General features: G+C 41.6%; 3 protein-coding genes and 3 long non-coding RNA genes across 11 annotated transcripts in view; 4 read left to right on the forward strand and 2 right to left on the reverse strand.

Annotated features, from left to right (window-relative positions):
• The window catches only part of LOC118507774, a 7,827-nt gene extending 7,339 nt beyond the window's left edge, over nucleotides 1-488 (forward strand). Inside the window, exon 2 of the long non-coding RNA XR_004905709.1 lies at nucleotides 1-488. This exon is cut by the window's left edge and continues 3,254 nt beyond it. This is a non-coding gene — a long non-coding RNA (uncharacterized LOC118507774).
• A 3,516-nt stretch (nucleotides 489-4,004) lies between these two features.
• LOC118507775 lies at nucleotides 4,005-4,863 on the forward strand. Its single transcript, XR_004905710.1, has 3 exons — nucleotides 4,005-4,071; nucleotides 4,140-4,396; nucleotides 4,480-4,863. It is a non-coding gene; the product is annotated as an uncharacterized LOC118507775 (long non-coding RNA).
• Nucleotides 4,864-13,218: 8,355 nt separating this feature from the next.
• Nucleotides 13,219-37,002, forward strand: LOC118507769 (homeotic protein deformed). 4 transcript variants are annotated; one of them, XM_036046789.1, is made up of 6 exons: nucleotides 13,219-13,408; nucleotides 14,064-14,797; nucleotides 20,251-20,351; nucleotides 20,475-20,658; nucleotides 34,338-34,720; nucleotides 34,919-35,272. In XM_036046789.1, the coding sequence occupies exons 2-6, from the start codon at nucleotides 14,143-14,145 to the stop codon at nucleotides 35,270-35,272; spliced, it is 1,677 nt and encodes a 558-aa protein (XP_035902682.1). In that variant the 5' UTR covers nucleotides 13,219-13,408; nucleotides 14,064-14,142. The 4 variants fall into 4 exon arrangements, with proteins under 4 accessions (XP_035902682.1, XP_035902683.1, XP_035902681.1 ...); XM_036046790.1 differs by having other exon boundaries at nucleotides 13,219-13,391; XM_036046788.1 differs by having other exon boundaries at nucleotides 13,220-13,408; nucleotides 13,573-14,797.
• LOC118507768 lies at nucleotides 22,203-28,206 on the reverse strand. The gene is made up of 2 exons (XM_036046786.1): nucleotides 25,452-28,206; nucleotides 22,203-24,797 (listed from the first exon to the last, which is right to left on the reverse strand). The coding sequence occupies exons 1-2, from the start codon at nucleotides 27,657-27,659 to the stop codon at nucleotides 22,431-22,433; spliced, it is 4,575 nt and encodes a 1,524-aa protein (XP_035902679.1). The 5' UTR covers nucleotides 27,660-28,206; the 3' UTR covers nucleotides 22,203-22,430.
• A 6,071-nt stretch (nucleotides 37,003-43,073) lies between the features above and the next one.
• Nucleotides 43,074-48,575, reverse strand: LOC118507776. The gene is made up of 2 exons (XR_004905711.1): nucleotides 48,426-48,575; nucleotides 43,074-45,405 (listed from the first exon to the last, which is right to left on the reverse strand). It is a non-coding gene; the product is annotated as an uncharacterized LOC118507776 (long non-coding RNA).
• An 11,419-nt stretch (nucleotides 48,576-59,994) lies between these two features.
• On the forward strand, nucleotides 59,995-63,883 carry LOC118507777. 3 transcript variants are annotated; one of them, XM_036046809.1, is made up of 3 exons: nucleotides 60,353-60,448; nucleotides 61,259-61,443; nucleotides 62,090-63,883. In XM_036046809.1, the coding sequence occupies exons 2-3, from the start codon at nucleotides 61,428-61,430 to the stop codon at nucleotides 63,460-63,462; spliced, it is 1,389 nt and encodes a 462-aa protein (XP_035902702.1). In that variant the 5' UTR covers nucleotides 60,353-60,448; nucleotides 61,259-61,427; the 3' UTR covers nucleotides 63,463-63,883. The 3 variants fall into 3 exon arrangements, with proteins under 3 accessions (XP_035902701.1, XP_035902702.1, XP_035902703.1); XM_036046810.1 differs by having other exon boundaries at nucleotides 61,259-61,439; XM_036046808.1 differs by lacking the exon at nucleotides 61,259-61,443 and having other exon boundaries at nucleotides 59,995-60,448.
• The last annotated feature ends 8,206 nt before the right edge of the window (nucleotides 63,884-72,089 follow it).

A 72,089-nucleotide genomic window follows, 5' to 3' on the forward strand; every position in this document is an offset into this window, starting at 1 on the left:
TCTATCCTTTTATCTTAATTATGAATGCTAAGTGAATTAAATTTGACGCTGGGCTGATTATTCAAATGAATGTAAAATGGAAGAAGGTTATAAAGGAAGTCCCAGTTGATGATGCTTGGATAAAACAAAACTTCATAAAAAAGTGGAAAACTTCATTCAAGCTCTTCTATATACACTTTGTGATGTTGGCCTGTTGAAGAAGCCTGCGGTTGAAATACAGACAACCCGCTATCCTTCATTGAATTCTTCCTAATCGATGCCACAAATGCTTCCACTCATCTAAAATTGGTTTCAGCATGCCACCTGACTCCAGCTGCCTTTCCAGTGCCTTTCGAACAACTTGATGATTGCAGTTCGCGACGTAATAGGAAAACATCACACAAACGTCCTGTACAAGATATTATATGTAACATGTATTTCAAGTATCAAATGAGAAATCAGCAATACGACCCGTAGCCGTTTCTCATGAATGGATAAATAAAAAAAAATCAAACGAGAAGTTCGGCTGTGCGCTTGTTGTAAAAATTTTCAAAATAACTCATTTTAGGAATTTTATCAGGCCGGAATAATACGAGGACAAGATGTACTTTGTATCGACAGATACCTTAAGACAAGCCAACTCCGAATCCAGAAGCCACTTTCTCTGAAATTGCGAAGTCCAGGTGTAAATATTTCAGTTGAATATTAAAAAAAGATTTTCTGACACTTCGACATTATTTCATTCTTTTGACGATGGTGAGTTTCAATGACAATAATTCCTCTCTCTTAAGTTAACATTTTTTTACAGGGTTGGTTTTTTTGTGTTATTTATATTGATTCAGTACTTCCTCTTCGTCCTTGGCACTACACCCTATAAATTTCTTGACATGTCATTTCTGGCTTTCTGTGACTTGATTTTACCCGTAGTCAATCAAGCTTACGGGGAGGCGGACTGGATGGGATTTGAACATCGGCCGTGTGAATACCGTCTAGGCCACCAGACCGCACCTAATACGACCAACTTATTAAAGAAGCTGCGAACCAATCTGTTCTTTTCTACGGTGCGCTATGCATTTTGCTGTTATGCTGTGCAAACCGATTCTGTGAGCTGCTTCGCTGTCAGGTATCGGGCCCCTATGCTTTTGTTTTATGATTATTTTAAAACTCCCTTCATCTCTTACCTCTCTTACCTAAAGTAAATATTATAGTTACATTACATGACCATAAAGTGTAGTTATGTACAATGCAATAAAAACCGAAGAATAAAATGTATTGTAATTTAAAGACGTTGCAAATAACTCCTAAGATTCAACAATTGATTCAATAGTGACAAGATTCCACTATTGACTACTAGATTGACAAAGTTCGTCAGCTTAAGTAATATTTCTCCATTCGTTTGAAACGTTCGACTGAATGATTCAAAAGATCCATTACATTCGTTAAATGGATCTATAACTTATTGATATATTGACATCCTAAACACATGAACAATGTAACATGAATGAATGTACCAGTTCATTGCTGATGAAAACTAACAAATTCATGCCCGGGAAAAAGCAAATAATAAGGAAAAACTATTTTTTGTTGTTTTAATTTGTAATTCGTCAGCAGTCAGCAGTCAGAAGATAACAAGACAGCTGCTTTTATTCTAATTAAAGATTAACAATCTTGATAATCAATGGACAACACCAGGAAAAAGCAACAGCGGCACCGGATTTCACACGACAGAATCGGGGTTCAAATCCCATTCGAAATTCAACGGTACTTAATAATTAATAATGTACATGCTTTTTTACGTTTAAATCGGCAAGTTCTTATCGATGTTATCGGTTATGATTTCCTCTTAATAGGGTTAGTCCGGGATTTTCTGATACATGAATTTGAGCATTAGTTTGAAAAGATTAAAGAATACAGGGCATTTAATTTCTGACAGATTTATGCAAAGACTTTCATCTATACTATTCTTTACTATATACATAACTTGAGCAAAACCACCATCAACAAATCGAATCTTCATCAACATCACCGAAATGGGGCTGCAATTACTACAAACTATCAATTATGCGTAATTTTAAAATAGATTCAACCCCTCAGAAAAGTGTAATCATTCATAATATTTTAATGAGATAGAATTACTGCTGAATTCCCAAAAGAAACCGACACTAATTGTATCGGCAAGATTTTCCACACGTCGTTCCTAAAGTGTTACGAAGAACTAAACTGCTTACTGATTTTTCATAGCCAATTCGGGCAACAGTAAAAGCAATTCAAGCCATTAGCTACCACCGTCGGTCCATTACATCGTCGTCACGTAAGTCTATCTACAGACGGACAAAAACCTCCAAACCGCGGCACTTAAATAGCAGAAAACTCAAACTCATCGCAAGACACCTAAAACAGAGAAAAAAATCCAAATACCGTTGCTAACAACTTCTTTGCTCTCCACAACCCACCATCCAACGGACAGTCAGTTCAATTTAATGATTCCTTTGCCAGATGTTGAGCTGCATTTGTATACGTACAATCTTCAAGCATTGTAGGCGGGAACGGGAGCCTCGAGCGTTGGACAGATTTGGAATAGCTCCTCTAAGTAGAATTAATTGATTTACAATTGTCTCATTTGAATTCGATGATTTCAAGCGCGTAGAGATGGTATAAAATGCTTAATGTTTTACGCACTATAGCTGAAAAGGTGGACGAAGAAGGAGATGTTATTTTGATAACATCGACGGGCTTTCATACCGTAGAACCGATATCTCATCCCATTCGTATTGTTCTGCAAAATACGATACAGACTATCCAACTATGGCTAATTGCAGTGGCAAACGACCCCTGGTACTGCCATATTTTATATTTTATTATTTTTTCTAATAAATACAGAGATATGACAATACGGCGTCAAGCCGCCATAATTAATTCATAACCAAATACAGAGATCAGTGTAAGAAAAGGAAAATGAAAAAGATAATTGTAAATATTCCAATCAAACAGAATATAACATAATAATAAAATATAACATATAATAACAGAACAACTAACAATTAAAAACCAAAACCTTTATCAACTTTCAAATAGTCATGGGCCCAGTTTTTTCTATTTGCAAATCTTATCAGAGGCTTCAAAAATGTAAATGTTACAACATAAAGGGTTGCACTACCTTTTACATTTTGTTTCTCTGGTGCAATCGAAAAAAGCCAACCTGAAAAGCTTTAACTTTACTTCTTCAAATTCATATCAAAGTTTTAAGGATATTATTACTCCAACTTGGCACTTCATCAAACTATGGTTGTGGTAAACGGCAAGCAGAAGCTTTCTTTTGGATATAAAGGAGACGATCAAAGTGATGTGTTTCTTGTACCACATATTCAGGAATATAATGCGATCTACATGTCTGTAGCATAAGCTTTGCAATAAAAACTGTATTGAATTCGCCTACAAACATTTTAAACTTGAATTCTGTTTTGATCGCGTTTTAGTTTGTTAAAACACGTTGATATAAGTATGTTTAATTCATTAAATTTGTTTTTTTTTTTTGTACAAAACCATGAAAACAGTTTTTGATTATTTTTACCAAAATTGTGTATCTTAGTTTTAATCAACGCGGTCCGGTGGCGGAAGCGACTGCGGCGACGGCCTGCAAACGGCAGGAGCGGGGTTCAAATCCCATCCAAGACAGCCTCCCCGTACGTAAGGCTGACTACTTTACTACGGGTAAAATGAAGTCACAGAAAGCCAGAAATAGCAGGCCGAGACCTCTCGAGGTTGTAGTGCCCAGAAAGAAGAAGAAGTTTCAATCAACGATTCAGAAAATATTGAATAACAAACTATAGACAAATTCACAAAATGTAAGAATTGGAACGTTTGATTCTAACATGTTTGGATAGAACAACCCAATTCAGCTATTGCGTTAATTTTGCATCATCTATCTTCCACCAAATCCATTTCATTATGCTAAGATTATTATAACCGTTTCAACTAAACCAATCAACAGCAATCATAAAATATTTCGTTTCAGACTCCTCAGGCACCACAGGAAATCTCATGTGTTTGACACAGAACGAACGAAAAAATACTTCCGGCGAAGCACAACAAGTAAGAATGGGAAGTGATCTCTCAAAGCTTGTACCAAGGATTTTACATTTTATGCTACCGGTTTTCAGCTCCATACCTGTTTCTTATCACATCTCACTCGTGCTCCATCATCATCAAAATGTTCATGCGAACCGTGGCAGGAGCACCGCACACATGTCACCTGAATCGTCGTTTGGTGGATTATACGCCTTTCATGCCTCGTCCGACAGTTGTTGCTTCGGGCTAATACGGTGATGATTTTTGTTTGATGGATGAATGAATCGATCCGTGTACCTACACGGAACGCAGACCTAGCGCAGTGCCGATCGCAGTTCCTTACCTCAATGTTGGTTTGCTTTCCGTCGCCGTGCGTTTAATCAAATCTGAATTAATTCCTGATAAGCTGCGTTTCCTTCACAAATTCTGTAGGCTGACACTTCCATCAAAGCGGACGCGAACACACGACGAACGATAAACGGAATAGAATACCGGCTCACCCACGATTCAACTCTTAACTCATCAGCGGTAGATTGTCGCCCGGTCGCTACAGACGCTGCCAGCAGTGGCTTCGTGATGCAATAGACGGCAGATTTGTGTATGCTTCTACAGCCTGCTCTAACTCGCCGTAGCTTCCTTTTCGTTGTCTTGGGTCGACGTCTTGAAAACACACGCTCTCGCGGGAGCGCGGAATTGGCGATAATATCGAAATCATATTTAAATTCTTCTCCCTGCGGCTTATCCCCGCTCATGTCAACCGCTACCAGAACCACCGACATAGACGGAAGGAGCGATAGAACTGAACACAAGCCGACAATCGGTGACAGCAACTGGGTCTGGCTTACCGAGATAAAGTGTTCTTCAATGTGTAAACTTGCCGAGAGTACGACCACTTAGATGGTCGTCGGAGCAAGGAAGAAAAAAAATGTTTGAAAAGATACGGCCGAATCAATCCACAGTGATCGGCCTCTGTTCTGGAGAGTGGAAAGACCACACCGTGGTGTCACTTGGGGGACAATTGGCTGACTGAATGGTTAGATGACTGAGCCGGAAGATGCCACCAGTGTTCTTGGACAGTCAAATATCTGGAATTTACGAGACCACCTAATAAATATTAAATGTTTAAAAACCGTAGCCACATCATCACTCATTCTTCGTCCCACTCATTTCCAACCGGGAAGCATTGGTGGCGTGTTGGATGGTGGCTGGTGGTGAAGGTTTTGTTTGTTTTCCGTTTCATAGACCTCCTGTTTCTTGAATACTGTACATGCGCTTGCTTCTATTGATTGTAAAAAGATTATACCACGATGTTTCAATGTGATAAGGATAAATTAATTCATTCATTTCGTTCATTTTCTATCTAGTTTAGCGGTAGTCCGAGAGCATACTGGTGTTCAACATAGTTATTTGAAAATATAATACATTGGATATGAAATACATATACATTAAGTAAGGGTCTTTCCATAACGATTGAAGGGGCTCTTTTCCAAACTCTGGTATCTAGTTTATTTAGTCGAACCAAGCGATGTACCAAAATTATCGTGCTAATAGTTTTGGACAAAAAAATCACGCCATTGTCAAGGCATCAACTCTAATCTGAACCGTCTTTGCCCCAGCCAGGTAAGCTTAGCAAGGTGAGCGGGATAACTCTGGTAAGATCTTATATTTAAAAGCTTATACAACAGTTTGAACGTGAGCTAATGTGCTGTGATATTTACTGTACATCATAGAACAATATCTATTTATCATGCGACGTTCAGTACGCATACTTAAGAAATCCGACAAAAGGCACAACAAAACTCTCCAAGGAAAACAGGTTACGCACTATTTCGTTACGCCTGGACAAACAACTAATTGAACCACACTCGGCTACAAATCGCTTAAGATCCAAACGACGGCCCTCAACCGAACATTTCAAAGCGGCGCGTTCCACCCGTTTAAACATCCCAATGCAAATTAATCCCACGAGGCTCGTAACTACGATGCTCTTCACACCAACGCTTGGTTCTGTGTAGATGTCAGGGAAACGATTTGCGCCGCTGTCAAAATGTTTTCCTCTGCCATTCTGAACAAGAGATTTAGTTTACCGATTCTCTTTCCTACCAAAATGTACATCGACAACCTTCGGTGCCATCGGATAGGCTAGCAGCCACAAGAGAAACAGGAGAAGAATAAGGAAAGTTATGATCGATTTCTTCACAGGTTTCTTTTTTCCTATCAATCGGACGCCAGGAGAGAATATGATTGATTGAAAACTAATTATCTTTTATTATTCATTAAGATTTACTAGGAGATTTGAAGTTCCTTTTTTATGCTTTCGTATTCGTAGTTGTTGCTTTGTTTTTTTTGTTTCTTTTTCTTTCTCACGCACACACACACACATTCGGCCTTTAGTTCAGAGTCGAGAATTTTTCGAAGCAATCCATATCCTTGCTCTGATGAGTAAATGATAAAAAATACATTCTTAAATTGGCTTGATTTCTTTTAAATGAGTTTTTATTTTTATCGCTCTGAACTTACACTGAAAAAAAAAACTAGACACGCGGGTTGTTATCCTGACCATCTTATTCGTGGCCGTTAATAGCTTCTGTAAATACCGTGTAACAAATCGATTATGCTTATAATTTGTTTTAATTCTATCGGTGAAAAATATGATTTTTAAAAAGCGTTTGCAAATGCATTGCAAATGGCAAGTCGGAGAAGAATATCAAAACCAACTCTCTATGTATAATTTTCTACTCGATTGAGGACCTCACCATCCTTCAGCCCAGAAGTCTTTGATCTTCTTACACCGTTTTTTTTAGGGGGGCGCGACCCAGACAAGATTGTGAGCTAGAACGGGCTCGTCATCTACTAGTTCGTTTCAGAAGTTAAATTCATGGAATCGCATCGACAAAAAGAATTTCAGCAATGCTACTGCCCAAATAAATCTGAATGTCCAACGTTTTTGAACTACTCATCATCAACACATGGTCAGCCATCAGCTTTAAGTCGCATCTGCACACACTGACTGGTTTTCAGTAAAATTGTTTGAGTTACGTTCGTTTGTATCAGCTGACAGCAGTCATCCTAATAGGGGCCGTCACTGGCCATTTGGTGGCGGCGGCGACGGCGACTGCGGCTGCCACTGCGTCCTGTCGTGCCAAACTCAGTGCTTTAACTGGACGGATCCCGGGAGAGTATGTAGGGAGTCTGCATCGGAATGACGCTGCAGGAAATGTTTCTGTAGCTCTGAACCCTGCTGTTTCGGTCCGGTTCATCCTCGTCTCGGTTCTTGTCAGTGCCGGTCACAGTCGGTGCTTACAAACATCGAATGGAAGGCTTTTCATCGCCGATACCTCTGCCGTCAGCACAGCCACCACAACCAGACATCGTCGCTTTAAACGCGAAACGATTCGATGAGCATGCAGGAACTTCTCGTTGATTGTCGCTACTTCTGCTGCTGCTGCTGCTGTTAGACGACGATAGTGCTCGTTGAATATCCAGTTTATTTTCTACTACCTCGTTTTCTGCCCAGTCATTTCAAATTAGCCACCTCACGCAGCGCTGTGAAGATATTGGAAACCGAACCAACAACAGCAGCAGGAGTAAATGCGGCGGCAGTTAGTTTTCATATCGCGATCATGTTGAGAAGCTTCATATTTAAATAACAAACCAACCAATCAGGCTGTACACATTTGGTCGTGTGTTTGTTTCATTTCACAGCTCGACGTCTGCAACTTCGCCGTCTGCTAACGGCAATTCATGCCTTAAGTTTGTTTTATTTTGCCCTTGACAGTTGATTCCATTTCGTTTCGTTGAAACTATTCCGAACGTAGGAAATTAAACAGAGACCACCTTCTTCACGAAAGCAAAAGGCAGAGACGATCATCCCACAAGAAATACAGTTTCTATCAGATATAGCTTATCTTAATTACGAATGATTTGCATTTTCCTAGTACCCTCTTCGCGCCCAGTACTTTGGATCGAGATCTTTGGGTGATGTCGTTTGCCACTCACTTTGCACGGTTTTTCTGACGAAGTTTTTAAGCTAAGTTATAATCACGCTAAGTTATCACGAACACAAAAATGGTAAGGTGAAATTATGACGTGTATGAATGTTAAAGAATCGTGTACTCGAAATGATGATACGTAAATATACATTTATACATTTAATACAAGATGTATGTTCCAAACGAAAACTAAAACAACTCTTTGATGTCGTGATGTAGAACCTTGTTTTACATTGACATCTTGGCGCTTGATATTGTCGGCGCCTTTCAGTTTGAACTATTGTTGAGTAGGACGATGATATGAGAACATTTCTTGGACGCCTGAGTTGTGGGTTTAATAAGAGTTTAAGTAGTTATTGTAATTTAAAAGTGATGCATTGGAATATTCACAAATGAAATTCCTCTCAGCGATCATCGAACACAGCGGTTCTCAGCAGTGGCATTTATGGAAAAAAGATTATGCGTCGTGGTACAAGCTAAATTATTTTTATGAACTATTGAGTTTTTAGCAATTTTTAAGCAATTGATTTTAAGAATTTTTCAATACTCTATTATCAACATTATGAAGCAAGCATATAAGGGTTTGTGAATCTTCAGCTACCAAGGACCTAATAAATGATGGAAACAGCTAAAATGATCATATCAGGGAGACGTATACCGATTTCCACTAACGACATGTTTAGTCAACTGCATCCAAGGAGGAATGGACGTGGAGACTTTTTTCACGCTATGCAAGTGTGTATAAGCTTGTCACCTATTCGACATACAGAGCCCCAGCATTGCCACCAACGATTTCTTTTAGCTACAAAGGATCTCTGTCCAGCAAAACACAACCGTTAAAAAAAATAAGAAAGTTCTCTGAATCGTTGACACAATCTAGCATCGCTACTGTTATTGATTTAGCTTCAATCAATATCTTCATTGATTTTGAGCTTAAATGATAAGAATGTGCGGTCTTCGGTCTTTGGTCGGTCCTCCGGTGGTTGTGCTTGTTTGATATATCGTCATGTAATTTCAACGTTTCGTTCTTCAATGCATCCGTGAAGGCTTGGCCAAACAGCCCTACTTATTGTATCGACTATGGTTACGAACAATATCCCAATGTTGAATTGGATCCGGTCTAGTAGGATTTTGTAAGATCTCTTCATTTTCCGTTATTGCTGTTAATGCCAGCCCTCCCCAATCAAGCGTGCTGTTTTCTTTTGCTATGAAACACCATCAGTCAACTGGGGCAATACTTTCGACGTAAGTTTTCTTTTCACTTTTATAATTTCAATCTCAAAACTTAGAACATGTATCCCGAATGCATCGGAAAACGTTGAGAATTATGCACACATACGACTTTCACATACCCAAACACACACATATACTTACACGCTCACGTAGCACCGAGTGGGATACAATAAGAAAGCAACAGAGAAACGGACAATTCTTTCCGACCAACAAACGCATTCGCCACTACGGAAGATACAGCAAAACTAGTGGAATCATTAATCATGTGAAGTGAAGCTGATACATTTTTATTCTCTTTCAGTATTACTAATGTAATGTGTTTTTAAAAACGTTCCTAGCACGCACAACATTTCAACATACGGATTTCTTTTGGCCCATAGGTTCTATCGCATACTTCCTTTTCTTTCTTTCCATATAATCCTAGCTCTTGTCAATCATTCGTTCGGATAAATCTTTTTAAAACACCGCCTGTGGTGTGGTCGATTGTTTGAAATATGCATCTCGGTATGTGTAATATACAAAAAAAGGTTGTTTCACGACAAATAAAGTCAATTTCTTCTTTCCTTAAAGGCGGATTAATATTCTTAAGAAACTTCATTCAACCATTTTTGTTATGATCTTTTAACACTTTGCTTCTACCTCATTAGAAGTCAAGAATGTATTTATTATTGCTGTACACGAATAAAGATAATGCAATCACACGGCAGGACCGAGGTTCAAATCCCATCGAGATCACCTCCCCATATGGCAGGGCTGTCTTCTTTGCTTACGGGTAAAATCAAGTCACAGGAGCCAGAAATGCCAGGCCGAGACCTTTAGAGGTTGTAGTACCAAGCGAACGAATAAATATATGTATGTGTACCAAATCTAAGAATGATAGGTTTTATGGAAACTAACATACGTTTAGAGAGCACCGTTAGATGAATGCTATACAGGGCTGTCACGCGACAGGGTTGGGTAAAAATCTCATCTGGAACGTTCCCATGGCCGGAACGAAGGCGCAACACTTTAGTAACGATTTTTTTAATTTTAATCACACATTTAACATACATATTTTTGCGGCAGATTTCTGTGAATTGCGGCAATCCTTTGCTATACATTCGAAATCTCCAAGTCTTTCTTCTCGGCACCTGTATACGTGTTACCACTAGTAAATAGACAAGTGTTTTATCTTAAACTCTCATTAGTACTACGTAATGTACAAACTGCTCTTAACCAAACGAACGCTTTATCTATATCTTCATCATCCAGAAGCACAATGAGTCCATCAAACCATTGAGGCACAGCTTGATTGTTCAATTCAAATACGTACATTCATGAGACGCCCGTTTAAATCCATTAACATTGCTGATTAACAAGGTAAACTATTTGAATTACGAGCTAGCCTCCACATTATACAGCCATTCGCTCCGCGGTCCGATTGAGATATGATTGAAAAAGAATCCGATTCTTAGTTTAACACGAAGCAAAAATGTAAAAACTGTTGAGTCATCATCACAAAATGATGCTCCGCTCAAGTTCTCGCGCCTGAACTCATAATTGGAATTTACTACATCTCAGATCTACGCAGCTTCCTGATCATGTGGATATCGTTGTTGAGGTCTAGAGCGATCTAGTAGGACGATCCAAAAAGAAATTACATCGTATCTGCCAGCTATTGCTGTCATCCTTAGGGATAGTGGTAGAAGCGACAACGGCGTCGGTCTTCATACGGTTGGACCGGGGCTCAAATCCCATCCGGACCGTACTGCCGTAGCGATCAACTGCCGTAGTGAGGACTGAGCTACCTGGTGAGGTATTATTAGGTCTAGTAAGCCAGAAATGGCTGGCATAACCTTCTTAAAATTTTTTAAGGTCGTAAGGCAAAGGAGTGAGAGTTTTTTTTTTCAAATTAAGTACAAGTATGAGGAATATAGTAATATAAGGAATATAAGGAGTATTAAATACTTTGCTTGCTTTCTTATATCTTTTTCCCACAAACTGCATCTAATTATATTGCCAAGGCCTATGGCTTAGTCAATGAGATTGTCGAGCAGGACTTGAGAAGATTCATATTCTTCCAAATGGGGCTTGATAATGTTGTTCTCTAAAAAAACAATGGTTAAAGATTAATCAATACTAGACATTTTACACAGAACATTTTTGTAAAAGTGTAAAACATAAATTTCAACAGTCTTATCCCAAATCTTACATATTCAATTTATGCCTACAGTGCTGGCGAACCGAAACAATCGAACAAATAGTATGAATTAGAAACCTAAGGAGCGTTGGACCAAAAATTTCGATCTTATACTACAGCGAAGTATAGTAACCTCTTGGTAGATGGAACTCTTCTATTGGATTTGATGATTTCTTGTTCGGAATGCGATTTCTTTTTGACTTAACTCATTATACGTTCAAGCCATCAATCAAAACACTTTTGGTACGATAATTCAGAATAAACTCATGCACAACAATTGTAGAGAGCTTGTTGCTCGGTTTCAGGGGAGAAAAACACACACGCATTCATACAAGCAAACCAACGAGCTGCGTGGATATCTTTCCTTCAACAAATCTGCAGACATCCAAGTGCAAAATTCAAATATTGGGTTCAGAAAAAGACATGAAAGGAGTGAAGCCAAACAAACACTCTCATTTAACCATCATCTTCTCGCCAGCCTCGACGCTCGTCCATAAGGCGTTAAAAAATTTCACCGTCCACCATTTCCCCACCCACCAACGCGTGGTCGTTTCCTACCGCATTAATATGTATCACCTTCAAATTTTAAATATCATTAAAACACCATATATTACACCAATCTCTCAGGCGGAGTGAGTTTTGAGGCGGTGTTGGATGCTACCAACTGGACACTAAATTGAAAGTAATAATTATGACGTACCGTTAAAAATAATAGCTTTTGTTTCACATGATAAATACGTTGTTGCCTTGCACACACGATAAGCCTGTGTCTCGTCAAAACGTACTGCTTAAATGCTTCCGTTTTGTGGCTGGGAGAGTGCGTGCCTCGCTTTAACCATCAACCATCAAACCGATGGTCCGGATTGTGGCCATCATCACCACCATAATCATATCACCTGTTGGGTATTCTTTTTCACTTCAAGAAGTTTTTTTCGCATCATGGCCCTCGGCACGGCCCAATGAATACAGAAAATTAATGATCGAACAATGCTGTACGTACCTTGACCATATTATTCGACAGGATATATCGGAATTGGTGATACGAAATCCTTATTTTTGTTCTGTTAAAACTAAATTTAAATTTATAACTCCTTAACATTTTACTATTTGCGGCGACTGACAAATTCTATACCGCGTTGTCTATTACGCATCCATCAAAGAGGATAATTGTAGTGATAGTTTTATTCGAATTGGATCTTCTACTGCATTATTATTCACATTCGAGCTCTGTCACCAGATAATAAAATCCAATTTTCATCCATCCGAGGAAACCACGCAAGATCGGATATTCGCAAAGTATGGCCAGCTTATGCGCATACTGCGCCGTTCTGTACATCTCGGTTCTACATCCATTTTACCGGCTGGAGCGAAAGAGACCACTCTGGTTTGGTTTGTCAAACAGGGCGGTCACAATGCTGGCAATCTTTCCGTTCTCTTTTACTTCCCTTGTTTGTTGAACGAAACGGGGTGGGTTTTTCGGATGATGATATGCTGTCTCTAGCACGCCCGTGCGTATTCTACCCCATCCATCGGCAGGACAGGGCTCGCAAGTCTCTCTTTCGTTCCACTCTACACACTTTTCTCGACGAAATGCTGCCCGTTGCTCGATTGTCGAACATGTGGAATCGATCTAGCGTGCTGGCTGCGCACCGTACTGCATAGCGCTTCCATAGTCGAGGGCCAACAGCAAGCGCAAAAGAGACGAACAAAATGCGATGGTAAGAGACTACCATATTTGTTTGGTGGTCGAGCAGCAGCAGCAGCATCCTCAGTAGACCGCAAAGGCAATCGAAGTAGACACGCGAACGGCACATGATGTTGTAGCGACCACTTGATTCCGGGTATTCAACACTCTCGGTCGCAATGCGAAACTCGTCGCGCTGATCGTGTCGCTTACAGTTCATAAGATCGATGGTTGATTAGGCTGCGGTTCTTTATCGGTGCGGTGATTGTTTTGGTTCGTTTTGTTTTGCTCTCTTTCTATCGCTCTCTCTCTCTCTGTCGAATTAAACACAAGTATGTAAAGTTTTACATTTAGTAAAGCATTTATCAGTGACGCAAAGTGACACGCACGCAGTGAAAGTATCGTTACGGAAATATATCGCCCTCGTTTCGTAACAGGTTAAGGTGCTGCAGTGCATCGAATTAAGGAATCTAAAAGATGTATAAGGTGTCATCATTTATCAGTGAAAAAAAAAGTGTTTCAGTAGTGTGTACTTATCACCCAGAAGCGTTCTATGAACACGATGAGTTTGTTTCGCTCTGTGTCTAAATATTCTCATTTTGTTTCTCAAGTCGGCACTATCTCACATAATTTCGTTCAACCATCACATGTGATCTACAAACAAGCAAACAACCAGAAATAAGTTTGTTTCTCTAAATCCTCCCGTGTGCGCATACTGAAGCTACGAAAGCTTGTGCTTTACGTGACCTGTGGAAATTGTAGAATAATGAGCCATACAATTTTGGGCTACAGTTCATAGTGTGTGTCAACCAGTGTCATTTGCATTCACGAAAACAAATTAAAGATGAAGTTTGCATGTCTGGGGCCAGAAACAAGTGATTACAAATCCATTTAACAGCGCTTCAAATTCTGTAATATCCTGTTATAGTGTGCTTTAAAAGTTTTGTGTGAACGCATGTGTGAGCTGTGATTCTGTGTAAAAGAAAGTCGCCCTATTGTGCTCGAAAATGAGTTCTTTTCTCATGGGCTATCCGCATCATCATATTCAATCTATGGGAATCAATATTGAGCCCAAGTTTCCTCCTAGCGAGGACTACACGAGCTTTCATAACGGATATGGTGCAGTCAATAGTATAGCCCAATCTGGAAATCAGGATTACCTACACCATGTCCAGTCCGATTCACTGCATCTTTCGGGTGCGGCGGGCATTGGTTCTGTGTCGGGAAACGTGCCAACCGGCGGAAATGGCAACGTTCCTGGCAGTGGTAGTAACGGAGGAGGAGCCTCTTCGGTGGGATATAACGATTACTCATCCTCGATGGTGGGCCATTATTATCACCACCCGCATCATCATCATCATCATCACCATCATCACCCACATGCTCATCATACACATAATGGTTATGTGTCGCCGGTGCAGATGCAGCCAACACCCACCACACCCATCGCTCCATCCGTCGCTGCTCTTCCACCGACTGTTCCAACTACGGTATCGAACAGCTCTGTTTCCAGTCATAATTCGTTCCCGTCGAATGTCACCCCTGGGTACTACAATGGATACTACACACCCACAAACCAAGGTCATCCATCTATGATGGACACACCGTTACAATGTGTTGGTACCGAAGTAAGCAACACTGCTTTGGGGCTGCAGGAGCTTGGTAAGTAGGATGTACTGCAAATTCTGGATCGCTTCATAAGCCTAGTGAGCCTTGTGAGAAATAATTGTTTTTACTTTCCTAACATATACTATGATATATGCTGCAGTAAAAAATCTTTTAAATAATACTAGTACTATTACTCTCGTTGTCATATCGTATAACGCAAAGCATAGCTTAAGTTACTAAGATGGTTGGTACTAAGATATTGGTGTATCAGCGCCGTTTTTCACGGAACACGGCTACTTTCAAATGCTACTCGAACCGTTCCTTCAAACCAATCTAGTCTAGCTCGGTAACAACCGCAGTATAATAAATCGTTACATCGCTTCGCGTATGATCGTCGTTAAATCGCGTTGAACGCCCTTTGAAAAATATAAACAAGGCGATCTTTAGAGCGTACAATGTGCATAGACTTGAACCAAATCTAGTTCAAGTGGTAGGAAAAAAGTTTTGTTATTTATTGTTAATGCTTAGTTAATAAAGGCCGTAGTTTGACTAAAATCAAAATCGTACATATGTATATAAGGAAAAATGTATTTACATGTATATTTGATCCATAGCTTGCTAACTAGCTTTAACACGTGGCACAACATTAACATATACTTCGTTCATAGGCGAATCACGAACCCACGGTATATTAGGTTTTAAGGCATTTAAAGCACAGACTCGAGCTAAAATATCCATAACAACGTGTTTATAAGACCTTATTAAAGTGAAAGACATTCAATGAAATTCAATTTTAAACAACCACGTATAGACTACTCTCGGTAGTTAAAATATTACACGATATGGTGGGACGGTCCGGTGGCCAAGGCGTCAGTGGCGCCGGTCTTCACACGGCAGGGCCGGGGTTCAAATCGCATCCAGACCAACTCTCCGTACGTAAGGCTGACTGCTTTGCTACGGGTAAAATTAAGTCACAGAAAGCCAGAAATGACAGGCCGAGACCTCTCGAGATTGTAGTGCCAAGGAAGAAGAATGCCGGTATGGCAGGATTACATGTATTACATTTCATCCGGACTATATCTCCGTAGCATTAAGCCTATGTATGGCCAGCATGATTTATCATATTTTTACGCCAAAAAGAAGAGGACCCATGCCTGAATGCCATGTATTAATTCGTAATATAATTTTAATTACCAGCCCGTTCTTGATGAAAAAAAAAAACTTAAACTAACAAATTTTAATTGCTTCAGCATAACTTCAGAATATTTCATTCATTAGAATATTTTCATTTGACCAAGCAACCAAACGCTCGTCCGCACATATTTTATTTACTCACAAATACTGCTCTCAATTGCTCGCAATTAAATGTAAGGAGAATTTGGAATTAATACTCTTGTTCAACACCTTCATTGTGTCTCATCATTGTATCATCTCCATTTTCCTATAGTGATGGCTTAAATAGAACTTCTAGCTTTAAAACCCAAAATGTTTGTATAATTATCAAGTTATCTTCCATTATAGACAGTTCAAATTGTAAAATAAACTCTTCAAAACTAACGTACAGTATGTTTAGTCACACTTGACACTTTGCCAAGTATGGTGGCTTTTTGAAGACAAGTTTGCCATCACTGCCTTAATTTACTGCAGCAATCTTCACCAGAAGGTGTTGTGTCATTTATGCAAAAGTTCATGCATATAAAACATTATAATCTTTACACAACTTTAATTTTATCGATAATGTTGTTTTGAGATCCAAGTTATCATTTATAAACATTTTACGCATTGAGGTAATAAAGATCGTTTAACTTTATGTTACACTAAATGATAGTTTATATAGAAACAAATCAAAATGCAGTAATGTAATATGCAAACAAACGTAGGAAAGCAATGCTCTTTTTTCTACTGCGTAGAAAACTAGCAGTAGAAAGCTCAAGACCCCTGGATAGCAAGCTCTAATGTTTATGTTTGGGAACAAACTAAGCATTCTAATAGCGCGCAGCTTCTCTTGTGTTGGAACGTTCCATGAGGAGCTATGTTGTCCATCGACAGGAACAATGTATTATTTGTATCGATTGGCCTCATATGAGAACAGGAGCCTGTCAAATGGACAACATCATCAAATGGACGGTTTTAAAGTGATACTGGTTCGTGTCTTTGGAGCATAATCTAGCTGCTATATCATCATCTCTAGGCTTTATAAAACAGGAACGATTAAAATTCATAACTCATAACACCTGCATTAAACTGAACAAAAATAACATGATTATTCGCTTACAATAACAATGATACACTCTAACTCATTGCATTCTTTCGATCATTTGTTGTTAAGTCCATATGTTAATTTATAGGGTAAGGACGTCTTTTTGCCTAAATTTTAGTTTTGCAACAATACTTACTTACTTATCAGGCGCTACAACCGCTTTGCGGTCTAGGCCTGCTGCAACAATCCTCGATACCGCTCACGGTTTAGCACCGTCGTCTGCCAATCCGTTACACCGGCCGTTCTGGCGGACGCTTCAACGCCATCTTCTTCTTCTTTGGCACTACAACCTCGAGAGGTCTCGGCCTGCAATTTCTGGTTTTCTGTGACTAAATTTTATCCGCAGAAAAGTAGTCAGCCTTAAGTACGGGGAGGCGGTCTGGATGGGATTTGAACCCCGGCCCTGCCGTGTGATGACCGGCGCCGCTGTCGCCTCGGCCACCGGACCGCCCCTCTCCATCTCTATTTGGGCCTACCACGCCTCCTCTGACCGTGTGGACGGCCTAAATGGACTTTACGGGCTGGGTCTTCCGGTGTCATTCTCATGACGTGACCAGCCCACCGGAGCCTGGCGAGTCTAATTCGCTGCACGATGGTGAGATCATCGTACAGCTCGTAGTGCTCGTCATTGTAGCGGCTCCTGCATTGTCCCTCCACACACGCGTTGCCAAAAATCCTTCTGAGCATCTTCCTCTCGTAGGCGGCTAAGAGGGCTTCGTCAGTTTTGGACAGAGTCCATGTCTCAGATGCGTATGTGAGTACTGGGAGTAGAAATGTTCTGTACAATCCCAGTTTCGTCCGTTGCGACAGGTATTTAGAATGGAGAAGTTTCCTCAGGCTGTAGTATGACCGGTTGGCAGCCAGTTTATTTTATTTTTGTTTTGAAAAGGAGACAGGCAAGCCCATCTCCCTGGCGCAAGCCCTTGGTGGTAGCAAAGGGCCCTGAGAGTTTTCCATCCACAATCACCTGACATGTGATGTTGGCCCTTCTTACAAGCCTGGTAATCTTGGCGGGGATTCCAAGACCTCATTGCGTCGTATATTTTTACCCTGCTATGCTGTCATATGCGGCTTTAAAATCAATGAAGAGATGGTAGGAGTGGAGTTGCTGCACTGCCATCTTCTCCAAGATTTGCCGCACCGTGAAGATCTTGCAACAATAAGTGCTTGAAAACTAGACGCCTATCTTTCATCGAAACCCATCCGGACTCTCTTATAGCGGCACCAAGCTTCACATGGCAGAACCGGGGCTCAAATCCCATCCAGACCGCCTCCCCATACGAAGTAGTGATTATCAAGCTACGGGTAAAAGCAAATCCCGGAGTGCCAGAAATGGCTGTCCAGGAGCTCTCGATGTTGTCCAAATAAGCCAGCCAAATAAGAAAAAGATCAGGAGTTTCTCCCCGAACGAAGAACTGACTATTTTACCACGGGATAAAGCAAGTCTCAAAAAGCCAGCAATGGCAGGCCGAACCCTGTCGTGGAGGAGGCATCAACGTCATCACTCCGTTTCAAATTCACGGCTCCTCTTATCATGTGGAAGGGACAAAATGACTTTACGAACTGGGTCGTCGGGCGTCATTCTTATGACGTGACAAGTTCATCTGAGTTTGGCAATTTTCATTCATTGCTCAATGGTGATATCATCGTACAGCAATCGTTGCAACGGCTCCTCCATTGCCCTTCCACACATACGGGAATAAAACCTCGAGGGTCATTTTTGTACAGTGACTATGTCTCAGAGGCGTATGTGAGTGTTTTGACTATAAATGTCTTGGTTTTTTAATGGTGAAGTTACCTCAGGCTGCACTGTTATCCGTTGGCGGCCAGCACTCTTGGGCGTACTACTACTCCTTTTTTTGTCGGTGCTGACTTTTGACCCCATTTAGGTACAGTTTTGGATCACTTCAAATGTACAATCTCCTATCTGTAAATTGCCTTCCACTACTTTAGCTCTTCAACTTAAAGCCGTTTAGAGCTATCATTGCTGGATTCATTGACTTGATTCTACCTATTATAGGGATTTTTATGATTACAAAATATTTGATTCTGATTTTTGATTAAAGTCAGTCTTGCGTACGGGGAGCCTTTCCGGATGCGATTTGATACCCGTTCCTGACGCGTGAAAACTATCGCCACTACCGTCTCTGCCATCGAAACACTGAAAAATCAATATTTATTATCAAGACCGCTTATGGTGCCAGCTAAATATTGCGTATTACCTTCTTGATCTCCATCCCGAGGTTTTGTGCTGCCTGCTCGATCCGTCTATTACACAGGAGAGCCTGAAACCGACTATGTATATGTCATCATTGTATGCCAGGGTTTGGATGGACTTGTAAAGAACACCATATTTCAACATCGAAGTAGCGGAGGGTTTTGTCAGCGAATTTAAAATCTCATCTACTTAAAGATATCAGAAAGTTAAGGATATCATCAAAGGATCATTAACTGAAAGAACAGTTTTGTTAGTTTTAAATGTGTTTGTATGACAAGATTTGAATTAATCTTCTTCTTCCTTGAAAATATAACCTCGAGAGGTCTCGGCCTGGCATTTCTGGCTTTCTCTAACTTAAATATTTCCCGTAGTAAAGTAGTCAGCCATGCGTACGGGGAAGCGGTCTGGATGGGATTTGAACCCCGGTCCTGCCGTGTGAAGACCGGAGCCGCTGTCAACTTGGCCCTAGATTTTAATTAACAATTTACATAAAAAGAAACAGAAACATGTAATTGATTCAGTATATCTTTTATCACCAACACCACTATTCGCTACCGATTCGGGTTAACGAAACAATGAAGAATATCTGCAAATATGCAAATATGCACGAAACTAAGTAGTTTGAATATATTGTGCTAATATACACGTAAATGTAGTAAATGTTAAATCACATGCTAAAACTAACGTTTGAACTTTTGTTGCAAAGTTCAACAAAACAAAACTAATTTAAAAGATAACGAATTAAACGAGCGATGTTATTCAATCTTTTTTCAAGGACGTGAGTTTTTCTGAGTCAGTGATACTGTGTATATTTATTATTATGTCAAGAAATTTAAAAACAATTACAAAATAACATTAAAAAAAATATTTCTGATGTGGAGAAATAGTTTAAAAGATTTACGCAACTTTGACTTACCTTTATTCATCTGTATTTATTCCTGTCTTTCTCTCTCTTTCGCTTTTTCTTTATTCTATTTCTATCTTTCGCACTCCCTCTGACTTCGTTTATACTATATCCTTCACCAACAGGAATGAAATTGGATAGGCGAATAGAAGAAGCTGCTCCTACAGGGCAGCAGCTGCAAGAACTAGGCATGAGGTTGCGTTGCGATGATGCCAGCTCAGATCAGGTAAGTTACTGTTCTGACCACTTATCTTTAACGTGGGATGAACTCCAGCATCTTCGACTCTATGCCAAGCATACGAACTTCAACCTTTATGATACAAACTGTTTTTTTTAAATAAAATTACAGGACGAGTTTTTGGACGAAGAACGATTAATGCTCGACCGATCGCCCGACGAGCTGGACTCCAACGACGGCGATATGGATGACCTGGACTCCGATAATGATCTGGGAGACGAATTAATGCACGCAACTAGTGACGGTGAACGTATCATTTATCCTTGGATGAAGAAAATACACGTTGCCGGTGTCGGTGAGTACAAAGTCCTTATTTTTTACATCGCCTCTAAATCTATTAGTTTCCCATAATGTGGACAAGATCATAAGGCACCGGTTTTATTTTTTATTTTTTTCGAAAATGCTTCACAACGATGTCAAGCTCTACTTGTTCTGCGAGCTTTGATAAATTAGCTGCCTCCTTATCATATCGGTAAATCTATAGGCATTGAAACCGATCAAACTACCGCAGGGTTTCTCAATACGCACCTTCAAACATTACCCGAGGCGTTTACAGTTTTCCCGAAACTCAATCTTCAAACGCACAACATTGAGGAATATTAATTGCTTCCAATTTATCATTCTTTTGCCGACTTTTTTCCACCTTAAGCATTCTACCGACGCGGAGACAAGGTCAAACGAATTCAAACACTTCAACCCAAAAACAGCAAGAAACGAGGGACGAAAGCCCTTAAAAGTTTACAATGACAACAGTTGACTGACAGGTTGCCCAAACAGTAGTGACGAATGGCCTCAAGCAGCTAGCTCATTTTATTGTAATTTATTGACTACTTGCAAAGGATAATTCTCTACAACCGTTTCCTTAAGGTTAACGTATCATTGCATGTCCTGCAGTGACGCTACGGTCACCGCAATTGATGTGGTTCGATCGTTTAAGGATCATTAGGAGGATCATCAATCTGTAACAACAACCATACAAACAGTTATTTATCAAGTTTTCTTACAAGGATAATAGACGAACAAACCACACAACAAGAAAAAGTTGCTTATAAACAATCTACAACGTCGGTTACAAAGACTACAATGCAAAGTAATAAAACAACCTTTCAAACCATGCGATACATAACTGAACAATTTAGCATGCAATTTAGTACTCTATACATCAAACGCCTTTTAAGAAGTTTACAAGCTGCCCTACTCATTAACGTACATATTAGTAAGCTGTTAATTGACATCGTTGATGTGTAATCAGGATGTCTTCAAGCCCAGTTCGACGTACACTCTTGATGTAGGTGATGAGGCGATAATTCGATAAACCATGCCTTTCGAACAATCATTCCCATCCCATCCACCAACATGAACGTTCTCATGCCAAACAAGTTAAAGATTAAGTGAAAGTAAAACTTCTACACCATTTGGTCCACGTTCAGTGTGCTTCACAGTCCCTACTTCTTATTAAGCGTCAACAACTCCGGCTGGCAACAGAAGCGTTCACAGAGTAGCAAACGTCGCCCAAACACCTCCCGAATAATTGATAACAACTAATTTATCTTCTTTGTCGCTTTGCCGTGTTGCGAGAGGTACGATAGACACCGACAATGACACGATTGTTTCATTCGGTATAAGCCAGTGGGCGTAGGGAGTGTGTATAAATTACACCGGTCGTGAAGGGAGGAAACTTGTGATATTTGGGAATTTCTAAAACTGGAGCGGATAATTGAATATGTGTTATGCGTTTGGAAGTTGCTTTTGTAATGTTTATTCAACCGTCAGATTTGTACATAATTCAATTACTCTAGTTCACTTTTCTTACATTGGCGTCTGGTTTATACTCTCTGCTCGTAGTGTTGTCAAGTGTTGTTTATTTTTCATGCAATAACAATTCAAAATATTTTCATGCAAATTAATTAATTATACTAATTATCCAAATTCAACATTCCGGCCACCAAAAGAGAATTCTTTTAAATGCATGAAACTATGTGATCGACGTGTAAACTTAACTTGACTTGACGCTCCAAATGTCAACAACTGTTGTTTACTATTTCCCACGTGTATCCTTCTTCCGCTCTAACCTCTCTGTTCGATTGGATTGGGTAGTAACGCGATTCTGCTGACGGCTCGAACAATTTCTTTTCCTGTGCCCACTCGTAAAGTTACTACTCTCACTACACCGTCCTTTCCTGGGTGCAAAGCTGTTATTCGCCCTTTTGGCCAAACTGCAGGTGGGGTATTGTCTTCTTTCACGATCACTAATTGGTTCACTTCTAGCTTCACCGGTGTATTGTTCGCGTGCTTTGCCCTGGCCTGTAGCTGCTGTAGATATTCTGGGTACCACCGTGCCCAAATCTCTTGCATCTGCCTTTGCACTAATTGGTACTCCTTCAAACGGTTCGGAGAAATCTTGCTAAGATCTACTTGTGGTACCGCCTGCATGCTACTCCCTATCAAGAAATGGCCCGGGGTTAGTGCTTCCAAATCTGTTGGCTCATCTGATATTGGTATCAATGGACGCGAATTTAAACAAAGCTCAACTTGTGCCAGAAGGGTAAGCATATTTTCTTGCGTCACACTTCTAACTCCTATCGTCTTTAACAGATGCCTTTTAGCGGACTTAACTGCCGCTTCCCAAAGTCCTCCAAAATGAGGCGCACGCGGGGGGATAAACTTCCATACCAGTTCGTTCTCTGCGCACCAATCAAAGATCGCTCTCCTATCACCCTCATCGATTTTCAGCATCCTATAGATGCGATGCAACTCGTGTGCCGCGCCCTTGAATGTCGTTGCATTGTCCGAATGCAATTCGGCTACTTTACCACGTCTCGCGACAAAGCGACGTAGTGCTGATAGGAAAGCAGTCGATGTGAGATCACTCACCAGCTCGATATGGACTGCCCTTGTCGCGAAACATACGAATATCGCGATGTATGCCTTCGTTGGGCTTCGGTTGCGGACGGTCGACTTTAACAAAAACGGCCCACAGTAGTCGACGCCGCTGACGGCAAACGGTCGCGTTGGTGTCACTCGTGACTTAGGCAAATCAGCTACCGCCTGTTTCACCAGCGTTGGCTTGTTCCGAAAGCATGTGTGGCATCGATGGTACACGCTCTTTGCTAAGTTTCGGCCCCCAATCAACCAAAACTTCTGCCGGATTGTTGCTAACATGAATTGTGGCCCCGCGTGCATCTTTTGATGATGAGTGTTCTCGACCAGTAGTGTCGACAGCCGATGTGATGCAGCGAGGACAATCGGATGTTTGGTTGACTCTGGTATGTTGGCGTTACCAAGCCGGCCACCGACGCGTAACACACCCTTTGGGTCGAGGTATGGAGACAACCACTTTAGTCTCGACCTTCCGCTCACCAGCTTTCCTCGTTTCAGGTCGTCCATCTCCTCCGCAAACGAATCATGTTGTGCCCGTTGACACAACCTCAGTTCCGCATCCTGCAACTCCGCCGCTGTAAGCGGTGGAACGGAACTCAATAGCGTCTTCATGTCCGTATTCCGCTTGACGCTGTTGATCGACGTTGACTTGCTCGCCCTGAGGTTGGAGAGGATTCGCAAGCAATAAGCAACAACCCTTCGCAACTTGCCGTACGAGGAATAACGTGCGAAAAGTGTGTTGCTAAAGTCACACGTCGTAGAGGTGATGACTATTTTGGACACCGCTAACCGCTCCTCGATGTCCGTCTCGTTCTCTTTCGCGAGTACTGGTTCCACCGGCCACTCTTCCTGTCCGTAGGACAACCAACGTGGCCCCTGCCACCATCGCTCGCACTGCAGTAACTCTTCGGGCCTCAACCCGCGCGATATATCATCCGCCGGGTTATCGCTACCAGGAACATGACGCCAGCATGAAATTCGGGTCTCCTCTTGTATTTGCGCCACCCTGTTGGCGACGAACGGCTTCCATCGACGAGGTGATGATTTGAGCCAATGCATGACGGTCATGGAATCTGTCCAACAGATAACCGTCGTCGATGAAACGTTGAGTGCTCGAATCACCTTCTGGAACAGGTGTACTGCTAGCCGTGCTGCACACAGTTCTAATCTGGCGATGGAATGTGTGTTTGAGAGGGACACCACCTTGGACTTAGCCGCTAGCAATCTAACCGTAGAGCCCCGTGTCGAATCCGAGCGTACGTAACAACATGCTCCATAGGCTCCTTGAGATGCATCCGCGAAGAGATGCAGCTGCAGCCTTTCCGGATTGCTATGTGCCACCAATCGAGGTACTCGCAGTTCGCGTAACACATAGAGCGTTGAGTGGAACCTCCTCCACTCTTCCTGAATCTCCGCTGGTAGCGGACGATTCCAGTCCAGCGTCTTCCCCTCGTGCTTCAATCCCCATAGGCGTTGCAGGAACATCTTGGCGAGTATCACCGTTGGTCCCAACAGACCAAGAGGATCGAAGATTCTGGCCGTGTATGATAACACCAGGCATCGTGTCAGCTCTTCTGCAGGGGTTGGCAAATCCACCCGAAACCGAAACATATCGTTGGATGGTTCCCAAACCAAGCCCAGTGTTGAGACTGCTTGGTCTTCTTGCCAGTCTAGAACTGATTTGATGGCCAAATCGGCGCTTGAAACACCATCAAGCGCAGCCGGTATGTTCGACGCCCATTTCTTTAGTGAGAAGCCCGCTGATTCCAACATCGATGATATCTGTTTACGTGTCTCGATGGCTTCTGAAACACTTGCTGCACCAGTCAGCAAGTCATCCACATAAAAATCATGCAGAACCGGGTCTACGGCTTTGGGGTACTCCTGTTTGTTGTCATGCGCAATTTGTTGCAACGTACGAGTGGCCAAGAACGGAGCTGATGCGGTACCGTAGGTCACCGTTTGTAGCTCATACGTTGCTATTGGTTCGGTTGAACGTTCCCGATATCGAATGCGTAGCAGTTTTCGATCTTTATCATAATGCAGGATCTGCCTGTACATCTTCTCCACGTCTGCCACTAATGCGACAGAATGCTTCCTGAATCGCAAGATGATTGTGAGCAGATCATCTTGTACCGTTGGGCCAATGAGTAAGGTGTCGTTCAAGGAGTAGCCCGATGTTGTTTTGCAGGATGCATCGAAAACAACACGAACCTTGGTTGAAGAACTCGACTCCTTAATCACGGCATGATGAGGGATGTAGCAGTGCGGCTCACTATCGTCGACAGGTTCGGTGAGTTTCACCATGTGTCCCAACTGCTCGTATTCTACCATGAACCTTTTATACTCCTTTTCCATTACAGGATTGGCCTTTAGCCGCCGTTCAACTCCCAACAAACGCCGATCTGCTATATCCCTTGACAAACCCAGGACTTTCTCCGGTTTGGCATTTCGCGGCAACGACACGACATAGCGACCTTGAGCATTTCGCGTAGTCGTGGAAGCATAATACTTGTCACACAGGTCTTCTTCCAAAGACAACGCAGGGCCTTCTAAAATGCTCTCAGCCTCCCAGAACCGTTGTAGCGAAGCTGCAATGTCACCTTCATTGGTTGCCAGGTGACACAACCGCAAATTGGGCCCAGAACAACGGGAAGTATTCCCAGAGATCGCCCATCCAAACGGTGTCTCCAACAACCATGGTTTTCCTTCGCCCAGTGACCGCTTCCTTCCAGTGTGTAGTTCCCAAAATGTATCACCGCCAATAACCACATCTACCTTTCCGGGGACGTGGAAAGTAGGATCAGCCAACTTTATATTCGGGAGGAACCACGACTCTACGTTTATCGGTGTGGTTGGAAGATCTGCCGACGGAGTCTTTAGTACAAGGAATTCCATTGTTGTAGAGAAGTCAGCCCCTTTCGATTGAACGGCCGCTGTAATGGAACCCTTGACGTGCTGCATCTGTTGCCCTATACCAGATATGGCAACGTCTACCTTTGACAATGGTGTTAGCAATCGCTGCGCCATGGTTTCGGAAACGAAATTGCACATCGATCCCGAATCGAGAAGTGCCCGCGCATCATACGTGTTGCCGTGATCATCCACGAGCTGGAGAAGGACCGTTTCCAGAAGAACCATTTCCTCATCGGATTGCGCAGCCATGGTAACCGCTGAATTCACATGTAGTAGTGAATGGTGTCGTGCCTTGCACGTAGTGCACCGGTACGACGAGCGGCAATCCCTCACTTGGTGATGACGATTCAGGCAATTCCAACACAGCCGTTCTCGTGTTGCGATTTCCCGCCGTTGGGGTACGTCCTTATTTGCGAATTCCGGACAAACCCGCAAATGGTGAGCCTCCGTGCAACCAAAAATGCACGGTGGTTGTGGTGGCTGTGGCGCTGACATATGCGGTATTGCTCTTCCTGCCGTCGCTGTGTTACCCACCAACCTTGGTCTATGTTCGAATATTTTTTTGCTACCGGCCACCATTCTCGTATTTAGTTCAGTATGGGAAAACTCACGCGTTGACTTAAGGATTCGGACACGACTATGAAGGAAATCTACTAACTCCTTGTACTTATCTTTCGTGTGCTGTGCTGAATGGTTTTCCCAAGCCAAGATGGTCGCCGTGTCCAGTTTCATCAGCAAGAGGTTGGCGAGCGGCGTATCCCAGTACTCAACGGGCTCGTCGAGTTTCTTCAGCCCGTTCACGTGCCGCGTGAATTCATCCACGAGCTGCGCCAATTCATCCACCCTTTCACGGCTCACTGTCGGTAGGTGATGAATCTTCCGGTAGTACTCGCGAACAAGCGTACGCGGGTTGTCGTATCGCTTCAGCAAGGCAGTCCACGTCACGTCGTAATTATCTGCTGTTAAGGTGGTATGCTCGAAGAGCAATCCAGCATCACCCTTTAACGACGACAGCAGATATTGCAGCTTCATGATGTTAGGAATGTCCGCGGAAGAATCAATCATAGCTACAAATCGGTCCCGGAAAGTAAGCCACTTGGTAGAATCACCATCAAACGTAGGTAATTCGATTTTCGGCAGACGCACATTCACAGCACTCGATCGTCCCGTAGTATTCATCGTTGAATTCGCGATCAACACCGAATCACTCACACCCGGGTTCGAGGGTTGCCTTCGTAGAAGGAAACCCTTCACGCGTCGGTAACGCGTGTCCATTTCGCAACGTTCCGCCACATACGTTTCCGCCCCATCCTCATCTAGCTCCGAAACTTTCGCGCTTGCCTGGAGAAAATCTTCGTAATACCTTTCCAGCTGGTCTAGACACACTGATACTTCACTCACTCTATCATCGGTATATTCACTGGTGAACTGTTCCACGGTTTTAATTAGCTCGGCAGCTTGGCGTTTTTTCAGTTGAAACGTTTTTAATTGTTTCGCCATTTTCTCTTTGAATTTTTGGCGCGTAGGATAATCTCACTGTAACTTGGATGCAACTTGTACGCAAACCCAAATTTCGAATGGCGCAAATTTGAAAACGCAATGGGTGTCGTTGCAGTTATGGGTGCCAAATTTGAAATGGCGTGGGTGGCGTCGGTTTTCTTACGCGTTCCGATCGAACTACACACTCGCTTTTCTGTTCCTTGTTCGTGACACGATGTAATCTTCACGAACACTTCACAAACGTCTCCTTTGCCCGTGATAGCGGGGCAACCAAAGGAAATGAAAAACACAACGGGTTTAAACGGAGAAATATCACACTTTGAATCACCACTGTACATAAACGGTACGTAGTGCCGTTTATTCCCAAATCTGTGAACACGTAGTGTCCTGCTGCAAGTTTCACTGCACGTAATGCTTCCTTTCACCGATCCGGTTCGAAGGACCAAATGTATAAATTACACCGGTCGTGAAGGGAGGAAACTTGTGATATTTGGGAATTTCTAAAACTGGAGCGGATAATTGAATATGTGTTATGCGTTTGGAAGTTGCTTTTGTAATGTTTATTCAACCGTCAGATTTGTACATAATTCAATTACTCTAGTTCACTTTTCTTACATTGGCGTCTGGTTTATACTCTCTGCTCGTAGTGTTGTCAAGTGTTGTTTATTTTTCATGCAATAACAATTCAAAATATTTTCATGCAAATTAATTAATTATACTAATTATCCAAATTCAACAGAGTGATTAAGATTCTCATTCAAAGTTGTGCCTTGTTTGTAAAATAGCATGTTAATCAAAACAACCACTAAAAATATATTTCGAATTATTTATACTTCAAGTAGACCGCATGTGTTGACGAATTACAAATTCACTAAATAAAATAGAATACAAAATAGAAAAAATATACACATAAAATTAACAAGGTATTTTCCCTATTATATGCCTTGTTATATTATATTTAACAGAGTATTAAGTCTAAAAAATGTTAAATCTAATCTTTTAAACTAATCTCACATGCTCTATCTAGTCCGAACACTACGGAACCATGCTAATGCACACCAAGATTTCAGCCCAATGTTTGCTCCATTCCTAGCTGAGCATGCCGACAAGAAACTGCCAATTTTGTTTGTGCTGACAGTATTTCGCAAGACAATGATATCAGTGAGGAAAAAAGTTACTCGCTGGCTGGTGTATCATTTTTCTATCTGCTAGTCAAACTTTTCCAACTCTAGCCACTCTTAATGAGCCCATCGTTTGCCAAGGTCCGCTTAGCGCTACACGAATTTTGGATGCTTTAATCAAACTCTTCCGCAAGTAGGGAGAGGAGCAAGCACTCTGCGAACGGAAAGATAGAATAACAAGGTGCCGGAGCCCGGCTGTCAAAAAGTTCTCGTTTTGTTTGGGGCTACTTTTTGATGAGCTGAGCAATATAAATTAAAGTTTTACCATTACTTTTCTGACAAGCTGCGTTTCAGTCAATCATTGTACCATAACAAAATAAAGAGAACCGACGAAGGGGTGCAGCTGTTCGCTGAAAAACGCGTTATATTCCATAGGCGCCTTTACTCAAAGCATATTGGCCCAATAGATCGCTGTGTAAAATCACAATCCCCCGAACAAAACGAAATGATAATTTTCAACTAAAAGCATGGTGTAGAGTGAAATATTTGAATAAAATTATAAGCTGTGTGTTGATTTGCTCTATATTTTAGAAAAAAGTAAACTCGATTCACAAATTCACTGTCCCGTATAACCTTGTTACAATACGTTTGTCTCGATCCATGCCCGAGGTAATGCAAAAAAGCAAGGAGGAAATGCTTGGGATTTTTTTTTTTATTTTTGGCACAAAAAGTATTCAAAATACGGCGTTGAGCAGTAACGGTAGAAATCATAAATCACGATCAGCTGTTAAACAAGTCATATGCTACGCTAGCGCGAACATTTAACAAATGATAAATAAATACTATTCTTGACTTCCATGACTTGGTGTACCCCAAGAGATGTAGGCTTTGCTGTGTATGGAGATTAATATTGGTCCCTTTGAGTTATATCCATTGAAAACATTTTTTTTAACCATAACATTAAACTTCTAACTTCTAACGTCGCTTCTAACATAAATTCACATTTTCGTTACAAATATTTGTGACAAATATTTGTGAGACTTTGAGCATTTTAATATTTGAAAAAAGCGACAACACCTAATCTACGATTGAAGCAACGTTCTTAAGAAAACAGGTCTGCCCTGATGGGGACAGAGAATGACAAACAAAAATACAACCCACGAAAACAAGTAGCTATCAGCTGTGTAGTTATCGATCGTTGGGGATCTATTACATGGTTGTGTTATTTCAACCATTCATTTTTATCCTCTCTCCGTCTGTCAGTCTGTCTCTGTCCCAAGCTCCCGCTTGAGCCGTTACCACAGTACCAGAAAAGCTTAAACGAAAACCATCCATAAACGGATAAAAAACATCCAAGTTGCTGCGGAACAAGATACCAATACGTCAAAACCGGACTGCTTGTCGGTCTGTCATCACCCACCCAAATGTTGAATGACGACAAGGTTGATTAAAAGAGGCTTCGAACCTAACCCGGTTCTGAGGGTTGCTTGGGTTGGACTCATCATTCCACCTGGTGACGATGCGTTGTTTGCTACTCCGTCGGCACACTCATTCAAGCAATACCGAGGACTAGTCATGCTTTTCACAGTGCCCGTCCCTACCGTCCGCTCAATGTCTGTGAATCGTGCGCCTACTACCATAACCGGTATCGTTGTTTGCATCTGCTAAACACAACAGTGTGATGTTGCGTATTTGTGAATAGTAGAATCGTGGAGTTTGGGCACGGCTACCTCCGGGCGGTCGCGCACGGGAACGCTCTAGGCACCTAAAAGGATGGGTGTTCGAATCTGCTGTGTTGATAATTCATTAAACTTGTTGTATAATGAAATCGACAAATTATCGCGGTCAAAAACTTCTAATAAAAACAAACTACTTCTTGAGGTTTAATACAAAATAGATATTATTTTTGAACTGATGGTTCTTTTGATTTACAGATGATTTGATTTGATTTGATTTGATTTACAGATTGAATTGTATTAGTCCTACTACGAACTTCGTAGCACAAGAAATATGTCCAACCATGTGTGATGTTTTGTATTGATTTCATCAAAATTAACATTTTGTTCTTAAGTTCTGTACCGCCACTGGTGATAAAAGACAATTTTTTACGTCTTCCATTCCAAACACCATGTCCAGAGTGATCTGCGATTCGTTAGGCTTCCTTTCAATCGGTAGTTACATAATATGCATTCGCATGCGCAAGCCTACATGAAGGTCTGACAATTTCAATAAGTGCCAAGAGCACTTCGCGTCACGCGGATTTCATCTGAGGACAATTAACCTTGATGCATGTATAGCCACCACATTTATTGCCATCCAGCTCGGCAGTTTCTCGCGCCAATGCTCGCAATCTTACCTGTAGCCAAACTGCATTCATTTAAAAAGCAGCCCTACACACGGTCAGCAAATTTTACCTGCTACAAAGGGTAAAGGTGTAGTACGATCGCGCAGGGATTGCACGTGACATTCTAAGAAACTTGGCTAAACACTCGGCTTGCACACATAGCCATGCGAGCGTTGCATTTGAAAAATTCTTGCAAATCATGCTGCTGTGTCCGGTTGCTATTGGCATAGATCGTTTTTTTTCTTGTCTCATTGCTGTCCAGAGACTCGGAACGCTGGGACAAAAAAGGCAACAAATCTCGCCGTATCTCCCGTCGTTGTCGATGTACCCTTTATTCTTTGTTTTATTCAATGAAACTCTTCGCGGGTGGTACACATGTAAACTCAACGAAGAAAATGTAATGAAAATATAAGTAACATTATGAACACGCTTTTCAACGCCGATCGCTGATTGATGATATAAAGGATCGTTGTTGCGATTTTCATTACATCAGCTTTAAAGAACATATACGCTCGGTTCTCCACTGCGAACACTGCGCAGTGCGAACAAGATTTTCTTTCAGCTTGCATTTTATAATGAACGCGGCCGTAACAGCTTTTCAATCACGAGCCCGCCTCACAACTGCAGACGGGATTCTTGACATTGCTGCACCGACACTGATATAGAAAAGCACACCGCTGCAAAAGGTGCAAGTCATTCGCCTCGATGTAGCTGCAAACTTGGCCCCACACAGCACGCCACACTCAAGCCGTGTGTCTGTGCTATTTCTAAGCATAATAACATCAATAATAATTGCCTGCAGTACTGAGTGCCGTGGTTTTGCAAACGTTTACAATCATGCAAGCCTGCGTGGCTTGAACCTTGATGTAATGTAGATAACTGTGCCAAGGTGCTTTCGTTTGGAATCAAGCCCTCCGCCAACTGTATACCCTCCGCTTTCTATCATCATCGGGTTGAAGTGTCCACAAGTTTTGATCACTTTCTCCGTCATACATCGGATTTAATCCATGGTATGCCTTCTTGCGGTCGTTACCCACTTTAAGGGTTTAAGGGGTTTCGATTGAGCTTCTGTTTCGTTTCGGTTATTGTTACCGCTAAATTTTATGACGATACATCATCCGACGTGCAGAGTATCAAGAATCGTCAAAGAATGTTTCGTATTCCGTTTGGCAACGAACTTCTCTATGTCACTGCTTCCTGACGTCCGCGCGACCAGGGAGTTACTTTCCGGGACTATAGCAATGCAAAAGATTAATGATCCCTCTGACGCGGCCTTTGGACACTTCAGCAATCCAAAACGAAACGTTCATCAGCACCATACGGACAGCGGTAGTATCGGTTCCTTCATCAACCAGCGCTGACCACCCATGAGAAACATTGCCCGGCGTTCAACGGGGGCGTAATCTACACACGTTGGGACGGTGCTAAAAAAAATACAACCCCGCATCGAAACATCGACCAGTACGGGCAACAGCCCTTTATTTCTCCCAGCTGCATGAGGTGACGGTGGTTATGTTAATGTTTCCGTTGCCGATCGTTGGCTGCTCCGTTGACGCCTAAGTTTCATGCAAGCCTCATCCGCTTGTCCTTTTACTCCCAAACGCGAACGCCTAATACTTGTAGTAGCAAGAAATAATTGCTAGTAGCACAATTTTGTGATCTCGGGCACATGAATTACAACACCGGGTGCCCCCAAACGCTTGCCGAACAAAAGCAAAACAGATCGCATTGATAAGGATCGACAGAATCAACGTAATAGCTACGGATGCTCACCGTGGCGTCCAGCCAAATCCCTGCTGGAGCTTGGGAATTGCTTTTCGATGTAGAAAAAAAACAACCTACTAAAAATCGAAACTTTTCTTTTGTTCTTTACAAATCATTTTAACTTCGTTGCATTCCCGTTTCAAAGCCTCAGCCGTTCGAAAAAGCCAAATCGTCACAAAGCAGACCTGGACGTCGACGTCCCAGTGTGTTAATGATTAATTATTATTTTTTCGAACACATAGAGGCGCTCTTGCACGGTGATTTTAAGGGTCGCAGGGACGGAAAACGTAAGCAGACAGTAGGAATTGTAATTTATAATGTATCAGACAAACTGAGCTCATGTTTTTATGCTAGAGCAAGTGAAACAAACCGTTGGCCATACCGGGCGTACTGCAGCAGTAAGGCGTCTAAACTGGTACTATTTTCAAGAAAAATCAAATGCTAGGGGTCCCTACAAAACATAGCTACAAAACTAGGTATAAGAAATTAGGGTACGGTTGAGAAGTCTGTTGCGTAGAAAATGTTTTCTACAAAAACTCCGATGGAGATGCACGCTTCTGGAACGCCTGGTGTCTGATCGTGATCACATGGTCAGCCAATCGATAAAGGATGTATTTCTGATCAACCAAAACACCTTCATGGAGCAATGCCAAGGGTTTTTTCTGCTTTTGTTTCTTTCTTGTCATGCCTTTCCATCCTACGGCGGCTTCTAGTATTTTCTTCCACCCAACTAATAAATTGCCCCCCCAATGAGAGATTCAAAGAAACGGTGGTTCATTTGGTATTTGCAATGCCATGTGTACGGTGATGTCAGTGAAACATTTTCTCGGAGAACAGCAGGACTGCAGACAGCATGAACGGCATCACAAGCAAGTAAGCAAGCAAGCAGGCAGGCAAGCACGACGATGGGGAATGTCAGATACTTTTCATGTCAATCAAGGGAAGCTTTGTATGTCTTTCAATGGCAACTTGAATAGACAGGCAGAGTGATGGGTTTCAGAGGCTTTGGAGGTTGATAATCCATTGTTCAAAGCGCTTTATCCCTGCGTGTTTCGTTACCGCGAGCCAGAATTTATCCACGAAATGTTTCCTATCTGCTAGTTTGATTCTTTCTTATTTCCTCTCTGTGTACACCAATCCATATATGGGGAAAAAATAGACAATCTACCAACACAGCCCATCATCACCACCAGGAACTACATACGCGCAGAAAACACCAGCTTCATCATTACCAGATTTACTGCATGTAGCGCACGCCATCATGATTGGGCGATCACGCACTCAGGGTGTTCCGTATCATTTCAATTAAACTCGAAGTGTTACATCCCGTTCTCCTCGAATATGATACTTGAAACCCAAAACCCCGGCGTTATTCACCTCATCTTATCACACCATTTAACACCAACTAACAGTTTCCGCACCTGTTTTATTTGTTTACTTTCTCGGCAGCTAATGGATCGTTTCAACCGGGCATGGAACCAAAGCGACAACGTACCGCCTATACCCGTCACCAGATACTAGAGCTGGAGAAAGAATTTCACTACAATCGTTACCTTACGCGGCGCCGAAGGATAGAGATAGCTCACACGTTGGTACTTTCCGAGCGGCAGATCAAAATCTGGTTCCAAAACCGACGCATGAAATGGAAAAAAGACAATAAGCTACCCAATACTAAAAACGTGCGAAAGAAAACCGGAGACCAAAGCAAATCGAGCGCAGGCGGCACTACCGGGCAGGCTGGCAGTGCTAACAATCAAAAAAAGGGTCGAAAAGCCAACGGTTCAGCATTAAGCGCCAAATCCAAACATCAACAACCAAATCACCAAAGCGAAGTACGTATCTTGTTTTTCTGCACTGACATATCTACTTCGAATCGTCTACCGACACAACTTCCAACTGTTTTCAGCGTACACCGTTGCTGTGATTAAATGTTTGAAATTAAATGCACAAATCAACAAGTCCGTTTCAGTAAATATTTATTGTTTTCTCACACAATTTTCATTCTTATTACTCCTCTTTTTCCACACCAGTGCCTTCGGACGGATAGTCTAGAAAGTATGACGGATATCCATGGTACAATGACGAGTGGCAACACCGGATCATCGCAATACAACTCATCTGCCGATGTCAACAGTATACTACCACTGACGAACGGAACGAGCGGGACCAACGGCTCTGGTAACACCATTCATAATGACCATCTTTCACAGCACCAACAACTCCAACAGCATCAACAGCTGCAACATCAACAGCATCACTCTCAATTGAACAGCCAACCGTCAAACAATAACAACAATAATAACAGCAACGGTACCAGCAACATGAACAGCGCCCAACAACATTCTGTCGCCATCAAAAATGACTACGATCTTACTGCACTGTAGAAGTCTGATCATTTTCCGTGTCCAAATTCAATCCCCATCCATAGATTATTTGGTATAAATTGGTTGACATTTATTTCAATTGATACAAAGCGCCCATGGACAGACAGGATCATGTTCAGCGTTTTGGCGCATAAAGTTCGATTGTGCAGTACTCAAGAATGATTTCTATTTTCAGTAAAGCTCTATAAATAATTCGAATGCATTGATTGATAAGATTGATGTTAGAAACAGTACTAGAAATTACAACGCTTCACCAGCAACGCAATTTGTACAGCCATGATGTATTTAGCGAATAATTGTAGGTTGTAGAATTGATATTGGATAATTGCTCACGAACATTATTACACTGTACACAGCTGATGAGACTCTTGCAATTATAAGCGGGAGTGAAATCGGATATAGATTTAAGGAGCCCAGACATGGCTCAGAGACATTCAATAAAAAATTCGTTTTTTACATGTTTTGAGACTCATTGGTGGAGGTTGGATAAGAAAAGGAATCAGTAAGTGCGAACTCTGAACTTCGTGGAATGCATCCATGTGGCACGAATATAGGTCATTTTTCTCACATCCAACCGACACCAATTACCAATACAAATTCGGATGAAACAGTGATTTAGTTGTGTAAGTAAACTGTTAAGCGAAACTCCTTGTGTACATAGTCGTTTGTAAAAGTGGAAGGAAGACAGCATTATTCTCTAAGCAAACTAGTTGAACCATTGAATGATATTGTTTTCGCTTTTTCGCTAAATTCTTCCCCAGCCACAGGAACACAGAAGAGATTCAATGTGTTGTGCGTTGAGTTACATTAAAAATAATTATTACTGATTTGCACTATGTGCCATTTAATTGATCATTGATTGCACATTCAATTTGCTTTCCCATTGGCCTCATTGGTTACTATAAAGTTGTGGTTTGTATAAGTCGATCTCCTTCTTCGCATGTAAATAGTGTCTTAAATGAACAGGCATAGTGACTAGCGGCTCATAATAAACGTGGCACGGCACCGGGCGAATCTAGTAAGGCGAAAGGGCTTTAAACATGTTTTATTTGGTTGACTTAAGGTTCAGTAATGAGTTTCTTTCCTCGAATCTACTTTAGTCTTTCTGCATGATTAGCATTATTTCATCATTATTTCGACATCCGTCGGTTTTCCAAATTAATCTCATAAAATGCAACTTTTTAGGCAACGGCAATACAAACGGAGCAGTTGATAAAGCAACATTCTCTGTATGATTACCTATTTTCAGCGCCTTATTTCCCACAGACAAAATTGCAGCTTGAGGGAAGTACGTACCAGTAACAAACAAACGAGTCATTTTATTATTTTATCGCATTCAACTTAAGTTTTTAATCTTTTGTGCACGTTTTGACATTCCCTGAATTGATAAAAACACTTGTTTACACTACTACACTATTTCAATAGAAGAGTATTTCGGTTAGAAATATTTATTCGTATGGTTTCGAATGTGCAACAAAATTAGAAATCTTGGATTGAGGCAACGACTTCAACGCAGCGATAAGGTATTGCCGGAAGTCAATCTGGGCACTTCTTCCCAAATATTTTTGTTCCATATATTTAAGCAGCTGCTCGCGTTTTGCTTTATTGTGACAGTGTGACATCAGCCATAGCTCTAAGATCAGCCATTGAGTACTTCCGAGCGGGAAGTACGAGCATAGAATTAAGCAACGGCTAGCAAAAACAAATAAAATAAAACAATCATAATTTAACACACCGTTTCTTCATTTCATTTCTACTGCTGTAGTTTTAGAATGAATGCAGATTCCTCCCAATTTCGCTTTTGAGAATCCCTCCAACACCAACCATTGTGCACAGTATTCTCAACAGAGTTGACTGTCCCAGACGACCGTACACAATATCATTTGCAGCGCTTCTTTCTCCTTGTTTTACTCTGCTTTCATCTTCGAGGCTTAAAGCGTAATTGCAACGGTAGCAATAAAAGGCCATCCAGAAAACAAACAGTAGTCCCAATCCGAAACTGACCAGTGTCTCCTGTGGCTGCTGCAACCCTTTGAAAAAGGATTAGCAAATTCTGTGAATTGGTTAAGCCTTTGACTTTTCGTGCCACTGTACCCAATCATAAATAAATAGGGGATAATATCATTGGCGGAACGGTCTTGGTGGAATTCCTGTTGTGAGCTGTTGGATTCCTACTACAGCCAACGAAACTTGTCTCACGGCACACTTCAATGCGATTAAAGTCCCTTTTCTGCCGTTTCCAGGGTAATGTGAAACAAAACCGCTGTGCAGGTAGGTAGGCCCTGCAAGCCCTGTCCCTTCGCCTAATTACAGCTAAACAAATTCAGCGTTGCTGAATTGGTCAGCAACATCACATATCACTTCCCGGCAGCTTAGCAGGAGGCCTCGTTTGCATTTTACATTTCTAACCCTTTCCTTCGAAGAGTCCTGGAAATCGAACCACTGCCACTTTGACGCCGCCGACGGTCGGTTCACCTTTTGTGTTTGAGTCCAACATCAAACAAAATGGTGTCACTGTGAAAAAGTGTATTAGAATTATTCTTCAATTCCCCGAACAGCTATATTAACCGATATGTAGCCAGCTTTTTAAAGTGGAGAATATGAACGACCCCATAACTGTAGAAGGTATAAAAGATCGAAACTTGTCAAAAGCATGTCACATTTCAGCCAGACGTAATTCGTTCGAATCCACCTCAATATTTACATTCTACCGCATGAAGCGAATGCGAACATGTATTGCAGCCCTGTGTCCCTGTACCTGGTGGTCGTTTTGGAAATATGAACATCCATCAAAACATCGTGAGAAGACACAAAGCCCATCCAAAGTCGCATAACTTTCGATAAAACCCCAATAATATGGAAGCCTGGAGCTGTAGTCGCTGGATGCTACAAAAGTCAAGAATGTGAATGATGTCGACCCTTCAAGGGAAGCAGCAAAGCGCTTAACCGCCACGTTCCGTGGAAAAACCCCCGTCTAATCGTACACACTTTGCTGCACACGGTTTTCATTTTATAGGGGTTGCGAAAGCAAACATTTGTCCATGTTTCACATTTCTCAAACTACACATCAAATTGGCTGTGTGTATGTGCACAACATTTCCCTTCCATCTTCCATTGCCTTTGTTCTCACTGTCAAAGGAGATTAGACGCCATTTTGTAACGTCGGCAAGGAAACTCTTGAAAACCACACCCCTGGCGACAGATCATCGGAAAAGCGTATCCATATGTCCTTTTCGGAATCTGTGTAGGAAACTTGTGAGTAAAAATAAATTATCCTTGCACCGTTTGTCCATGGCAGATTTTGTTTTCCGTACAGTTGAACTCATTTTGTTGCCGGTTTTTATCCTGTAAATTATCAGTGAACGTTTAAAACTTAGCTCAGTGTATATTTGACGAAGCCTTTAAAAGCCCATTCCCCAATTGATCGTCATCAATGTAGTAATAGTAGTAATTAAACATATTTTCTACATTATCGTTAGCACCGCTTTGTTGTAGAATACGGTTTTTACTGAGGTGTGTTAACAGGACAGGCTTAGATGAGTGAAATGTGATGCAAAAGTGCAATAGCCGCTTGGACAAAATTATAAATTTGGACAAAAAAATAAAACATAAATAGTAATATTTGGGCTATCGCATTGTATCTGCTATTCACCAACATCATGCGTATTTTTACATAAAAGACAGCACTGTTTTAACTAAACCAATACGGAAATTCGTGCTACACCACCAACATTGCGTGAGTATTTAATTCAGCTCGATTGACTAGCCGCAAACTTTGCCCAAGAGACCTGCGTACCATGAAGAAATGATGTGATGAAATTATACCTCCGAGTGCATTTTCCTTAATCATCCACTACCTGTATATCTGCGTGTCGGTCGGTGTGTCCGTCTGGCTAGCCCTGTCTGTAGTTTTGTCTGTCCGTCTGTCTGTTTGTACATCCTATTAATCGCAGCGCACGCACGAAACCGCTCTCTAAACAAACAGTCTGACAAGGTACAAGCAGTGCATGCAGTGGATCAAAGACGTGTCATTAACGAATTAAAACATTATAAATGTATTATCACTGTGTCATGCAATCGTCAGTTTTTCGGCTCAGCAGATCAGCAGTGCCTCCAATCAGATGGGTAATTTCTATCCCAAGAAGCACAGCACCCATAATCACAAGTGGAGAGGAGACTTATCAGCACCTCCTTCAACCAAACGGTCAACTGCCCTGCTACTGGGCAGCTGGGATTGGGCAGGCTTTTGGATGGATCTCTCCTGGGAAAAGGCGTTGCTGTCCACGAGCAGTGCATCGTTGGCTGGGAAGTGATAGAAAAAGGCTCCCAGTTTGACCGTGGGTGAGATAAGATTAATGTTTTCTGCCTCAATTTCATACAACACGTTTCCATGAGCCCGGTGTCAATGAAGATTTTCTCACCTTCATCGAAACAAATGGATTGCACGAGAGAGCTGCAGAATACTTTGGGTTGTAAAGTAGTCATCACAGCCGCCGGCCCGTGCTTTAAATGCGTATAGCTCACTCTATCAATCTATTCGGCAATGTCGCACTGCACTGATACTGTAAGAATATTTCGTATCGGAAAGCTAAAAATCAATACAACAATGCTTCTACTTTGTAGCCACACAGGGTACCCGCTCTATGGTAGAGCATCCAAAACCAATCAGCAGCAAACGAATACTTTGAACGGTCGAAATTATGCGGAACCGTTCGGACCAATCTGGCTAGTTCTCACCGTCGGTTGTTTCTTTCTAGTCTATTCGCTAAACTCAACCTCGTGCACTGTACCCCGCGTCAACCAAGGGCACACCACACCACAGTTTCGAATAGGGCGCAAGAACAGAAATCTATTTGTGTTTACTTGCTTTCTTGCAATTTGATTAATGATCACACTTCACATCACATTCTTCAGCTTGCGCTCTCGTCGTCCTCGCTGCAGACATATGCCTCCCTCTCGTGCAGCGCTTTCTTTTTTTTTGCGTTTCAAGAAAAGGTCCTCCCGGGAAAGGTGCCTTTTCCTCGATCCAGAATGCTAGCTGAAGCGGAGAAAACTCGATATAATAACAACAAAATATAGACCCGTGCAGGAATAAAAAAAAAACACGTATCCTTTCAGATCGGGCAACGATGCCAAGAACAAAATGGAGTAGACGATGTCTAAAAGAAATAAAGCAGGAAGTGGACATAAGTAAGAACGTTACAGGAGAGAAAAAAAACTACTCACGTCTGTCAAAGACAGCGTTTCCGTTGATACAAACTGCTGCATAGCAGCTGAACAGAATGTGATATTGCGAACTTGTATAGGATATGCTGGAAAATATTACACAGAGTGATATGCATACAACCTGAAACGCAAATTACACTGCACATGTGCATATTTGTATGGTAATAGAAATTTATAGTTTTCCCTGAGAAATTGGTTGCTTCAAGAGGAAATAACTAAACTAAACAATTCAATTTGCGAATTGCGTGTTGCAAAGGACATTTGGTCATTGCGAATATTGAAAAGATCCGTTAAGTCATGGTGCGCCGACGCCTATTGGATATGATCTAGTTGGAACAAAATAAGTCAAATAAATTATTATCTTTATATATCAACAATTACAAGCAATGCGGCATGACCGTTCAATAAGAATACAAAAATAAAATCCTGATTATGGATATATGACATACATGGGGCGCTCCGATGACCATGGCGACAGCGACGCCAGCCTTCAAACGGCAGGACCGGGGTTCAAATCCCACCCAGATCACCTCCCCGTACGGAGGGCTGACTATCTTGCTAAGGGTAAAATCAAGTTACAGAATGACAGAAATGGCAAACCGAGACCGTTCGAGGTTGTTGTGTCAAGAAGGTGAGAGAGAACATAAATTTTTCTCCACCATGCTCATTTTTGATAGGAACCCACCATATTGGTATATATAATTTTTTGCTGTTTTATTCATATTTAAGATAAACCTATTCCTCCCTTAAGTTAAGTTATGAACACGAAAATATTTAATTTTTAATTTAAATCAATATAAATCATTTTTAATCAATAAAAAAAGTCATAGCCGTTTTCAGCTAGAAAAACAAACAATAAATAAATGAAAAAATACAATACGGCGTCAAGCCGTAATACTAAAAATATAATTTAATATGATTAACTCTACAAATAAACTAAACAAAATAAAACAGAATTCTAAATTATTTTCAGCTTAAAAAAATGCATGTGCTTGATTTTACTTTAAAAAAACAATAATTTGTTCAAAACTTTAGTGCAACGGTCATTTCAAATTCTGTAAATGGGAAAAAGAGCTACACGTTGAGTTAGATCAAAACTTAACGACATTCTCCACAGCTTGTTTAACGAATGCACTCGTCAAACGAAACCATGTTTAACGAACATTCAACGAAAAAGTGAAGGTACATACGGAACGACAGAAAAATTAGACATTGAATTGCATATCGTTAGGCGTAAACCCAAACCATTTCATCGATTTCATCAACAATTTTCCAAATTCTTCCTAAATGTAGGCTAACTACGAGTCCCAATTCACATAACTGTGTAATAATCATATTACATGGTTGTTTGCACGATTTTTTCCTGCACGAACCCACCTACACATTTTGCTAGTGAAGCCTTGAAGTGAAGACGTACGTTGTACACAAGCGGTGCCTGGTTCCAAAGGACAAAACAGGGATAGGTTTTCCATTTTTTTTCTGCTTCTTTTTATTTACTTATTTATTTATTGTTATGGTTTGACACACCATCTCATTTTGATTGCATGAAAAAATGAGACATTCCCGGTCGGTGTCAGTGGCGGCTTTAACTGCATAAACACAGAAAGAATCCGCTCCCGATCTGCATAATCTAAGTGAATCCTATCCTAAATTTGATTCCGTTTAATGTTCCAAGTTGGTGCCTCCAAGGGGTAAAAACCACCGCTGGGTGTAATGGTAAAAGTATCTAGGGATTTTAAGTATTACACTATGTTGTTTTGGCGCTGTAGTAATGGATGAAATTACGAACTTTTACGACGAGAGAATATTTTTTGGTCCCTTCAAAAGCAGGAACCATAGCCTATTGTCCTTTGATCGACAATCACCTTTCGAAGGTAAGGCCCCTGAACAACAGTCTTCTGATAGATAAAACCCCTTGTTAGACGATGCCCCTTTGGTGAAGGGGTTTATTAGCTGCACCTCGCGCTCCATCAAAGCCACTTCCGGAGTGCCCCAGGCAGCAATATAGCGTTCACGCTTCTGTTTGTCATTTGTATTAATGACTTCGACGACGACGAAGATTTTTCTTCCTATGCACCACCAATCTTACCAGTTCCGTCTGTAGGCCATCCTTGACACGTATCATTCCTGGTGCTCCGTAAATGGTGTCGTACTGAGCGTCGAAAAGTGTGCCATCATCACAATTGCGAGGAAGCTATGCATTTAGTTTACATTTTTGCTATAAACGGTACTATCCTGGAGCGCAAAAGCTCTATCAGAGACCTTGGAGTGTTCCGTGATTCTAATTTGAGCTTCTACGGCTAGCTGGGCCATGTGGTCACTAAGGGAAATTGACCATCAACAGTAACGGTCAACCTTTACATTGGGAGTTGAAATAGTTTAAGCAAACTGCTCTCATTTACCGAACACTGTAATTAACTTTCAATTTACACTATGGTGCAGTAAAGCTTTGTATACACAGCACCTGTCAAGTATGCTCCACACGACCAGAGTACTTGCTCATCCAACAGAGCATCCTTCCAATTAGTTTCGAATTTAATTGATCATGCAGACAAACTCAATTGAACTAACAAAGTTTAATCGTATCGTAGATAGTTTATATTATCTTGTATAATCTTTCAGATTTGAATAGCATTATTTAAAAATTCTAGCAAATATAACTGACTAAAGCCGAACGAAACATGACCATTCTATATACACACACTTTCTATCTCTTCTTCGAGAGGAGGACCTCTTCTCGAGAGGTCTACTCTTGCCATTTCTGGCTTTCTGTGACTTGATTTTACCCGTAGCTGGATAGTCAGCTATCCGTACGAGGAGATCTGGATGGGATTTCAACCCCGGTCCAGCCCCGGTTGCGAAGCATTACATTGCACTGATACGTACATAAGACATTAAATATGTTTATGCCTGTGACTTGTAATTGTGTTATATTGCCTGCAATAGGCGTCTTCTACTATCACAAATAGTAACTATATAATCTTGCTCCTTTGCCAGCTATACTTGAAGATCCCCATTTCAACCTCCTCTTCCATCTTTTTAACTTCAGTGGTTGCTGTGTCTGTCTTTCACAGCTCTTCCTTACAATCCATCCAATATTCTTCCCTCAACTCACCCTTATCTTGAGATCCAAGGCTTTCATCTTTTTAGTTGAACGCTAGGGTTTCAGGGCTTCAATTTTTGTTAAACCCTTTCATGGTGGTCATAACATGGAGGCAAACGTTAACTGATATGTTCCTTGATTCGACATTAATTGAACTATAATCAAACTATTTGCAGCCTCTCTAAAATAATTAAATATAAATTAGTTATATCTCTTAGTAAGGGCTTACTCAATGCACTCCATAAAAACGACCAAAGATTGTGCTAAAATACAGCAAGTTGTATTGGTGTTCAACAGCTGGTGCGTCTTAAGCTGCTTATCTTGTACAAAAATGTGTTTTGTTTTGTACATTGCGCGTGCGAGATCAGTGATAATTAATGACTATTAAATATATAAACGGCATTCACGTTTCGAGAAATACACAAATGCGCCACCTAGGTGTTTTTCTTATTTATTAGTTAATCGTAACGGACCGATGCCGTACTGTCCACCTAGGTGTTTTACTTGACCAATTGGCGCTTGGACTTCACTTTTACAACGTTATTAACTGCGCATATTTAACTCAAGGATTAATAATTTAATTGACTCGTGGCTTTGGCGACTCCCGGTGTTTGAAAGCACTCTTTTGTTAGCAAGTCAGATCGCCACTCGAGTACTGCTCTTATGTCTGCTCCTCTCATATACAAGAACGTATCAACGAATTTGAGGATGTTCAAAGAAACTTCACATGTTACGCTTTCCGTAAGCAAGCATGAGTCTCGAAATTTTAGACCAATGGCGTTATTCCGCTTCAAGAGGGCCTCATGCGGTCCGTTGAAATAAATAATAATAATAATTATTATTATAATATTTACACTAGACCATTTTTTTATTTCATTGTTGTGTACAGACTTTGGGTCTCCGAGTCCTCATTCTCCTCTATCAGACCACATTCATACCAGGCATTCAACTACTTTTAGGCATTTTAGGCTGCTTCAAAACTATCAGCTGCTCTTAGATTCTTATTTGTTACGTGTACTTAGGTTCAATACATCTAGATTATTAGCCAAACATCACCAAATGTTACAAGTTACATGCTCGCGCACCGAATGCTCTGTAACCCTATAGTTGTACTGGTTGTTTTAACATATCTGCTACTGATCGATTTCACCATGTCTCTGCCCACGTTTAAGAAATTTTCACTCGTCCAATCAACTATGTGTGATCCTTAACTATGAATTATATTATACCCGGTAACGATGGGCAAATAAACTTATAATAATAATAATCCCTCTAGATCGATTCAAATTTAAATTTGGAATTTTAAATTCATAAACTGGAGCTCATCGGAGCTCAGCGAATTGTTGCAAGGAAATGTTTAAGATATGTGTTACATATAGCCATCACACCGTTTCCCAACATCATTCTATCTATATAATATATCTTAAATACAACAAACCTCAATTATCTTAACGTATTGTAAACCCCATGAATGATCCTTTTCAGCTAGACATAAAACAGTCGGTGAAATCAGTTACATTCGATGTACACTTTTGCGTTACAAAACATATTTACAAGGATTTCAGTTTTGACTTTCTCTGTTTAAACGATGTAGTGATGTTTTTTATTGTTTCAAAATGTACAAAAAGGCCAACATATTAATTTGCTTATCGCCTGGAGTGCTCAGTCTAATTCGTCTCGGATCGGTAACCGATCATTTGGCTCTGAAGATGGAGTCAATCCTGTAGCGCAAGATGTCTATCCGGTGACTTGCGATAAACATGACGAACCCGTGCACAAAATATGCCGTTGTTTACTCCTTGCTCTAAAAAAAGAAACAAAAATCAATTTGCAGTTATATTCGTATTCTCAATGTCTACTTGTATTAGTTCCCTGCTATGGCCTAGAAAATTGTTATCAAAGAATAACATAAAATATATGATACATTATTTGTACACAGTATTGTCCAAGCTATTGCTTTGGTTAGAAAGCTTTAGATAGAAACACTATGACAAGTAAATTTGCAATTCTATACATTTCTAAAACGATAAAGTTACCTTACTGGTTGCAAATCTGAAGATTGTTCACTCCGTGAGATACCTCTATAGAAACGAGCTTCTGATAAGTGTATATGAATCTACAGTTTTATAGTATTTCAACCCACAAAAGCCCGGAACTACAGGGTAGGTCACGGAGGAGCGCTTAGTTAGTAGACATTGTCGTTAGAAACGATTTGTACCAAATTTTGTACCATGGTGACAGTGCACTCGTTCACCATACACCATGGTGACGCCGTCCCATTCAACCTTGATTCAATTTAAAACACACTTATCATCGGATTCCTATCATTTCTAATTTGAATCAAATCCTTACATTCAACGCATCCCTCATTCCCCGTTGGCGTCAGCGCGTTACAATTCCTTTGTGGCAGGAGTTGTCTTTTCTGCCGATTCTCACTTCAACAATCTGTAGCTTTGAATTGTTTGCGAGCATCTGTCTCGCCGTAAGTGAGCTCATTGAGCTCAGCAAATACTATCCGAATGCGAATTTCATTCATCTGTACAATTCGATTCACGCTGTAGTGCATTAATAAGTAATGAAAGAAGCTTCTTTTTTCTTGCACCGAGATAAACACGACGGTGAATGTCTCGAGAAATCCTCCTCCTTAACTTTAGCATCCACTCTAGGAATTCTATCCTTCAAAAAACACACATCGTACAAGCAACAATATTCCAAATAGTTCGTCCACCATTTGATAACTTGATCGTACACCAGTAACAAGTTTGAACAAAACATTTTCACCGTATTTCTAAGGCACAGCACTCTGGTACGCTGGCTGGCACGAGGACGCCGCCATGATGTTGAATTTGATGCTGTGTAAAACGAAGCTCCGCACAGAAGCGACCAGCAGCAATCTAATCGTAAAAGAGAAGTACGCAATTCGTATCCTCGAACCCTCGCACACATTTACACAGATTTGCGCTAAACCAACACATGCAAGCATTCGTTCACCCCGCACAGTTTCGACGCTGCCGATCACTTCCAATCTCGTGCGCGCGACAGGACGAACGTATTTCCCTCCCAATAATTTGGGGTGCGGTTCGCTTTTCATTATAATTCCGCTCGGTGTGTAAAATTTTCATCTCATCACAACGACGGCCGCCGCACACTACCAAACCGTGCAGTAAGCGCTTACGCACACATCTCAACAAACCTCAGCATATCAACATTTAATATACAAACGATGCTATGTGAATGCATGGCTTCTATCCAGGAGCGATAAAATGCTTCACGCAGCACACTTACTTTTCGCTGCTTTCCGTTTTGCCAAAGGACAAAGTTAACTGGTTTTCCGTGTATCTTAGGATGACAACTCGGGCGAAAAGAAAGGTATTGCTATTTTTATGCACAAGCACAAAGAAATGGCTGTATGGCTTATTTCAACAAAGATTTTTTGCTTATATTGCAATTTAAAACACCACAGCACAAAATACGAAACAGTTTTCTGTTACCATTACTTTCAGATTATTGCGAAGATTCCCTCAACGGAGTAAAACACAAAACAATCACACACATTTTAGAAACCTTTAATACTCTTTACTGCCAACCGTTGGACACACAGTACGAATAGAGCCATCTCAGGTGCGTGTACCTATTCTATTCCAGAGGGAACAAAATCTGTTAATCGAATTATCAACACAGCATCATCGGCTCTTATAACAAGGAAAACCAAAGTCTGGCGGAAAGCGTATTGGTGCAGGCGTTGAAAGGATATCACAGCAAAATGAATGATACAATCGTCACTCTCAAGCCGTAAAACGATGTTCCCCCAGTCAAACTTTCGGGAAAATACTTGCCTTCTCATTCTTATCTACACGCACCTTCCACGTTGTTCTAGCCCGCCGCTACCCTGCTTACGAGCTATGTTCCGTTCGTCCGGATGGATGCTGGAAAGTGCACAGACAGTATGCGCATGCGCCCAAACTTTCACAGCCTCAGTTTTTTTTCCCCAGGTCTAAAGGCTTCCGTCCTTAACTAACCCCCACCCAAGGACTACGGTCGTCACCCACAGGCAAGTTACAGTGACGAAAAATTACCCACAACCATAGTCCTACTCCCCGAACGATCTATATTCCCATGGTTTCCATGGCATCGACACAGCTCTCTCGGTCCAATATTTCCCTAGTGCCGAGGTGCGGACACGACGCACACTTTGGTGCGGAAGGAATGCCGTCCACGAAAGCGCATGCTTCTTCACTCATCTCTTTGCTCTAACCAACACCTATAGAGTAGACAAAGGATTTCCGAAATCGGTCCAATTCATTGACTGCAAATTCTACACGACAATCAATTTTTATGAAGAGTGGCAAAGTTTTCCTTCACATGGTTCCACTAGTCTTTACAAATTAAACTGTACAGTGCTTAATGATTAACCATTTTATCACTTTTGATGAATAATTACAAAACTAGATTTAAAACTATTCATTAACAAAAGTTTTATCTTCCGTTTTTAAAACACTTTTCTATTACTGATTTCATGCTGTTCTATTACGGAATTGCTTCATCAGAATCAACACTTCAATTGTTCTTCACTAGAATTAACGCTTCATATCCCACATTTTTTTCCACATAGTACAAGCACAGCAAAAATTACACAAAACTCTCAATGTTTCTCACTATTGGTACGATTTGTTTCGCTCTAGCGCTCTTTTTGTTTATCTTCTTTTGCAACCACGTTTCATGTCCATCGAAAATCTATGTCTCGAAATTCTTTAGCACGCACAAGCACACGTGCTGATGCATCTTGTTCCGCTCCGCATTCAACACTAACTCCATCTGACTTACCTTAGGGTCAACGTAGTGCAGGCAAAGCAACAAAAAGAAACCAAAATGATTGATTGCATACACCGAAACAAACACTCGCAAAAACAGCCTTTGCTCGTATCCTGCTTCACTACATTGGAACCAGCAGATCAACCTATACCATTCTACGGATGCATCGGTCTAATGATGCTGCTGCTGCTGTTGCTGCTACGGCTCTCTCTCAGTTGTATATATAGGTATGTGATTGGCAACATATGATTTGGTCAATGTTTGTAGCACATCATGAATGAAGTGGAGATATTTCCGTCTCATTTTTAAACGACCCTATAAGATCGAAAGTGAAAGCTCGATATTGCACTGAGTCTGGCATCAACTAAAACTTTGATAACTGATTGCTATGTTATCAATTTGAAACTTTGTATTTTAACAGCTAATTTATTAAAAATCAGCATTACAATTTACCTACCTAAACATATGCTCATTTCGTACAGTGTTTAAACATAAAACTCTACAAAATGTAACTTTTCTCGTTATAAACATATGAGAATCATAAATATCTTTTATTATTTTATGGTTATTTTTCAAACCGTTGCTGGAGGAAGAATGAAGAAAACATTAAATGTTTTTGCCTTACAGGATAATGTTGCTTCTTGCGATTGTGTCTTGCTACGGCAATAAAAATTGGCCTTCCCTCCTTAAGTTCAATGACAGTTTTGAGCATACATGGAACCTTTACCTGTACTGTTGGTACGTTGAACTCGGAATTCGAATTCACAGCATACCCTTAACTCAACCTGATTTTCGTGCGCTACGGCATCTTTTGGTAAGTAATAACTTCTGTTGTTTATTAAAATGTATCAACACAAATTTGCAGCATTAATCTATTCTCTACACCGTTATTTTCTTTCTTAATGCTAGTTCAAATTGTTTGAACAAAAAAGTTTTAATAATTTCGTCAAACTTTTCATCAACCCGGTTTACAATCCCTGGTACGAAAGTAAGAAAGCCCTGATGGAGAGCTTTCAATCGTAAGAGCGACATCCTACGGTAAAAATATTAAGCACTTGCGTGATGCTCCAGGCGTTTCAGATTAGCTATAGCATTTGAATGCCTACATCAAATGTTTTATGGATTACATTACATTATTTTAACTTTATTCAATTATGCGTGAATTTGTCATACAAGCAACAGGCACATTGGCTGAGCATTATGTAGAAATTAAACAAATAATGATTTTGTATCCTAAGATAAACTCTGTTCTATAAGATCGCTCAATCGGGTCACTCTGACACATCGTTTTCGAGTGTTTTTTTCATCAATTTATGAAAAAATCAACAAATTCACATACATATGTCAATGAACTTATTAAAATTATACTAAACCCTGCTATAAATTTTATTTGAAGTTGTTCTCTTGTCTTTGCCATTCCTTTAGTCTCGAAAGATTATTCTAATTGTTTAGCTCAACGTTCGATTACCATAGGTATGATAGACGGAACTTTCGACTCCTGAAGCGCGAGAAATTACTCAATTCCTTGAAAACCATTTAATTTTATTTATTTATTTACCTATTAAGCTCACACAGTACAATAAGCACAAGTCCTTCCTGGTGTTTGCCTTATCTCAGGCAAGCGCGATTGTTATGTTGTTAGTGTGTTTTTATTTAATTTTATGAAAAAATGGCAGCTCGCTGTCGTGTTGGCATTTAGTCCATCGTTGTGTACTGGAAATAATTTGGTTGCGATCTAGACATGCCGACATGATTAAAACCCCTGTAAAAGCTTTGGCTACAACAACCCTCTCTTACGGCTTGATTTCAAACACAAAATAACCACTGACTTCAACACCAGCTTCATTATGTTGTATGTTTAGCTACTTATCGTCTGTTTTTTTCCATTCATTTGCACTTATAAACAACCAACTCAATTTACTTTAAACAAAGCTGTACTGAATAGATTAGCAGAAATTATACATAGCCCAAAAAGCACAAGAAAAAATAAAAAATAGAACAAAACAAATATTGTAAGAAATAAAGTTTATGAAAGAAGAATAAAAGTTAAAATCGCCATATGATAGTTCAACTAGCTTAATTCATAAAAGTGACGTTTTCTATATTTTTGTTTTTGGTCTTACATTCCACGGGCGCTCTAGCGGCTTCGGCTGACTAAATAACTATGCTTAAAAATAGGTCAAGGAAAGTCAGAAATGGCAGGCCGAGCGCTCTCGGGGGTGCAAAGATAAGAAGAAGATCGTGTAAAATAGCTGAGAAAATGTGCTTTCAAAGCTGCACTTGCTGCAGTTGTGGTGTGAGAATGAAATAAATAATTTTTAGAAATCTTGCTAGACCGCTAGCGCTTATTCTAGAGTTGAACATTTTGTAAAAGCAGTAAAAGCTGATAATTGTTTGTATTGGGCTCATACCTGAATACACAACAGGTTGAACAAAGTCTCTATATAAATAAAAGATTTGCCACAGAATCATCCATTTGAAACCTTTTTTCATAGAAAATATACAACAACAATAAAAAAACAAGCATTTGTAAAATATGTTTTCTACAACAGCGTGGGTGTTTTGAATCTAAAGTATTTATATCTTACTACCGAGCAAAAGCCAAAACAAACATTATCTCAACACTTAAGTGTAGAATTAGATTAAAATTGGAAAATGTCAAATTACTAAGCTTTTCAAGCAGCCATCAGCTGAACATTTGCCAACGATTGGAATCGACATTTGAAGCTGTCGATGTGTGGCATATCACGAATCTTAACCCATGACTCCTTTTGCAAATGAATTCTTCTGTCCGGAGCGTTTTGCTGCAATATGTTGATTCTGAAGCACAGGCTTTTTAATCTTCAACGCATTTTTTCAACCAGAGCAGATTTAGACTAACATAGTTAGCAAATGCTTCTAGTAACACATACACATCCAGTCAAAAGCTCGGCGAGAAAATGTTGGAAAACTATCTAACATCCAGCACCAAAGGTCTAGAGATTCATAAATCATACACACCAGAATCCTTCAGTCATCCTCACTCAGCTGCATGCGTACCCCTTCTGTTCTTGATGACATAAGATTAAGGTCTGCGGCGTTCGTCAAACCACCGTGACAACCCATATAGAAACACCAAAGATCCTGTTGCCTGTTATGAGGCCGCAACAGCCCTTAGCGGCCTGGTTAACATGTGTGGCCTATGTGTGAATGTATGTGATGTGTGTAACCAAAGTGTGTCGGGGGCTAAGCTCATAATGGCTGTGTGATATATTGAAATCTGTTTGCCATCGGATTTACACACGAAAATTGCCCACAACCTGAACACTCGCTCTGGGCAAAGCACAATGCCAACGCTGCTACTTCAAACAACAGCCCATGCTTCCGCAGCCCAAAGGACTCTTCCACACCATCGAATCTCATTTCTTTCCATTACCAGCATCGTATAACTGCTACTGTTTAAAGAATCATTCTTCTACGGACTATTATGGAACGCTTTGTTACAGCTGTTGACATCTTACATTTAAACGACAGCCTTCAATCGTAGAAGTTAGACAGCCACTTTTCATGGACAACGTAGCGCTTCTTTAACCGCCGCCAGAACCCACCATCGGCATCCCATTTTAAATCCCAAGCCTATCGGCTTCCCCTAAGGACATTTCAGACAGCGCGTAACGTAGGTGGTGAAAAAAACGGCACGCCACATCCTAGACGATGTTGACCATAACGGCAAGTCGGCAAGGAATAAAAATGGAGAAGAAAAAATCTGCAAAACATCATCGGTGCCCCGTTTGTCCCGCTAGCTGCGCAACAAAGCGACAATGAATACCCGGGATAGGCAGGCCAGCAGCAGGACTGACACGGGTGCACGAACTTTACTCTGGCGGCCTGGGGTTTCGAAGCATAAAAATATACTTGTAATTCAAATGCGTACATTTGCATAAAGTTGTCATTAATCATCGGTATGATTTGAAATTAGAATATTTCCTTTCCACGGATCTTCCACAGAGAGTGTCCTGGTTTCGGGCCGCTTGTTGTTGGAGTGGCGGGATGGTTTGCTGCATTTGGCAATGTTATTTTAAGTCGCGATCGTGATTTCTCGTTTCTTTTTCGCTCTTCAATACACGTTGCTAAATATTCAATTTCTCATATGCCACTAAGTGTGTGCAATCTATTTTCCCCATTCTTGCAGACCGTGCGCTGGGTATTTCATACATTTCTCTCACTGTCAATCGGAACCATCTGGTTCGTGAATCACGGGCACAGATTTTGGCAATGACTTTGCAATTTTTTTTCCAAACCGCTTGCCTCATTGTTCATGTCCTTTGCCGGCATTCCAGCGCTATGCACGCGTAGGTGATGACAAAGAAAAGCGCGAGTTGTAAGTTCATAAAACGCATTACGTTTTTTCCCCAAATCTTCCTACCTGCAGTACTTCAAGAACACCCGAAACCGTGGGGTAATATCCTGTCGCTTTATGTGTGTGTGTGTGTTTTCTTCATTTTCTTTCCAACTCTGTTCATCGTCGACAAATTTTCCCATAAATTTGTAACGATTTAATTATTTTATCGCTACAGCACCGTTACGAATACCTTTAATCTCTTCTGAATTATTGCAGTTAAATAACTTCCCTGCGTGATTTGTTTCTTTATCCCTTCGCACACAAATTGTGGGAAAGAACCCAGTAACCTGAATGATAATAATTTTCGAAACATTTTGGCGGTAGAGACCGTACTTGGCAGTAAGCTTCAAGAGGAACTTGGTTCAATTCAATGTTTGCATGGATTCTCTGGCCAAGGGAATTGCAAAGGGAACATAACAGGTTAAACTTCATCATATATTTCTCAAACATAAAATTCAAAATCAATTGTAAGTGAAGCAGAAAAAATACTGATATTTAGGGAAAGGGTTTTCATTTACACAAAATTATATCCGTCAATGGTTGATTACCCTGAAAAGATAAAAGCGATAGTCTGTTTAGTATCCTAGCACAATTATTCAACTGTGGTAATCGCTAAAATAGAATGGTATGCGAGGACATTTTCCTTTTCCTCAAAAATTAAAGGACATTTACTACAACTGTTGCCACCCAAAACCACCCTTGCAACGCAACGCAAAGAAGAACAACAGCTACTAAATGTCGGAATACCACAACACGGTAATTGATTGATTAGCGACAGTACAAAAATCCATTATGGACGTGTTTCTTGGCGATCTCTACAAAGCCGGAAGGGTTACGCCAAAAACACAATATTTGTTAAAGCAGATATTCACACGAATAAGTCGCGATAACGCTATCTTCTCGGATATGATAGTCTCGACCGGCCATTGTCGCACAAAAGCACAACCCATTTTAAATGTCAAGTAGATACTGCTAACCCACCTTTGCTGGCCTTTGCTTCAAAACAAACCTCCACCAACCTGCACAAGAAGGCTGGTATGCATCAGCAAAAGTCACCCTTGCCAGTGTCCGATGACCATAAATACCTTACTTCGAAACGGAACAATGAAAGACCCCGGAACTCCCATACAACTCACCTCGACGACAAAAAATCTATTTGTCAACCCTTGTTCACTCTATTGTGGGTGATCATTTGTGAGGGACAGCCACAAACTTCCTTTCGGCACACCGCACCATCCATGGGTCTATTTCTCAGGACAAACTTACGTGCCAGTATTTAAGACGCTTCTGATTTCCTGTGGAATTTGCTTCCAACCATCCACCGGGAACAGTACTGAAAGGGCAAATTTGTGTCAAAAGAGAACCCACTCAGCTGTTAAATCGAACCATCCGTTTAGCAGTAAATGTCAACCCGAAAAAAGTGGTCTCATACGGGCTAGCTTGAACCTCCCTTAAATGGGAGATTTATTATTCTCTTCGCTTGGATTCATCATCTCCTTGCTCCCAGAGGGATCAGCAAACTGTTGTGAGCTATCCACTGGGCAGCAAATTCCAAGCCAGACTAAAAGCCACCAGAGTAACGCAGTGGAATGTAAAAATGGGAATCCTTGAGAAACACGAGCAGACGTACAAAAACGAACCTTCATCTACTTCAACCAATAGTCTTTCGTTCGTCCTATATCAGGGGTTTGTATTAAATGTGGCAATCATTGCCACATAAACTAATATTGAGAAGTTTCTTCTTCTACTATTGGACTAGCCCAAGTTGTTCGTAAATGGAGCTCAACTACAGCCTTGGTATTAAATACTAATGCCGCACAAAAAATGTTGACATTATCATCGGATGCCAATTGTCTGTCGCTGTCCTTGCTTCTATTTCTTTCGGTCGAGATTATCTTCGAGGTGCTAAAATATACAACAACGTAAACACCCAAATTTTCAATAGCTTTCTGATCCAATTTGTTACGTACGTCGGAGAAAGAAGGTAGTGCATTTTCGAACCATTTGCCTTTTGTCTGGTCTGGGAGACTGCAAAAACCGCCAACGCCATATCTCATTTTGGTTCGCTGGTTACGCTCCCTATTGATGTTCCGGGCCACATTCTCAAGAAGGCACCGACTGTCATTGCCTGTAGGCTTCGTTATCAGATGAATGGAAGACCACAATGAAAATAAAATAAACGACTGTAAAATACCGCCCTCGCTCAACCGATCCAAACATTTTGCTGCAATCTCGAACACATTCGATATTTGCGCGGTACCTTTCCATGTGCCGGTTAGTTGTATTGGTTGCCTGGCTCCTTCCAGGATTCTTTCATCATTTGAACGGCGGCTTTAAGTATCCCTTGCACTGTTGCAATGAAACACGATGGCGGGAGAGCTTTAATAAAAGAAGAAAAAAAACAACTTTACAAAAACACCCACAAATACATCCGCCACGGCAAAAACCTCAAAAATGTAAAACGGCCTTCGTAATGAACCGCAAGATTCGCTTTTAAATTAAAGATATTTATCCGATCAGACATAATTCAGCACCTCCCCTTTGCTCGACGGACGTCTTCCTCCCGTTAGTGCAACGGTTGATATTTCCGGTATTTTCATACCAGTGCTGAATACCGGCCCGTCAAGTCGGCACTCCCAGTTCCGCGGATATTTAAAACTGCAGGAGCGCTAACAAGGCCACGCCGTGGAATTTTCGATAGAAGGGAGAGTTATCGATTATCGGAAGAATTATTCCACCGCCAAGGATGGATAATCTCTGCGGGTGATGGAAAGTACTAGCGATTTTTCTCTTCTTTCTTTCTATGGCGCTCCTTTTCTGTTTCTGTTTCTAAGTCTGTAAATCTAGTAATGGTATCCCGGATTTCTTATCGAAAGGAATATTTTATTTTGTCTTTAAACATCGTATTTGTTGACTTATTGCAGTGCTTTAACTTCGAAAAAGAACGTTTCTTCGTATTCTTTCAAGTACATTCAAGGGATACAAGATTGAGAAAATTCTTTATCTATAAAATTCACGTACATTTCGGGCTTGGCGAGGTATTGGAGAGCACCTGCTTAAATAGCCTTTTTTCTATTAACGTTCCAAATTGTTCATTAAATGCTCACCCCTCGCGAGGCTCGCCTCAGGTCTGAGTTGCGTTCAAATCGCTAGAACGAACGATTCTAGTTACGATCGCTCTTGCCTCGCTCATCATCGGATTTGATTGTTTTGTGATGCTACTACTACTACTACCAGTCAAAACTAATGTTCGCAACAAAACCAGCCTATGATCTGCCTTACCTCCCCCAGTGGCCCGACACGTTTGTCGGGCCGCTTAATCCATGTTTAGAGCTCTTTTTCTACTATTTTCTTGGTTCATTAGTCAAACTCGCGGACGAACACATGGACCACCTGGATACCAACTTCCGAGGCGCTACCGACATGATTCAGCACCATTCTGCTGCTAGCACAAGGACTTACTCTGCCGCGGTCACCTAGCGTAATCATGACTGCTACTATGACTTCATTCACTTCCACATACCCCGGCCACAGCTTGAGCGTATTGCAGGTTTGCTTCTCTCTCTGTTTTTCTTTTTTTTGTTTTTGTTTGCCCATTCCACCGCATCGACCCATCCTAACCGGACGGCCGTATTTGGATGCTGCCATGTCCAATCGACTCACACGTATATACACCCTAAACCACAACTGTACGATCCTCGCTCGTACCGCGGTGGCGGCGTCAGGAAGATCATTAATTATCATCACACCGCGCATCAACGAAATCAAAGCGTCCCGTTTTGACGGGCAATTCGGATCAGTTCGATCCATTGACCGATGGACACATTACGGAATGGTACAGGATGGTGAGGAAAAAATGAATGCTAAGAGCCACACCACACACAAAAAGAACATTCATAAAAAAAAATCCTTCACACGCACTCACCATACCGAAACTGGCGGCATAGCGCAAAAGAACCTTTCGGTTCGCTCGGTTCTCCCTTGCGTTCATTGCGGTTCATTTGACCAGTGCTTCCACCAGTCAGCACGATGCGAGTCATCAACAAAGGAGTTCAGCAAGGTCGTTCTTCATCGTAGCTTCTCTATGCATCGAGACCGGGTAACCGAGACACTACCTAACCACCGCCAAGCACTTTTTGTTTCCCCGCCGTTTATATTTTATCCGTCTAAACACCAATCTTCAACGGTTGAGTCCTCTGCCGAGCTTATCTTAAACCCTTGCCATGTAAAGGCACATTGGGGTTGCTATGATTGGTGCTGAATGGCCGACACCGTGATTGCGACGCAGCTTTAATTATGATAATGAATATAAATTGTTTTTTATTAATTTGCACACCCTTCCGTCAGCGATCTATCGCCAACGTTAGATCTACACAAGTGGTCGTGGTTTCTATTTCGGAGGTTGTGTTTTATGCACTCGAATCATACTTTTTGCTTTTATCTCACTTTTTCCCAAAAACCTAACCTAAATTAAACTAAAAATCAGAAAATTTACTAACAAATGTTTCACAATTAAATTCGACCCAGCTTTCATTCCCTATTATTGAAAAGTACCTCTTACTCTAAAGTGTTCCTCCATGCTTTGCATGTCTGCGCAGGTCCTTTGCTAAATGTACAATTGGTTAATTGAGTTCCGTTCAATGATTCCCACAAATTTTACTCCATTACCGTAATTACCGTGATTTTCGTGTTAGTATTATTCCTACTAGACCAATGAAGCCCGACGCTCCAAATCGGAAGCAAAGCATGCCGATCCTTTCCGTGCACGGCCAGGCTAATTAAATCCCGCACCCGTGTCCGGTCCCGCACGGCAAGTGTGACGGTAGACCTGGCGCTTCCCACGAACCACTGATCAGTTCCAGGCTCGTTCCATTGCACCTTCGACGCTACACGTCACGTGACCGGTTAAAATGCAACAAACAAAACTCGCCCACCTACTCACCAATAATTAAAAACAACTTACGCACATACCGTTTGAATTTGAATACACGCGGTACCTAACTTACGGTGCAGAACATCCAAGCCTTCTAGGCTGGCTGGCCATCCGTACTTGAACACCAGGCGACGCATTTCTTCGTCGCAACACCTTTCGCCCGAAACGGCAGCACCAGCAAGTCTCGTAATGTCCAGTTGGCCACGTTCTAATCACGTGGTACGGCGTTGGACGGTGTCCATAATGAGGATCACCATACGATCATCCTTATGGTTGGTTTCTTTGCAAATGTTTGCCTTCAGCCGTCAGGCCAAACGACACAACTCGCCAGACAGCGTCATCTTACGCTAGCTGATTGGGTCAACTAATTAAAGCTGCACTGCACTGCTTTCGGCGCTCTGTTGATCATAATGAGACAATCTCACGTCACAACGAAGGTAGACTTCGTTCGCTGCATGCAGCCTTTCGACTGTCGTGCGCTGAACAAAACTCAGAACTAGATTTCCCATAGAGTTTTCCATTCGATTGTAGCGCTTCGTTTAGCTAAACTGAGTTCCGACACTGTAGAAACGTTATCCTCATTTATTTAGAATTTACTTTATATAGAAAGTGAAGTTACCCTTAAATTTCTCAGTGTTTTTTTGCGTTATTGTAAAATACAGTTAAACTTTTCCCCACTGGAACACTATATAGGATTCTTCTTAACCTCTTTTTGATTATCTTTTCCTACAGTCGAGAAAGAGATGATTTCTGCAAACCATACTTTGCTAAAACTTCTATCATTGCTGTCCGTTTTTTACAGGCGTGCACGATTTAGTCAAAAACAATAAACTGGACCGGAGCGTCATAAAAAGTTTTTGAATTTGTTTAGTTTCTTTAGCCTTTGTATTCTCAATGTTTTACAAAAACCATTACCCCTTTGTCAAAACACACGCCTCGGCACTGAAGAACAACACACTGGTCGAAGATTTGAGGCGGAGCTCGTATCCTGCGAGCGAAGGAGTTAAGGGTAATTTTATGGAAGTTTGTTGTTTTTACAATTACCTACCCTGAACCCTGTATGAGCAGAATGCACTGCCCAACTATCCTACTGCTATAAGGTACCCGGTACCTTATTTTTAGCTCATCAGAAAACAAAACTAAAATGCTTAGGCAAGCCAAAAATTTGCTCTTTGGTGAGCATTTCTTCTAATCGTTTGTATGATGTAATAATTTCGGTGTACCATCAAGAGCATTTGGTCGAAAGCCTATATAAAATGCATCTTTGTATTGTGCGTCGTTTTTAAACAAAATATTTACTTCCCTAATCTTATTACCGGGTGTGCAGATTTGCAAAATACACACAGGGCATCGAGCATTCATCACCTACTGAAGTTTATCCGGTCCAATCCGGCTAGACTTATGACCAATGGTCAAGCTGGCGGGACGTCGGTCAGACTACACAATGCCTGCCATAATTCGCCGCTTGCCGGCTGGATTTTGCATCTCGCTCGCTTTTTCCTAAGCTTCCGTGCCACGCCATGACCTGAAAGCTGCAGCGCTGACTGACTTTCTTTATTAAATGTAAATAAACCATTTGACGCCCGGCATCGTGGCTAGACTCCTGCATGTGGCCTTCGGTTGGTTCTTCGGCTAAAGTGAAGGGGCGTTAAGGATATCATCTATTGGGTCATCGATCTGGATAGCACCATCGACCAATCCAAGACAGATCGTAAAAGAGCAATGGTCATAACTCGTCGAGCCATGTCACAAACGCCACCCGGCTGTCGCGCTGCCGCTGCCACCGTGACCTACGATGATGAACAAATCTCATTTTCTAAGTCTCTTCAGCGTTCCTTGGTACGTACGGTGGTGCAGCCTGCGAATGTTTGGCGACAGGCAGGAATAAAAGGCCTGGTTACTGGTAGCTGGCCAGCCGCCGGGCACACTTTCCAGACACAGGTATAACCTGGTGGTTATCTACACCCGTACCTTTTACCCCTGGTGACACTTGACTTTATCCTTTTTTGAACTTCACCTTCCACTGGATTCTTGTTCACTCTTTTCGTTCTTTGTTCACGTACCTGCCCTACATTCATTCCCTCCTATTTCTTCCCACTAACGCCCTTAAGGACTTACTATTCATATTCTTACCCTTTTCTCCGAAACTCTGCTTTGCAAATACGCCATTTTTCCGAACTAGACTCCAGCTAACAGGTGCCATGCCACAGGAACGAGATGGAGGATTTTGTTGCCTTTGAAGTATAAAACAACTGCACCCACCCAGGATTCTCGTCATTTCAGTGACAAACTTTAGCTCTGCAACACGCGGCCAAAGTTTGGTGTAGTCGTATTCCTGTACGATCGGTTTCCATCGTTGTGATCTTTAAAGTTTAAAGTTTAATTCGTGCAAGCGACAACAAGTGCGGACGTACCTCGATCGAATTAGCTAACGAACAAAACGCACCATCATGTTATCAACCATCGGTGAACTCTTCGGTGATCATGAAGTGAACGATTTTATTGAATACAAAACACACGTTAGTGATAACAAGTTTTGGTCCACGGAGCTGGACAACGTGCCGTTCCTTGATCGTAGCACGGTAGGATCGTTGCTCGATCTGGACGATTCACCACCGACATACGATGAATTCTACACCTCCAAGTTTATGATTCCTTCGGCAGTGCAGCCCACCGAGGTTTCTGGCTTTTCCAGCATTCCATCGACAACCATTCCTCAAGGTGAGTTTCCCGTTCCCCCATACCCCGGAATCGTTAACCCGAAAATACGTCAAACTATACCACGAGATAAATAGAAAAAAGTAACGGTTTTCCCTGTGGTCAATTATGAGAGTAATTGATATAAATATCTTCCGACTATTTATCACCGAAAAAGGCATGGGGTTCGGTGGCGAAGCTAATGCTAGCACGGCATAAGCAGGGCACCTTCCTCGAACGAGCCTGTTGAACGTTCAGGATATGATACCGTTTACTGCAGAAAAGGGATACTCGGCCCTTCCGGTGAAGAATGGATTGATATTAAGATGCTGTCCTTCTGCACCTCGGAGTGAATGGGAAAGAGTGATGAAAAAATCAAGTTCAACGTTCCCTAAAATTATCCGTCCGAGCCGAAACGTCCGATCTCGAAGGGATACACTCGACACACTTGTGCAAAGAGCCGTTTTCCGGTGATGGTCAAATTTATCATCATCATTTCTCATCACTCTAGAAGCATCCGTCAGATGCTGGAACATTAGAGCATTCCTGGTTTTAATACCGTTGTTGGCCGTACAACTACACACCCATCATTACAAACATTATATGCAACAGTTTGGGTGCTGTTCAATTGTTTCTTCATAGATTTGTCACGTGTTTGATGTTACGACAACTTTAATTTCAATTGTTCCATACTATATGGAGAGAGTGATGTTTAGTCCTACACACTTACATTAGTTTAGCGTACTTGTAACATGTTTTCTCACGAAATTGGGTACTTCAGAAAGATTGCTTTTTATTTATCGACTACCCTTTTGAATTTTTCACACCCTAAAGCACGTTAGCCGAGACGATATCCCCGAAATAGCTGCGAACATATTTGTTACGCTCGTGGAAAACTTCTTTGGCACTCGATTTGACTCCTCGTAACGCCAAATCCGCGAACTTCTTCGCAACAGAACGATCCCGTTAGACTGCCGCTTATTCAACTTCTTCAACCAGCCAGATGTGGCAAATGGTGTGTAGGTGTATGAAATTTTCTATTCATATATATATAATATATATTTTTCCTTCATCCCTCACATTTGACCTCGACTTCCGAACTGCCGAACCTATCGTGTGTGTGTTTACTGATTTCCGGAGCGGAAAATCTGTCGTTACGGCGCCGTATGGTACCGGATCGAGAACCGTCCTTTCATAGGTTCTACACACAAGCACAGCACAGCGCCATCTGACATGACGCCGTGGGAGTGTGGATTCGGTATTCAAGCGTGCATCCTGCACTGCTCCCACCTCGGTCATGTGCCGTGTCATGTGGTATAAATCATAAGGAAAACGCTAAACAGAGAAAATCAAATGAATATAGGGTTACTTTACGAATGGAGCAAACTTTTCGAACTCCTCCTTCGATTTCTTCCCCTAAAATAGCGCACTACAATGAATCTTGGCGTTAGGTATCGTAAGGGGATTCTTATGATTTTCTCCTTCATTAGTTTGTTAAACGCCTTCGCCTTCAAGGAATACTGTTCAAAAGAATTGGCTAGGAAAATCATTTTCATTCCACATTATTTCTTGATATTGATTTACACATCGTAAAGTTCGATCGGGATTAATTTGTTACAAAAACAGTATTTAATTATGTTTTTATTTTTTATTTTTTGTGTACAGATCACCAACCAATGGAATCAGTATGGCCCACAGTCACCAGAACCGATCATTCAACATCTTTTAGTAACCAGCCATTATCGAACACTGGAGACGGGATTACCTCCGCAAGCGTGAATGTAGCCACCGGATATGGTGCCACGACCAAGCGATCTCGAACGGCATTCACTAGCTCTCAATTAGTGGAGCTGGAAAAGGAGTTTCACTCGAACCGTTATCTGTGCAGACCCCGCCGTATTGAACTAACCCGGAAGCTGGCTCTGACTGAGCGACAAATCAAAATTTGGTTCCAAAACCGACGCATGAAGCACAAGAAAGAGAGCTCCAACGTGAAGGATATAAACAAGCTGAAAAGTTCCTGCCATTGTACGGACGGTGAAACTTCCCAGTCCCCGAAAATGTCCTCACCATCGTCACCTCACAGTGCGCATACAACCATCGGAATGGACGAAGAACGCAACGGGCACCAAAGCATCGTCAACCGGTTAATGGCACACTCCACTTACGCACCTCGCGCGACTGGCTATAACAACGCTTCCGTGAGCCCCTACAACAGCGATAAGAACGGAAATACGTTCACCTATGTTGACAAGCCACGAAACACGTCTACGGCCAGCAACGGGTTTGAATCAACGTACACTTCCTTAACAGCAAGTGCTAATGCGAATGAAATATTTGGCCAGCCGATGATGTGCGCGGACCAGCCTGATCACTCGAACCTCATCCTGTCGGCAGACAACGAGATCTGCGCCGAACTTAAGGAATTTGATCACTGTTCGATATTCCCCTCCATCATTGAGGCACTCGATTCCAGCTTTCTCCCTCATTCATTGCCACCGAAAACTGCGACAACGATTGATGAATCACTCAAGGAACCAACGCAGAAGACTATGATCCTAATGCCAACGGTTTCCTCCGCTTCGACCGAAGACCCCAGCAATGCCAATCCTTTACTTGACAGCTCGTACCGTTCTCTCGCTAGTTTTAATCAGCCTACCGTTGCTCCCGCTGCATCTACGGACGGCGACATCATCGGTGTCAGTTCGCCATCTGTCACTATTCAGTGGGGCAATAAGAACCACCAAAAACAGCACCATAATCATCTTCTTCGCCCAGCTCCTGTAATCGAAGATTCCAACAACAACAACAGCAAAGGCCACAAATTTGACTCGCTGTGCAGTGGTTCGGCGCTTGGTCATCAACATCACACCACCGTTCAGTTACAACAAATCCCATCATCAATTAAACAACAACAACATGCCGTTGGAGTGGGATTCAACGTTTCCCTGCACGCACCCACTGTAACAACGACTGGCGCGACAAATGCCATGCTTTCCTCACCTAGCGATGGCGCTAACGTATTTCTAGATCTTTAGAGATTATAAAACCGCAGTACCAATATCCCACGCGACGCTCATCAGCCAACAAATGCCGCCAAATGGGAACGCGGAAGCACGAGGGAGCGAAAGTAATTAGAATTTAAGATACACCCAAATCCACACGATACTGTTTCTGGACAAGACGGCACCATCACCAGATTTCAACGCGAAATGCTTTGTAAAGATACTAGCAATAAAGGAATGCGAAGGGAGTTCTATATTTTACAGCACTAGTTCGAAATAAAAACCGCTACCGGACGGGTTTGATTAGGATTAGGCAACTGATCACAAGAACGGCAACTTGTTATCCCTTTCGAACCGTTACAATGGTTCACTTTTTGTAATTCTACTGGGCAACTGCTGGAGTTCCCACCGCGAAGATAATTTAATTTAATAAACCATCACAATTTGTACTCAAGCACCATCGTTGACTTATCCTAATTTCTTCTCTCAGCGATTGCGAGCATCGCAAAGCATTGCTTCGTTGTCGGTGCTTAGTGGTTTCGTGCCAACTTAAATTTTCATAGTTGATTGTTGGATGATAGTTTTTAATAGCCTTTCTTTGTAATTTTGAGTCTTATTGCGAATTTCTTGTACATCAAACTAAGACATACGATCAAAGCTGCTCTTTGAATTCTGGAATTCCACTTCGTAATTTACTATTTGAACCGTCCGGTGGCCGAGGCGATAGCAGCACCGGAGTTCATGCGAAAGGACCGGGGTCATTCCCATCCAGAGACCGCCTCTCCGAATGCAGTACTGACTATTCAGCTACGGGTAAAATCAAGTCACAGAAAACCAGACATTTCAGGCCAAGACTTACGAGATTACTATCGCTGATTGAATTACGAACAGTAACTGTATTAACTTTGGCCATCCAATGAGTCTACAACCGTGTGAATTTGAATCGAAGGTCTACATTTCCTTTACATGGGTATTGTCTAGCGCAATACTCCTGCACGCTATTGCCACGGAGTCCTGATCAGACCAGTTGTATAAAGCGCTGCTTCCTGTTTCGCATTGCGTTTGCTTATTCCGTTCAGCTACGTACTCCAGCACATAAATCTGAACAAGCCATAACGCTTACTAAACCATAAAACAAAAATGATACATTCAACAGCACTCATAACACTCTTTCGGCCTTTTTCTGCTGGTGGGATCTGCTTCATATATCCTTCGAGCACTGAGAAATGCTCCCCCGATTGTAGACAAATGGCAACACATCGACCAATTTATGGCCGCGAAAGGTTGACATCAATTAAACCATTCAACATTTTTATCCTTCCCTCGATTAAACTCTTCATCAGTTGTATGATGCTACTGGTGAAAAGGATAATTTGTAATGTAATAAAGTAATGCTCTGCAATTAAGGAGAACGAGGAGAATTACTTTAGGAGGAAGGTGGCCTTAGTGAAGTGATCCTTAGTTTGAAGAATATTTTATTTAATGTGAATGAAATGTTTTAATGTAAAGAACAAGCACTTTTACTCTGTCATCTTTTGAACCGATCTGTGTTTATTTTCTATACACTGAAAATCTGTAACTACTTTCAATTAGAGTTTGCATAATTCTAGTTGCAAGCAAACAAGACTTTTCTCTATCGAATTTCTGAGTAAATCGAATATCTTGTGACATGTCGTCTATGTTTGAACATAATAAAATTTAAAAACATTATGAAAGCAATTGCATAGAAAATTTATGTGTAGCAGTTTAATAGATTCATTTAGCAAGATTAGTAGATTTCAAGGTAGAACCTCATCTGCTATTTTCGAGTTTTAAGGTCCATACCACACTATACTTTTTTTTCTTTAGTTCTAAAACCTCAAAAGATCTTTGGCTTCTTATTTCTGCCTTTCGTTGACTTAAATGAGTCATAGGTGGATAGTCAGTCCTGCATACTGGAAGGCGGTTCAGATGTAATTCGATACCCGGTCGTACCGTGTAAAGGCCGATAGTTGTATTATTTTCCAACTACATTTCTAATACTATCTTCATTACTTTGTATCCAGCGCAAGTTTGACTACCTTAATTTTGTTCATAATGCTTTTCTTTTAGTTGATGAACTCAATTTCCCCAGTAAAAGAAAGCGTGTTTCAAGATGGTACACAATACAAATTACAATCCACTGCTGACACTTTCCCTCCAAGGGGTATGATTTCCGTTCAAGTTTTCTGGAAACTTTCACAAACTTCATCCACTGTGCCCCATTTGTCGCCAGACTCGTTTCCCAGTGTCCAGCTTCGAACAACACGAAAATGGAAAGATGGCGACCGGCAGAAACCCCACAATATTCCTTCATCCATCGAAGCACGATTCATTGCGTGCAATTCAATGAACGCCATCAAAATATCGAAATGGCTGTGGATTAACTTACCCTACCTGTGCTACCTCAAACATCTACAAAGCCACACACACTCGAAACAACGAAAACAAGTCAGACGAGCTCAATCGACCGGCAAGCCGCGACCGAGTGGACTAGGACGAGACAGAAAACAAAATATAAAATTGCATGTGCTCTGTCATTAAGCATCATTACATTTTATAGCCTATAATTGGCATTCGGTTTCCATATTTGCTAGCCCGAGTCGTTCGTGTTCCTATTACCTTATCCGCTTCTCGTGATACCGCGCGCTTCCATTTTCCATGCTCCCATAATCGGTGCCCAAACCATAGGCAAGCCGCAATCCTTCTATCAGTTCTCCCACATCGTCTTCGCTGCTTTTGCTTCTACCCTTAAGATGAAATGAACAGAATGCCTGCTAGGTGTGCCTTTCGTATGACTGGCTAATCATACACATTCCACCAACTCTGAATCGGTGGGTATGGTTGCTGTCGAGCTTGTGCGGATATCACACAGTCTTGCTAGTGGTTTTCCGCCATGATCGTCGCTTGAAGGACGAATTCAACGAACGAACCGAACCTGAGATGGATTGACACGTAATGGTGTTATTATTCCTGTGTAAAATATATATTCCAATTTTGTGCGTCGTGCTGTCGTTTTCATTCTTCAACACATCCGTTGTGTACCTTCGTAAAGCCCAGCTCACCGAGTGACGCTCAGAACACGGCCGTAAGCCAATGGGGAGGCTCGGAAAAATTGTACCCAAGCACGAAAAACCCTCAAAGAAAGAAACAAAATAATAACAGCTTACACGAAAACCAAACATTTTTTAAAACGTACGTTAGGCTGCACCAGCGTGGCACTCCGTGCCGAGCAAAACCCCATCCGTTGTTTCATTGGTTTGGCTACCAAACGGAATATCCCTTGAGCTATTATTCTCATGCAAGCACGGTATAATGTCAGTTTCCCCACTTGCTAGTGGTGGGACTTCCGCGCCCGGCACCACTTAATCAGCTATTTTCTAGACTCGCTTCCCTACTCACACACACACACACACGCGTATATTACCAATACATTCTCTAATTACCAAAACTCCGCAGTGCACTGGAGGTTTTGTGGTTTTAAGAAGGACTGCCATAGCGTACACCTACGGAGGGAACCTTCTATAAGAGCTATGTCTTGTGGTATGCTGACCCGAGATGTGCAAAATATTTCTACCTTATATGTATCGTGCACGATCGTCTTGCAAAACCTGTTCTCCTGCTCCACCTGTCATTACTATTAACAAACATATTAAAATTAGCTCAAAACATTATGCCAACAACCAATAAATCGTCTTTTGATTATCTTACACAGCGGAACAACTTGAACGCAATCAGTAACATCGGAAGTAATATAAGATTCTTGCTGCTGGATGATCGAATCAAACCATATCTTAGCCTACCGTTTATAGTGCGTCGGTTTTCTCCATAAGTAGAACAATTCAAAATTTTTTAGGTAATTAATTTTCGAGTCATGTAAAGAAATGTTTAATAGTAAATTGTAAGGTATGTTCTTGTGGGCTATACTAAGAGTATTGGAATTGCAAATACCGACCAAGTCCAAGTATCGATTCGGACCGTTCCCCTGTACACTGAACCGACTATCAAGCTACGGATTAATCAAATCAAAGAAGCAAGAAATAGCAAGCTGGCTTAGACCTCTCGATTCATTATCGTTTCAACAGCGTAAGCTCCTTTTCAAGCTTTTTCACATATCCCTATTATTCAAACGTATTTGTCTCTTTCAAAATAATGTACACATAAAAGATTAATCCTTGTCTGATGAAGCATATTGAAACGATTTGATAAGAGATGTCTTCGTTAACTCCGCAACCTACAAAAGTCTTCGTCTGCCATTGCTGGTTTCCTTGACTTAATTATACCTGAAGCTGAACAATAAAAAGCGGTCCGGTAGCCAAGGCAATAATGTCACCGGTCTGCACACGGCAGGACCGTGGATCAAATTCCATTCAGACCACCTTCCCGTACGTAGGTCGAGAGGTCTTGGCTTGCCATTTCTGGCTTTCTGTGACTTGATTCTACCCGAAGCAAAGTAGTCAGCTCCGCGTACGGGGAGGCGGAATGGATGGGATTTGAACCCCGGTCCTGCCGTGTGAAGACCGGCACCGTTATCGCCTCGGCCACCGGACTCACAGTTTCAAGTTCAAAGTTCAGTTACAGTTTCAAAGATCGCGAGTTCCCTACTTAACGCCCAACAAAGGATCGAAGGATATGCGTGAATCGGCTTGACAAACTTGCTATTACTTCGCAAATCATTTTTGGCAAAGCACCATATTCAATATATCACGTAGGACACACAAGGTTGCTGGCATTTGTTTTTCCGAATCGGACTGTGCTTTTAGGCATAACTCCATAGTTTATTTCAATTCCGATACTATTCCTAATCCTGCAAACAATGACAACGCAAATATGTCATAGGCGGCATAGCGGTGAAGTCGCTCAAACCATGTTTTCATTTAACCTGTGCGTGTGAAAACATGTTCACGGAGCAACTCTCTTGGAAACGTTTTCAAACAATTTGATTCGCTCATCAACAAATCAAAACCTTCTCCAACTGAGCATGAGTGAGTGTTCACGCTTCGTGCAGCACACGCGGCAATATGTACCACATCAGCACGTCCTTCAATAGTGCTAAAATTCAACTATTCAACATGCGAATACGCACAGCGTAGGGAAGAGGATTTAAATTTCTCTAATGCGGAAAACTGCTCGTTCTTGACTGTTCTTTTAAAATTTTATCCTTATCCCCGTCGAGCACCCGCCCCATCCGGTGCAGGTCCATCCGATCCCTCTCGACCGAGGGGTTGCGGTGAATGATATCGTAACCCACCCTTCAATTATTTCGTGCGCTGCGGTACGCTCTGTGCTCTGGCCGGATTGACTACCTTCCTGTCTGCCGGCCTGGCATATGCTGGGCCATGTTTACGCTCGCTCAATGTACGGTGAGTCTTCCCCGGGCTTGTCCCTTTGTTTTTGTTTTTTTTTTCTTACTGCTCAGTGATACACCGCACCGTTCGCTGCTGCTTCTACCAGGCATCGGAAACCGGAAGGGAAATCGACCGCCCGAGCGACAGCCGTCGTCAGCGGCCAAGTACCAATTGCACCAACAAAAACAGCATCAACAAACTACGGCTACGTCGACAACGACGATTACGTAGGAACGGTAGGTTGAAAAAAGAGGAAAAAAGGAAAAAGGGAATTCATGGCGGTCATCAATCTTCTTCTATCTTTGACTGACAGCTCTGGGTTGTAGCCATCCCGAGCACGGTTCGCCGCGCGGTTTGCGATCTCATTTTTGTCTGTTAGCCAAAGGTTCTTTCGTTATTATTGCGGCTGCTCTTCAAACGACAGCTCGCCAGATACAACCCTGTCGACGAAATGCCGTGGACTATGCCGGCTTCACTACACTCGTGCGCTCGAAAATTTTCCCGTTCATTTTCTCTTGCGCCCAACATGCACCCAACTGCACAAGGCACACAAAAACTCGAACGAAACGCAGGTTCTACACCATGCGAACTGACATCGCTACACCAAGTGTTATAAAAACTGCGCTGGGAAATGTCGGAATCACACGGAGTACTCGGCAATACTCGGCGTCCGTCATTTTCGTCGCCGTGTTGTTTCGTCTTGCCGCACTGACCAATCTGACAACCAGATAGTAATTTCGCTAGCAAATCTGCTTCTCGGAGGGTTTGACCGAGGAGGTCATTTTCCTGCCAGCTATCAGTGACCTTTGCACGTACACCATTTGGCCTGTTGGAATGCTGTTCCGATGTTGTGGGTTGGCAGAACTAACGAAAGCTATTTTTGATCTGCATGGGCATAGTGTTCGTTACTTTCGGAACTTAAGTTTTGCCAATTGATTTGATAACAAATTTGTTGCAATGCAACGATCGTGAACCTTATATGCATTTCAAGACACGTACAATAGAGATTTAACTGCTAGTTATAAACCTAGTTAAGGATATGTATCGATACATGGATTACTCGGTTACACAAAAAGTTCAGCTATAATAATTATACTAAACCACTTCTCGAACGATAAAGCCTAAAAAGGTATAAACAGTACGACTACTAGAATCACTCTACTAACAAAACGAATGTGATCTGTTCAGTAAGCATCATATCAAACTCTTTAGTGCTAAAATACTTTTATTCATTCTGCTCGTGTATACTAGGGCGACAGCATATTTTTCCCCAAACTTCTTCATTGACTATCAAAAGCGTAGCCGAAATCGAGAGCAGTTCCATCATTTCTTCATCAACGATATCACTTCCAGCTTTTTTTTTGGTTTTGCTTCATTACGATGTGCTGCAGAAAGAGGAAACGAGCAAGTGTAACAGAAATACTATGGCGTAGATTACACACACAGCACCGCTCAGCGTTGCGTGTAACAACAACTTTAAGATACCTTCAAAAGCACCGCTGCTCTTTGTGTGCTCCAACGCACGCATCCAAATTCTTTGGCGTGCATACTTTTTTCACCATCACCGTACCTTTTTTTTCCTATCTGTCGCCGGAAGCACAGATTGCCGTGTTCGCAGTATCATCACTTTTACCCTACAAACTTATCTTTTTCACGTTTCGATTCACCGCTCATCGTCAAACATTTCTGCTACGTCGCTCGGCAGTGAATCCTTGTGCGGAAAAAGTGACCCGACCCAAAATTCGAACTTAACTGGGAAACATTCTTGAGAATGAAATACTACTGTGGCCACTAAACACCGATAAATTTCAAACTACATAATTTTCAGGAAATTTAATTCCAGTCACATTATCTACTGCGTCCGGCAGAGACCACAAATATTCCACTGATCGGAGCGGTCAGTTTCTTCTGGCCTTCGTAGTGGGTTCAACCTGCGTACTAACACACACCATAAATTGCAAACTCCTACCCGTGCGCCCCGCATTACCGCCCCGCCTCCCGTGAGACGCTTCTACCAACTTAACCATAATTCATGGCGGTAGTGGAAGCACTTTTAAACATCTTTACGTCATAGGCAACATGTGTTCTTATGCGTTCCGTTCAAAAATTGGAATAAAATCCCTCCCCCATTCCAGCTAGCCAGCAGCTCGGAACTCACCGTTCCCACAATGATATGCTGGATGAGACGCATAAACAGCCACTTTTCCGGTAAACCCAGTCCACTGCCCTTGTGTATTACTTGCACACTTTACTTCCACGCGTTAGTCAAGGGTGCTTTTTTGCGTGTGGAAAAGACTGATCCTGTTTTTGGGATTAGTAAACGACCTATGGCTTTAAACTTACCGTTCGATACTCTGCTAGCTGGCAGTGAAAAGGGAAAAAAGAGCAGAATTGGAGTTTTGCCGGCGAAAAAGATCAGAACTTTTTATGGACACAGTCCACCGTAATTCAAAACATGTGGTTACTCGTACAATTTTGCCTACCGGGCTAAACCACAACACTCCGAAAACGAAAATTGGCCCGCAAAGTGAGAAATGAGGTATAAATTCATTTGCACTGTTTAGCAACTCGTTATGGCTCTTTGCCGGCACAGATAATGCCGTTTTGCTGCAGCTCCATTCAGGACCACCTTTACAAACCTGTTACACTACGTGTTATTCAAAATCTAAAGCATATTATCGGCTATTATCCATAAACTGTTGGCGCTTTATTCAACTTTGTTGTTTGTGAGATGAGCTTACACAGTTTTTAAATTGCCAATTAACACAAACATTAATTATTTTTACGCATATTTTGCCTCCAATGTGCCCTAGTCGAGTCTCTGGAATATGAATTTGTTTGGTTTGTTTTTTTGCAAGATCATTTGTTAACACAAAATTAATAGTAGCCGTTAGGGTATGTTGTTGAAACGGTTTGGAATTGACACAAATGTGGGAGCTATATGTACAGGATAAATAAACTTGTACCTACTACCCCTTGTATATCTGTTTTCCGATTAGAGTTTCAGTTTCATCGTATTATCTACAGCCTAATTAATCCATGATAAACGTCCAAAATACATCTTATCGACTTCTTCAATGGTTACCATGCACTATCATAAATACAATAGGAGACGAAGCTATATGAACTCTCCGTGCACAATAAAACAGAGTTCCATCATCACAATCACAACACAGGACTCGATCCAGAATAACAGGATGTACTCAGGATGAAAACTCCACACATCTGCTCCACAGATTAAAGATGTCCATCAATGTCAGATGTGTTAAACGTAAACAAAACAAATGTAGGACG

This window comes from Anopheles stephensi, chromosome 2 (genome assembly GCF_013141755.1).
Source record: "Anopheles stephensi strain Indian chromosome 2, UCI_ANSTEP_V1.0, whole genome shotgun sequence".
In the NCBI taxonomy this organism is placed as follows: Eukaryota; Metazoa; Arthropoda; class Insecta; order Diptera; family Culicidae; genus Anopheles; species Anopheles stephensi.

Excerpts from the sequence above, each read along its gene's own strand:
- LOC118507769 (XM_036046789.1), top strand. The coding sequence starts at position 14,143 with ATGAGTTCTTTTCTCATGGGCTATCCGCATCATCATATTCAATCTATG. Across the intron at positions 20,352-20,474 it reads ATGATGCCAGCTCAGATCAG|GACGAGTTTTTGGACGAAGA; the intron begins GTAAGTTACTGT and ends ATAAAATTACAG. Across the intron at positions 34,721-34,918 it reads AACCAAATCACCAAAGCGAA|TGCCTTCGGACGGATAGTCT; the intron begins GTACGTATCTTG and ends TTTCCACACCAG.
- LOC118507768 (XM_036046786.1), bottom strand. The coding sequence starts at position 27,659 with ATGGCGAAACAATTAAAAACGTTTCAACTGAAAAAACGCCAAGCTGCC. Across the intron at positions 24,798-25,451 it reads GTTCTTCAACCAAGGTTCGT|GTGTTATCATACACGGCCAG; the intron begins GTTGTTTTCGAT and ends ACACGATGCCTG.
- LOC118507777 (XM_036046808.1), top strand. The coding sequence starts at position 60,178 with ATGTTATCAACCATCGGTGAACTCTTCGGTGATCATGAAGTGAACGAT. Across the intron at positions 60,449-62,089 it reads ATCGACAACCATTCCTCAAG|ATCACCAACCAATGGAATCA; the intron begins GTGAGTTTCCCG and ends TTTTGTGTACAG.